The 71,466-nt window shown below is 36.7% G+C and overlaps 5 protein-coding genes across 9 annotated transcripts in view; all 5 read left to right on the forward strand.

Moving 5' to 3' along the window:
- Nucleotides 1-1,524: 1,524 nt before the first annotated feature.
- LOC149025164 (uncharacterized) lies at nt 1,525-14,465 on the forward strand. 2 transcript variants are annotated; one of them, XM_089145390.1, is made up of 9 exons: nt 1,525-2,042; nt 2,359-2,451; nt 5,153-5,257; nt 5,368-5,520; nt 6,221-6,319; nt 6,511-6,639; nt 12,437-12,616; nt 12,832-12,948; nt 13,498-14,061. In XM_089145390.1, exons 1-9 carry the CDS (start codon nt 1,713-1,715, stop codon nt 13,525-13,527), a joined length of 1,236 nt encoding a protein of 411 aa, XP_089001516.1. In that variant the 5' UTR covers nt 1,525-1,712; the 3' UTR covers nt 13,528-14,061. The 2 variants fall into 2 exon arrangements, with proteins under 2 accessions (XP_089001516.1, XP_089001515.1); XM_089145389.1 differs by lacking the exon at nt 13,498-14,061 and adding an exon at nt 14,078-14,465 and having other exon boundaries at nt 1,526-2,042.
- Nucleotides 14,466-17,316: 2,851 nt separating this feature from the next.
- Nucleotides 17,317-22,425, forward strand: LOC149025165 (phospholipase D alpha 1-like). The gene is made up of 4 exons (XM_089145391.1): nt 17,317-17,591; nt 17,687-17,797; nt 19,469-21,371; nt 21,738-22,425. Exons 2-4 carry the CDS (start codon nt 17,696-17,698, stop codon nt 22,169-22,171), a joined length of 2,439 nt encoding a protein of 812 aa, XP_089001517.1. The 5' UTR covers nt 17,317-17,591; nt 17,687-17,695; the 3' UTR covers nt 22,172-22,425.
- Nucleotides 22,426-32,011: 9,586 nt separating this feature from the next.
- Nucleotides 32,012-32,475, forward strand: LOC149025166 (uncharacterized). The gene is made up of 2 exons (XM_089143555.1): nt 32,012-32,099; nt 32,240-32,475. The coding sequence occupies exons 1-2, from the start codon at nt 32,012-32,014 to the stop codon at nt 32,473-32,475; spliced, it is 324 nt and encodes a 107-aa protein (XP_088999681.1).
- A 28,415-nt stretch (nt 32,476-60,890) lies between these two features.
- Nucleotides 60,891-68,231, forward strand: LOC149025167 (uncharacterized). 4 transcript variants are annotated; one of them, XM_089145393.1, is made up of 7 exons: nt 60,891-61,113; nt 61,200-61,331; nt 61,542-61,765; nt 66,463-66,722; nt 67,139-67,229; nt 67,691-67,757; nt 67,840-68,231. In XM_089145393.1, the coding sequence occupies exons 3-7, from the start codon at nt 61,650-61,652 to the stop codon at nt 67,891-67,893; spliced, it is 588 nt and encodes a 195-aa protein (XP_089001519.1). In that variant the 5' UTR covers nt 60,891-61,113; nt 61,200-61,331; nt 61,542-61,649; the 3' UTR covers nt 67,894-68,231. The 4 variants fall into 4 exon arrangements, with proteins under 4 accessions (XP_089001519.1, XP_089001518.1, XP_089001521.1 ...); XM_089145392.1 differs by having other exon boundaries at nt 60,892-61,113; nt 66,458-66,722; XM_089145395.1 differs by lacking the exon at nt 61,542-61,765 and having other exon boundaries at nt 60,894-61,113; nt 66,458-66,722.
- A 2,851-nt stretch (nt 68,232-71,082) lies between these two features.
- LOC149025168 (HSP20-like chaperones superfamily protein) overlaps nt 71,083-71,466 on the forward strand; it is a 1,242-nt gene continuing 858 nt past the window's right edge. Inside the window, exon 1 of the mRNA XM_089143083.1 lies at nt 71,083-71,466. This exon is cut by the window's right edge and continues 6 nt beyond it. Within this exon, the coding sequence (XP_088999209.1) occupies nt 71,154-71,466 (313 nt within the window). The 5' untranslated portion in view covers nt 71,083-71,153.

Here is a 71,466-nt window from a genome sequence, read left to right on the forward strand (position 1 = left end):
CTTTCTGTACTATTAATAAAGCTTTCTCTTTGCTTGAATTGAGAAAATGTAGAGTAGCTGGTATTGAGTTCAGAACTGAACTTAAACCAGTAAATACATTGGTTGGTCCTTATTTTGTGTTACAGCATGTCAAGGACTTAAAATCATCCCCACCCACCTCCCCCTTATCCCAAAAGCTCCTCCCCCAAGAAAGGAAAGAAGAACTACTCTTTTCAAAGTACAGTTAAATTTCAGAAATTCAATTAATGGAAGCCTAAGGTTGAAGCTCTGAAAGTTGCATTCCAGATATGCACAATGAAAATTTTCCATACTTGGTGGGAAAGCACACACATGCACACACAGGTCAATAAGGGTAGAAGATCCAATGAAAAGGAAATGGAGGTCATTTTTGGTATAACTGATCTGAATTTTTGAGGAGCTTTAATCCTAACTATGTATGGGTAGCCATCATAAATTTGAAATAAAAATAATTAAAAAAGAAAAAAAAAATTGAATCAGGATGATAAATGGATTTGATGCTTTGGGGAATGATATGAGGTTTTTACTTTTTAGTCGAATTTTTGCCTTTATTGGGATATAGCTCAAAGCGAAGTAGAATTGTGTCTAAAACTTTGCGAATTGAATATGACTACTATCCATTCGTGGTATGATTTCTTGAATTCGATTACTTGGACTCGAGGTTTCCCATTCTCCATTGATTGGGAAATATATTTCATCTTATCCTCAATATATGCAATCTTGTCAAATCATATAAATTCTTTTGGACTTATCTAGAATCCAGATCATTTATCTACATAGAGAGAAAAATTCCAAGTTATATGGTTGGATTCTTGATACATGTTTAATCTCAAAACAAAAAATTATTTTTCTGTCTCTGAAGATGGCTGAAATTGTTAGTTTGTTTAAAACCATCCATTTTAATGGGCTTTATATTTGTTCAACAGTGGTTCCATAGATAACAACAACACAAAAACCCACTTTTGGGCCTCTTGTAAGGTGGGCCGGCCATTATATGTGGTGCTTTAGTAATGGCTAAATAAGTTGAGCTTCAATGCTGTGCAATTAATGGGCACCACTGAGCTGTATATGGTCCAGATTAATTTTGATGGTTGAGATTTTCCTTTTGGATTTTTTTTTAAACTACACCATTTCGACCGTGAGCAGTTCAACGCTGCATAATTAACATAGCAACATCCCATTTTCAGCCAATGGAGGAGTAGTAGGATGGTTAGGAACCCGCTTCTCAGTGGAGAGGTCATGGGTTCAACTCCTGCCGGCGGCATATGTAATATCCTTTTTTATTCCCATATATAAAAAGCGTCTTTGTACCAAAAAAAAAAAAAAAATCCCATTTAAAAAAAAGAAGCATCAACGGTTACCGTTGGATTAGCATAGCATCAAGATGAAGGGTCGAGATTAGAATCTTTGTATGCAATTTAGGCGGCAAATACGTAGGTTTTTTTTTGCAACCTTGGAAGGATACATCTTAGGGGTCCATAGAATCTGTTCTGCGATTCCTATTTCCTACCATTCAACCGTTTAACTACCATTCTTTTTCGAAGAGAGAGAGAGGTGAGGAAGAGAAGCGCAAGAGTCATGGTTTCGTCTAATCCAGAGTATTCTTGTTCTTCTTCTTCTTCAGAGCTTCCATGGAGATGTACGGACAATCCTACCTGGATCAAGAGAGTCTCCGTTTTCTACCTTGAACATGCATGGGTTGTTCAACGATGCCAACAGGAAACCTGAAGATATCTGAGAAACATAAACGAATCTTTCCTGATCTGCTCGCCGGTTTAGTAGCCAGTTTGGAACACAAGGAAAACGACACTGGAGGCTCGAGTTTAGGGTTCGAGCCTGGCAAAGAGCTCGAACCACTCCAGTTGAAGGGCTCTGAATCAGAACACGAAAATGATGATGATGTGAAGACTGATGAGCATTTGGAATTGAACCAATGGTGGAGAAACAGCAGAGAAGTTGAGGCGCAAGTTTCTGTTTCTGCAATTATTGAGGCAGATGAGAAAAAGTCCGAATTGGAGTTTGAGGTTGGCTTTTATTTCAGTTTTCCTATTCTTTGTTATATGCGAATTAGGGAAATTAATTTGACTTGCAAGAATGTAATTAGTTTAATCTTCCTAGTTCCTCTTCATTTGGTGAATTCAGTATGCGTACTAGATGCAGATTCTATGTTTCCTTGGATCATGATACTTGAAATCAATGTTGGTGTTGGACGTCGGGAAGCCGCGTGGTTTGAAATTTAGATTTTCTATTTGAATTATAGGGTTACAGTTTATTCCTCTTAATCTCATTGTGTTCCTTTTTATTCTATTTTTCTCTTACGTGTTTTTTTTTGTTGATTAGCTATCTCAGAAGGTTATAAACTTGGAAAGATTGCAAAGAATTTCTAGTTCCGGTCTCCCTGACGGAGGAGGTCTGCGTGCAAGAGTTTGGAAGGTTAGGGTAGTTTTTGTTATTATTTAGTAGGAGATATTTCTTTCTCTATTTTGACTGAGGATGTAGAGTGATTCTACCCGTTGCACTTATCTTGTTTGTGTACCATTATGTAGAATTGAGTAATATATCTGCTATTTTATATTCAACCTATTAAGAGCTGCTAGTCAAGTTTCACTTTGTGAAAATTTTGCACAGACAACAAGATACCATGCTTGCATTTTCTCATAGTTGGGGTACTTGGAAATAGCCAAGCCATACTTGCTGTACTTGACTCAGTTTTATTTAATCAGTAAGGATTTATGATTGATTGATTGTCATGGTTGAATATGACTACTCTCCCTAACTGTAGAGAAAATTTATTATTATCTTGTGTAATCCATAAAGATTTTTTAACATTTATAGAAGGGAGAGACAAGAACAGTAATTGGTCAGGGTGTAGAATACCCAATGAACTGCTGAATAACTCCTTATCTTCCACAATTTTCATGGCACTTCTGCAATGTTTAACTCGTCAAAGCTTAGTTTTCATTGTTGATATTAGATATCCACCTCCTTGAATAGTCAGAAGATACTGATGAGGATTTTGGGATAGTCCTCGAGCAGTAGTTGTTGTCATTATATTATCATTATTTTGGAAGAAAAGAGACCTTGTGTGTAGTCGTCAAGAGGCCAGTCAAAAGGTCCACACAATTATTAAGTTCTCACAGGTGATGCAGCCTCTAAAAGCAGACATGAAAAGAGTGTAAATGATTAAGACGCAAAAGCCATTAATAACACACACTGTACTCATGGCAAATTTTGCCTCAACAATCTCCGCATTTATGTGATGGCAAGCTATTATTGAAAAATCATCAACATATGTATCATTCAATCATTTAGCTCCCAAAGGGTTTAGGTATTAGTATTGAATATCGTATTAGAAGTGTGGTTATAAGAAATCTAATGTATCCTATCAAAGATATGAGAATATGTATGGAATTGGTCAAAATACACATTGAAGTACACTTTTGGAGCGAAAAACACTATCTAACATGTATCATTTGTAAAAACTAAAACAACGAGAGTAGTGCATCAAATTAATATGGTATAAAGAATTAACTTTCTTATATGTGGTAAGGCTATGTATGGCAATGCTTCTGTGGCGTTTGTGCATTTTTGGCTCCAGCAGAGTTTTATGGTTTCTGTATTTTCTGAGTCCTAAACTGCTGTAACACTGAAAAAAAGAAGGAAAAATTAACATTTCCATGACTGGAAAGAAACATAAACCTGTATGGGTTGCTCTTAACAGAATTGCTTCTGCTGTTTATGGAGATTATGTAAAATGTCACATACATCATAGTTTTTATACTCGAATTTTTTTGAACATGTACTTTTCGGAAGGTACTTCTACTTATATCAGACATTATTCACATGGCAATTTCTTACAAATGATATATAAGCTTTCTCATTATGTATAGACCTTCATGCTGATAAGCTTTGAGTAGTGACTAAGGGACAAAAGCTTTGTTCTAACAATCTTTGCGCAGGCATCCAACAAAAGAATGCATGCTTCTTTGTCCATGCATCCATTCAAATCATTGTTTGTCTGGTAATTGGGTTAAGACCTTCAATTGCAGCAAGAAGCAGTATCAACGTCACTGTGTCCACACCCTATCTTCTTGTCTGTGCTCTGTAAAGAGTTGCTGGAGATTAAACGTGAGGGTAGTGATCATGCACTCATTGCAAGCCCGCTGTTGCCAAGCACCAGCTTCTGCACTCAACTGTTCCCCTCTTTCTTCAAGTTTATATTCTTCCTGTTAAGTTCTTCCGTCTCTGTGTCTTGAGCTTTTGAAGAATTCTTTCTTTGGTAAATGATAGAGTCTGGAGTTGGTTGGCCTCAACGTTTTGTAGGATCTCTTGCTTCATCTGTTATCTGTTAGCATGGAACTCTGTGATAAATTGGTATAACCAATGCCACTATGAAAACAAAATTAAGATAACCAGTCACAGTTCCCTTTTGGGGGCTCTGGCTATTGCTTCTAAGTTAGATTAGGAAACTTAGGAAACTTAGACCAAACCCTTGAATCACAATCAGGGAAAGTGGTTCCAGTGGAGAGGCTTTGTTTTCTAGGACATCATTCAGGCATTAGAGCTTTGGGCTGCAGCTAAATGTAAAAGCAAAGAAGCAACAAATTATTAGTGAGAGTTGAACTCTAACTAATAACTTTTTAACCACTAAACTACACTTTTCTCATGTTCCACATTTGCTTTATTTAATGCATTTTTTTTAAATATTAATATGTTTATGGCTTGTTTGACTTTGGAATAATAATAGATAAATAAACTATTTCAACTTAAAACAGCCTTACCACAATAACCAGTGGTCCCAGGCCCAACCACATCTAAGATGCGTTTGACATTTTCATAGAATTGTTAGAGTCTAGGTGTAAAATTTTCAAGTTCATAGCGCACTTGCATCAGTTTCAGACCATTTTTGGTTCTTCATAGAGTTTACTCAAAGAAACCAATAATCTTCTCCACCATGATTTTTGAAACCAGTTTTGCGGATAAACCATAAATGTTGATATAAAAGCAATTGTCTTACATGTTCTGTAGGCACTAAAAAGTCATCATGTCACCAGGTTAAAATCATTGATTATTTGTAGTAATGGATGCACTTTTTTTCTGAAATCGATGTACTGACTGTGTTGTAAACAAGCAGCTACTGTTGGGTTACTTGCCTGCCTCTCGTGATCTATGGGAAGCGGAATTGCTTGCTAATCGATCAAAATATTCTAAACTGAAAGAGGAGCTGCTCTCAAGTCCTGTAAGATATTAAAGAACTTAATTTTTGTTCCCGGAGGATTGGGAATGTATATCGATTATTGCTCTATTCTTGATTTTAATCTGTGTCTTGTTTCAATTATGTGTGGGCAGTCAGAGGTCAGTCGAAGAAAGGATGAAGCTTTTGCTTCTAGTGAGCTGAAAGTTGAAAATGATAAGGATGGAATGCTAAAGAGACATGAGATCTCTCATGAAGACCACCCTTTAAGTAGCTGTAAGGCTAGCGTTTGGCATCAATTTTTCAAGGTAAATGGGATCTTCACTGATATCTTGGTTTGATATGCGTTGTTGTTGCCCTCACTTAACAATTCGAGCTTTGAGATAAGCGGTTCTGATAAGCTTTTAGAGCAAGAAGAACAAGTTCAATCCTTTAGAAGTGCAATAGGGTTGTATGCCACATTCTGTCCTCCAGCCACATGGCTGTGCATTCAATGTGTGTTACGTGCTAGGCCTGTGTATAGGCTTGGACGTGCAGGAGTGTTGATATACACTTCATTTTCCTTAATAGCTCCAAGCTTATGGAATAAGAGGTTGTAACAAGGTATCAGAGCGAAGATCAATTTTTTTCCTCCCTGAGATTTATATCAACATGTATGCCATAGCTACAATTGAGGGGGAGTGTTGAGATGTTGGAATTATCGAGGTATAGTCCCAACTAGTCCTTTGGGACCTTGGATATATCTTATTATACCGTTCAGGCATCTCCACCTAATGCCTTAAGGAATTAGGTTGGACCCTCACATGATGTTGTTTCCTATGGCACAGTGCAAGGTCATGTTTTAAGCCTATACTTGCCGGGGCATTAATATGCATTATTGTTACCCTTTCTTGACAGTTCCAACCTTTTGTGATAAGCGGATATAATAAGCTTTCCCCTGATAAGACCTTAGAACTTGAGATTTATTCACTACTCACTCAATGCTAGTTTGGGCATTGTGATTTACAGGACTCAGAGATTGCAGAGCAGATTGACAGGGATTTAGTGCGGACTCATCCAGAGATGAAATTCTTCTCAGGGGATTCATCAATTAGCCGAAAAAACAGGGTAACCACATTTTCTGTTGTCTTCATGTTGAAATGGGTTTTACCCTTACTGGATACATTCATCTGGACTGTTCTTTCTCTTTTGCCCCTCTTGTTTATGTGTTTACCTTTTTTAGTTTTAAAAGAACAGAGAAACATAAAGATAGATGCTTTTCTCTGACCAGTAAGTATTGCATTGTCTTTCATACACAGGAATCAATGAGAAATATTCTCCTTCTATTTGCAAAACTAAACCCTGCAATCCGTTATGTGCAAGGAATGAATGAAGTCTTGGCCCCATTATACTATGTGTTTAGCCATGACAGCGACAAACAAAGTTCTGTAAGTTGATCACTTTCATCTGTTGATTTTATTTGTAATTCGGATGAAGTATTTGTACAGCATTGTCAAAGTTTTCTTGTTACCTCCTGCATTATTATGTACAATACGTAAGATATACAAAACTTAACCATCACTGTTCCACTCCACACAAATAAAAGACAATAATTTCCAAATGCTTTCCAGGGAGCATCTCTAGGTACATTTCCTGTAATGTCCATCCAAGAAAAGTCTGCTGAAAAGTTTCTTTTTTCTTTGAATATTTTTCTTATTTTTTCCAAATGCAAATGGAACCAACTTTCACCTTGATCAATTCCACACTGTAAGGTTGTCACCATGAAATAATAAAGATGTCTGTTGTTTCAAAGGACAACACAGGTCAGGTTACAAAGTAGCCTCCAAAGTAATCCAAAAAAAGAAAGAAAGGGGGGGGGGGGGAATTAATGAGGTTATAGGTGACAGACTTTTTTCAACCATTGTCAGCCTTTAATGATGTTTACAATCATTTTCTTATACAATTTATTACTATCTTCAATACTCTAAAATAGTATATGAGCTAAGTTTTGAAAAGGGAAATGGCTTTAGTTTGGTAATATTCAGATAATGTAACCATCCTTAAGTAACATAATGTTTAACAGCCATACTTGTCATTCTTTACAAGTTACAAGCACATATATATATTTTGTTAAAGTTCTTCATGGGAACACTGACTATTATTTGATTGATGGTTGTAGTGATAAGCTAATGTAAAACCCAATTTTAGGGTTAGGATTTCTCAGATGGTTTCCCTAAAATTAAGGGTTTGCCCAAAATCTTCCGGCAAATGAATCAACAACTTTAAGGGGTGCCTATGGTTTGTTCTAAAATAGATGGGAGTTGGATAAAACCACTGGGAGATAATTTATGGGTTCTATGGGATGATGGAAAAACACTTGGATTGTTAACAAACTTCCATGGGATGATTTTGAGATGTAACAAGGAAATATGGGGTGTATGAAGGATTCTATGGGGAAACTTGCAGTTGGGTATGGGATAGGTTTTGGGATGGATTAGGGAAATTTTAAAGTTTTAACAAATGTTAAGACTGGATGGGGTTTGTGTTGGTTGAGTTCTACTAAGAGTTCAACTCTATTAGAGTTTTTATTCGTGTAAATTTATATTTCTTGTTACCCAAGTAATAGTATTTATGTAATAGTGTACTTTCCACTTAATTATAATTAGAGGGCTTTAAGATCACATTGATCAAGAAGTCATTCTACCACAATCGGCTTATTCAACATGGTATCAGAGCCTCGAGACGATTAGGGAAGCACAAAAACAAACGGAAAGAAGAAGAGAAGAGAGAGAGAGGAAGAGAACCACTTGCTACTGCTTGTCGCTGATACTTACCGTTGTTTGTTGCTGCTACTTACCGCTGCTTCTTACTGCTTCAAGAGAAGACAAACAGAATCGCATGGTATCACATGGTTCATTGTGAATCTCAAAATACTGCCATCGATCCTCTGAATCGCATTGTATCACATGGTTCATTCTAAATCTCATAGCTTGGTTTTAAATGTCCTAATGAGATTCTTCAGGGAGCCTCCTTTTTTATTATTCCACCAAAGATTTTTGAATGTGTGTGTTATGTTAGAATCATAGCCCACCAGAGCAAGCTGGCTCCCCGCTGCCTACGCTGCCTATTTCTGGGGTATCCTGCTACTCAGAAATGGTACAAATGTTATCATCCTCCTTCCAGGAAAACCATTGTATCCATGGATGTCATTTTAATGAGTTTTGTCCTTACTATACACCTCTCCAAGGGGAGAGTCATAGAGGAGAGGTACTCTTTCCAACTCTAGACCTTTCTATCACACCACTACAACACAACTTAGGAGTTCAAGAAGTGTTTCCTGACCAAGGGGAGACTTCAACCAGTATACCTGAGGACTCTAATTCTCCCACTCCATTTTCTAAACCATGTGAAGAACCTGGTTAGGGGGAGACCACTCCTGTAAGGGACACTATTGAGGTCTTTTAAAACAAGATTGACCAGAATAAAGAGGTGCAGACTTATCAGAGGAAGAATTACAATTGGCTAAAGCAGGTGGAGAAAGGTGACAAGTTACCGCTTTAGTTTTCTTCTCTAGAATCGGATACTACTGTTCCCCTTGAGGTATCTTCTTTTGATCTTCCTATTGCTGTTAAAAAAGGAGTTCGATCTTGTACTCAGCATCCCATGTCTAAATATGTTTCTTATGACTCTTTGTCTGACTTTTACCGTGCTTTTATATCCTCTCTATCATCTATATATGTTTCTAAAAGTTGGCAGGAAGCCTATGCTAATAAGAGATAGAAGACAGCTATGGGTAGAGGAAATGCAGACAATTAAGAAAAATGATATTTGGGAGCTGGTTACACTTCCTCTAGGAAAAAAAACCAGTGGGCTGCAAATGGGTGTTTGTGGTTAAACAAAATATGGATGGATCAATCAACAAGTTGAAGGCTAGACTAGTTGCAAAGGGGTTTATCCAAACCTATGGAATTGATTATCAAAAGACTTTTGCCCCTGTTGCAAAACTAAACACTGTCAGAGTTCTGTTGTCTGTAGCTGTAAACAAAAACTGGAATTTGCACCAACTAGACGTAAAGAATGCCTTCTTACATGGGAAGTTAATGGAAGAAGTCTATATGAAAATCCCACATGGTTTCTCCAATGACAATACTGCAGGGAAAGTTTGTCGGTTGAATAAGTCAATTTATGGGTTAAAACAGTCTCCTAGATGCTAGTTTGGACGCCTCCTGAAAGCAATGGCTTCTATTGGGTACAAGCAAAGCAATGTAGATCATACATTATTTGTTAAGAAATCAGGTACTAACATCACACTTCTTATTGTTTATGTGGACGATATTGTCATCACAGGGAATGATGGTGACGAAATTTAAAGGTTGAAGAACTTTCTTGGCAGAGAGTTTGAGATTAAAGATCTAGGGAAGTTACAGTACTTCTTAGGGATTGAAGTGGCTCAATCAAAGAAGGGTATATTCCTATCCTAAAGAAAGTATGTTCTAGGCTTATTATCATAAGTGGGAATGTTGGGGTGTAAAGCAGTTGATACCCCTATTGAAGTCGGAGCAAAACTTAAAGAAAAAGAGGGAGAACTAGTGAATAAAGGAAGATACCAAAGGCTGGTACGGAAGCTTATTTATTTGTCCCACACCAGGCTAGACATCGCTTATGCCGTGGGGATAGTGAGCCAATTCATGCAATGATCCATATTTAGCTTATATGAAGGATGTTACCAGAATACTACAATATTTGAAGGGAACTCCTGGAAAAATAATACTTTTGTCACCCACTGATAATCTAAGAGTAGAAGCATACACTGATGCAGACTGGGCGTGATCTCCTGACAGGAAGTCAATTTCAGGTTACTGTACCTTTGTTGGAGGTAATCTAGTTACTTGGAAAAGTAAGAAACAGAATGTGGTAGCTTTATCCAGTACCGAAGCTGAATATAGAGCTATGGTTCATGGAGTTTGTGAGCTACTATGATCAAAAGGCTTACTACAAGATATTTGAGTCCAAGTTCCAAACCCTATGATGCTATATTGTGACAACAAGGCTGCTATTAGTAATGCTAATAATCCTGTACAATATGATCTAACTAAGCACATTGAAATTGACAGGTTTTTTGTCAAAGGAAAGCTATAACAAGGACTTATTTGCATGCCTTTTATGGGGTCTGAAAACCAAGTGGCAGATGTTTTTACCAAGGGTTTGAAAGGAGTTTTTCTTCCTATTGTAGGCAAGTTGGGCATTGACTAATATCTATGCCTCAACTTGGGGGAGAGTGTTAGTTGAGTTCTACTACGAGTTCAACTCTATTAAAGTTTTTATTCATGTAAATTTCTATTTCTTGTTACCCAAGTAATGGTATTTATGTAATAGTGTACCTTCCACTTAATTATAAATAGAGGGCTTTGAGATCACATTGATCAAAAAGCCATTCTACCACAATCGGCTTTCTCAACAGTTTGGGGTAAATTATGGTTATAAGCTAAATCCCTAATGGGTGAAACCTTTGGAGGGAAAACAATTCAACTCATGGGATGAGATAAGGGTTTGAAGATCTTGGGCAATGTTTATTTCTTTCTTTCTTCTTTTTTTTTCCCTCCTTCCTCTTTCTTTTTTATTTTTTAACAGATCTGCAGCAAGTCAAATAAAACAGAGGGGCTGGGGGAGGGTTTGCTGGCTGCAAGGTACGGAAGGGGTTGGGGGGAGGGTTTGCTTGCTGCCGCAAGGTAGTGAAGAGGTTTCATGGTCGCTGCTAGGGTTGGGGAAGGGTTAGGTCTGCTTGTGTGAGGAGGAAGAAGGGGAACAGTCTTGGTTGGATCGTAGGGTAGGGAGGGACTGTACTTGGAGATGGCAGGTGCTGCTGGAAATTGTTGAATGTTGTAGGTAGATGCAAGAACTTGAAGAAGCTTGAAGAAAGGTACTAATCTTTGAAAAAGAAACTTAACTCCGCTATGGCCCCCTCAGCAGGAACCACGGTCCTCAACTCAATTAATTTTGTTCAAATAATCAGACTTAAGAATTACAAATAAAGAATAGGCTATTTATAGCCTACTAAGAGACTCTAAACTTAAGTGGGTGTCCTTTATAGATTAGGATCCCCTCACAATTAATCTCAACCGTCCAAATAAGCAATTAAAAATATAATAGAATCTCCTTGAAAATAGATTCCCCCTAAGACTCCACCACAAATAAAAGAAACCATCTTGGAAAGAACTCCTGATTATTCAAAAGGAATCTTAATTTAAAATAGATTCCAATTGGGACTCTAAATTTGCCAAGTATTTTGATCCCCCAAAAAATCAATAACCAACCCTAGAGGACTCCGATCCAAAAACTGGAAATAGATCCATGACCTTTGGATCAAGGGGGTTCTAATAAGACCCTTCTTGAGCCCCAAAAGGGCTGGTAAATGACCAAAATACCCTTGGGATATTCGACCAGCGTTGGGTTGGGCCTCTTGGGTCTGGGTTTTGGGCTTAATTATAAGGGGACGGGGGGGGGGGGAGTTCAACCCTGTTCGCATCAGTTGTGGTCCTTGCTATTACACAGTTTAATCTTCCAAATTCTTTGGATGGTCGCCGGTCAAGCAAGTTCCAGGTAAAATAAACTGAAGAGAAATATTGAAACTCTACTATTTAATATGACTCTAACATGATGAAATTGCCCTGCAAAATACCCCAGCTTAGACTCATCGAATGTCTCATCTGTTTGCTGAATTCAGGTTATGATTTTGATTTCGTTAGTGATAGAAATTTTAAATCTTGGGCGAATTCATTTGAAATCTTCACTGTATTCAAATATTCCTTTAATTCTTCTGGTTGAAGTTTTAGTAAATTTCTATCTAAGTTCTTGAATTATCTGCTATTTAATCACCGTGGAAAGGATTATTTGGTATTGCAACCAAATCTGTAAAAAAATTATGAATCTTATTGTGTCCATAGTTGCCAAGGCATCAACTTGGCACCCGAGCACCTTGTTAGCCTGGCCTTGCATCTAGGCCTCCTCCACGCTTTTGATTGCTTAGATGCCATGAGAATTATGATTTATCTAAAACCATGGTGAAGCTTTTCTTTTAAAGGGTTCTAATATTTTTATCACTTACGGTAAAAAAAAAGAAACTTTAGTGGTTAATGTGACTCTGTTCTCAGTTTAGGATTTAAAAATGTAGCATCAAACATGTACCTCATATTTCTGATGCTTCTGAAACTGGACTCAAATATTTACTTATGTTCTCCTCTGCAGTCAAATGCAGAAGCGGACAGTTTTGCCTGTTTTGTTCGACTACTAAGTGACTCTGTTGATCACTTCTGCCAACAATTAGATAATAGCTCCGTGGGAATCCTCTCCACTCTTTCCCGTCTGTCTGACTATTTGAAGGCCAATGATGAAGAGCTGTGGCGGCATCTGCATATCACCAATAAGGTGAAGATATAGTCTCTAAAGAGTGTGCAAGTGGCACTTCATTACATTCAAATTGCAAATGTCCTCAAGCAATGCTCAAAATTACAAATTACAGCTCCTACACTTATTGATCTTGTCATTTGTTCTATGGGGAACTGATTTTTTTTTTTTTTTTTTTTTTTGCGGGGGGGGGGGGTTCAAATATGGGGAACTGATTCACTTGTCACATTTGGCAGGTTAATCCGCAGTTCTATGCATTCAGGTGGATTACACTGTTGTTAACCCAGGAATTCAACTTTAATTCCATCTTGAGGATATGGGACTCCCTACTAAGTAATCCTTTTGGTATTCAGGTCTCTCTCTCTCTCTCTCACTTTCACACTCACACACAGTGGGCTTCGCATAGATTTGCTGATGTTCCCCTATTATTCTGGCTCAAAATTATTTGGTTTGTCTCTTCAGGAAGTCTTCTACATTGTAAAGAGTTGATATACCTCAGTTCCCTGGCTAAACATAAACGTTCTGTATAAATAGAAGTTTTTCCACATGATGAGTCTGCAGTCTTTTGGTGCTGAAAGAATTTTCAAATTTTTTTTTACAGTAATGAAGGACTGACATGTACCACCCATACCCATAGAGTTGTTTAGCATTCTGGTCAATAGATAGAACATTCCAGTATTTCAAAATAGTACCTCCGATTTCAGGGTGTTTTTTCTGGGAAAGAAAAATGTATGCAACATAGTGAAGCTCATGAGTAGGGTACCTGGACATAAAGATTGTTGAATGTGTTTTCATGCCATATATGTATGGGTGTATATCTAAAAAGATTGTTTTATATATCTGTATATTCAGAATTATCATTCATCATCTTCTTTCACTTTTCTAAACATATCTTCTTGCAGATGACTTTCTCCTTTTTGCAAAATCAGTGAATGCTGTTGTTGCAATGTTGATCGCTAAAGTCTTTCATAATTGTAGTTCAGAGAGTTCCTTTTCAAGAGGAAACTACCCATGTATATCCTCATAACCATGTACATGCGGTTTGCTCTTCAACGTTTAGAGCAAATATACAATTCTCACTGCTGAGATTGAGAGTGAGAGTCCGTACGTCTTTGTGTTCTGGAAACTTCCATTCCCCCATTTCCTCTTTTTTCTCTTCTTAGTTCAGTTTCTCTCAAACATTTTAAACACCTATTCTGTGGTCACAACAAAACAGGCACATAAATTTGTAATAGGTAGGTTTTTTGTATGAGATCAATATCTTTCCCAACCATAATGCTTAACCTAAATTTATTTCCAGCCATAATTCTTAACCTCTATTGTTGTAATTCTTAGAAAGGTATTTATTTTCAGCCTAGTTCATTGGTTGTTTATACGTTTCAATCTTCATGGATCCAAATGCTTGTGTTTATGTATCCATTCATTTAGTTGTACGGACAATGTATCTGATGGAGTGTTTAAATGGAATGCCTTGAGTTACAGGATATGCTGCTCCGAGTTTGTTGTGCTATGCTGTTGTGTGTGAAAAGCAGGCTGCTGAGTGGTGATTTTATGGCTAATCTAAAGCTTCTTCAACACTATCCTGAGATCAACATTGAGCACCTCTTACAAGTAGCCCAAGAGTTGGCTCCTGACACATCTTCCTTTCAATCATCTCCATAAACTTACTGCTTGTGTACATATTAGACGCTGATTGATATATTACAATGAAGATAAGATTATTATCTCATTATCTCCGTGCTTGACTTGGTTGTCTGGTTCCATCACTTGGGCAATTTACTATATTTACATGTGACCGTCTGACTGAACTTTTTTCTTAAGTGTGGGAGAATGAATGATTTTTTTAGGACAAATTATATATAGACCTCTATTTGCGATCAATTACATCTACTAGCTTTGGAAAAAAAAATCAATTACAAATGCCCTCTACAAGTAAAGATTGGGATTAAATCCTAATTTCCCGCCACGGGTGGGAGATGGGGAGGGGAGGGGAGGGGAGGCGTGGTCTTCTAGGGGAGGGGATTCGGCCAAGGGTGTGGGTGGGGTTGGGGGGACCGGAGGAGGAGGTGATGGAGTAGAAGAAGGAAACACAGGAGAAGGGCCAAGAAGAGAAGGTAAAGGTGGTTGAGAGTGATGGGTAACCGCAGTGGGTGATGGATGGTGAAAGGGAAATTATTGTTCATAAAAAACAACATGGTGAGAAATTAGGAGTTTATTTGATTTAGGATTGAAGCAATGATATCCATGATGACGAGGATTGTAACCAAGAAAAACATGCATGCTAGAGCGAAACTCTAGCTTGTATTTGTTATAAAGACGAAGGTAAGGGTAGCATGCACAACCAAAAACTCTTAAGGAGGCATAGTTTGAATGGACTATGAAGAGTTTGTAGTGGAGTGAAACATTGGAAGTAGAAGAGGAGAATGGAAGTTTATGACTCTTTCCTTTTTGACAAGCATTACATAAAAGTTGAATTTTCTCAAAAGTAATAGGTAATCTAAATTGAGAAACAAGATGATGGACTAATTTAAAAGGCATGATGGCCAAGTCTGAAGTACCACTAGGAGACAGAAGCACATTCACCAATGAAAGCTTGTGGAGAAAAGTTGCATAAGGGCATTTGGTAAAGTCCATTTCTAACGGTTCTCCGGAGAAGACAAGTCCCTATTGGTCGATCCTTCACATAAAACATGTCAAACTAAAACTCAAAGATAGCATTATTGTCACGAGTAAACTTGGAAACTGATAAAAGGTTCTTTTGAATGGAGGGAACATGAAGGACATTATTGAGGGAAATAGGAGAAAGTTGTGTAGAAAGAGAAAAAGTATCGTTGTGAGGATTGGTAAGCCTGTATCGTTACCTACTAGAACCTATCATAACCAGTATAAGGTTGAGCCAGTTGAAGATTGTTAAGGGCATTGGCAATATGATGTGTAGCCCCAGAGTCAGGATACCAAGTGTTGTTTGTATAAGGGCCTCCAGAGAGTTTAGAAACATACACAAAGGGAGGAGCATTGGTTGTACCTTGAATAGCATGATTGTAGCATTGATAACAATCGCGAGCTTTATGGTCGTGACGATCACAAATTCGGCAAGTAATGTAAGAGGACTGCTGTTGTTTGTAACCACCAATGGAGGGTGGAGTGGCAAGAAGAGGAGGACGATAGTTAGAAGAACATCCACGAAAAACTCTACCTCTGTAGTGCGATCAACCCCTAAAGGAGGACCATAATTGCGAGCAATACTAGTCTGAGCCAAATTAGCCAAAGGGAAAGAGTTATAGGCTAAGTCATCTCTAAGATGAATTTCTTGAGTGAGTAACATTCCTTTTAACTCAGCAAAAGTGATAGGGATGCCATGAGTTGTAATAGAAGTAATAAAGGCCGAATAATCATGGCCCAATCTATTGAGAATATGAAGACAAATATCATCATCTGAAATAAACTTATCAACAGCCACAAGTTGATCGGTAGTATGCTTAATACGAAAAATATAATCATGAATCGTACTATTAACACGTTTCATGTTTTGTAACTGAAGGCGAAGTTGCATAATATTTGTTGTAGAAGGTGTAGCATAGGTAGATTCACGATGAAGCCAGACTGCTCTGGCGGTAGAACATCCAACAATTTGAGCATGGACGGATTCTATGAGTGAAGCAATAATGTCACTCTCCCACCCAGCTGGATCCGGTCATTATCCAAATACTCGTGGGGGTGATACACCGCAAGACCTAAGTTCAATGACAATTCCATATAACATATGATATAGTACAATCAAATGGACAAAAATAAATCAAGTTCAAGTGTTAAATTAACAAAACTGAAGTAATGAATACAATTATCCAAAACTTCAAAACAAAACTAAACATCAGAGTTCTAAGGCAAAAAAAAGAAAATTTAAAGTTGCAGCGGAAAATCATCCAAGAAATTCTAAGGAAAATAAATTTCATAAGAGCAGTCCTGGCACGAATAGGAAGCGTCATATGCCTCCACTTCTTCTCCAACTATGCCCTTCTAGTAGCCACTCATCAAATGATCCTCAATGGTTGATGATCCTCACGGAAGATGGGTCATCATAACCTATAAAGCAATTTAAAGAACAAAAAAAAATAAATAAATGAATAAGTTCATAGAATTCAGTGAGGTAACTAACATTCATGTCAATACATTAATCCATATTCCATATCATAATTCACAAAACAATCATATATCTAATAATATAAACAAACAAATTCATGATGATGATATGAGATTCCTAACTCTATAATGTAGTTTCTAAAATAAATTAAATAAATATTCAGAATCCAATGAGAAAATTTTATCATTCACCTGATTAATCTTTGACTAGTGAGCCAATCCCTCAAGATTGACTAGTTCATGAGGAATGAGAACCTTCTGACCGAAAAATAAATAAATATGAGAACCACTGAAGCTGCACTGGACCACCTGATTGGCATTCCAAATTCAGTTGCAGTCATTGGACCCACTTGATGGGAATCACGTGGTTACAACTTATTTGTATCAAATGAATGGATAACCCGAGTCAGCGTCACCGTTACATGCACGTACCAGTCTCAATCTCTACTTTTCTCTTACTTTCCTTTAAATTACCAATTTTTTATTTAGAAAAAATACGAAAGAAAAATATCGTGTCGGTTCCTCTACTGTCTCTATTAGGAAACATAGGATCTGGTCATTTTCGTCGCTTGGCGGGCTTTTCGTCGCATCCTTTACGGATCTTCCTTCTTGGCTATTTCACCTTCTTCCACGCACTCCTGTCTCTCTCGCTCTCTTCTTGCTTTGCAACTCTGCTTCTCTCATTTCTTCCTTTCTCCTTGCGCAGGTTGAATCTGATCCTTTGCTTTACTTCGTTTCCTTCTTCACGGATTACGATCCCTTTCTTTCTGCCAGAGTTTCCTGAAGCTATAAACCAGTGATCTAAGCATTTACTGCGAGTTTCGACTCACTTGACAGAGTTTCTTTCTCTACTGAGGTGAGGTTTGCTTGATCATCTTTCACATTGAATAGATCATTTATTACGATTGCTGCTGAAGTTTTTAAGAGTTTGAGCTTTGAATCTCTTTGCAGAGTGTAATAATGGCTCATATTCTGCTCCATGGAACGCTTCATGTCACGGTCTACGAGGTGGACAAACTGGAATCGGGAGGTGGTGGTGGTGGTCCGGGGTTCTTGCGGATGGTATTATTTTTTGAATCGCAAGGATTTCAATGAATGTAGCATTGTTTCATTCTTATTGCTGTCTAAAACCTTGACTTCTAGTGTTAATCTTTTAATATAATACATGCGTGATTTTGCTGTTCGCAAGGATTGTCTGGTACATAAATTCTTCACCAGAAAAGTCCTTTCTTTTTTCCTTTCACATTTTAAACATTCTGATCTCATTCCGATTTGTATACGACAAATGATCTAGATCACCTTTAGGCCTAATCACCAGTGCACGAAATATTAGTTATTAAAAAGATTCAGAAAAAAAAAAAGAGAGAAAGTCAGAGGTCTAATTATCAATATGAAATGGAAAGCCGAATAACGTATTAATGTTATTGAAATTTTCTCTTAGGTTTGCAAAATCAGGGCATCGACAAATTGATTTGATCAGTCAAACATGTGCATTAATTATCTAAAAGTTGATATACTTCGAGTTCATAAGCAATATCGGTAAAGATGGGGTGCAAATTGAATCTCACCTAGGGTTGCATGATTTGCTGGTTTTGCCAAGTTGCATATGTAGAATCCTTCGAATCTGGTGGATCTTATCAGGTGTTGGAATCTGCATAAATCAGATTCTGGACCCGAATTCACTGATTGCATGTATATTTTAATACCCATGGTTTCCTTGCCCCTATTTGGATGGGAGACGCGGTGCTGACTCCCTTCCCTATCTTCATGATTCATTGACTCGCCAAGTTTTCTCAGGATCCTGTTTAAGTTCCATATATTCTGCCATAGCTTTGTCTTCTTCTGATGTGCTATCAAAACCACTTTCAGGAATATATACATATGACAAAAGTAAACAAGTCCAAGAGACTGCAAAAGTTAATTGATTTCTTTCTTTGGAGATCTCGTTGTGCTAATCTTCTAATCTGACAAAATGTTAAATTGTGCATATTTTTGAATGCCCCAACCCCTTGCTCTCTTTCTTTTTATTTTTTTCTTTTGAATTGCCTGATTTCTTATCACCTAGACGTATAAAATTGCAATATAAGGATATGATTTTCTGTTCCAAAATTGGCACACAGTGAATTTTCATGGGAAGCTAATAAATCCAAAATAGATTTGAAGATTATGATGCAGGGAAAGCTTCTGAAAGTTCTCTACTTGCATAGATGACTTTTCAATTCCTAAGTTTCTTGGGTTCTTTAAATCCTTGCCAGTTGCCTCTCAGTTTTCTGAAGCTTCTGTGGTGTTCTTAATGTTCCACCTTTCACAAAATGCAAAGCAGTTATTGATATGTGTAACCCAGAACTAAGACAGATGATGGATTAAATTCTATGTCAAGCCAACACATAACGAGCCTCTAGTTACCTCTGAGATGGTATTATAGGTAATGGGTGCTTTACTTTTTCTTTGCTTTTTTTCTCATTTTTTCTTAGACTTGGTTGCCTGTGTGGGGTGTTTAATAATATCAGGATAATTACAGAATAGTTTTTGTCTTCTTGCATCATAGGTTATTGATCCTTACAATCTTGTTTTTGTTTTACATCATGGTATGAGAGTCAACTTGCAATTTGCAAAGAAATTGGCAGTGTTAGGCCATGCTAAGGACTTCTCTGAGAATTTTTTATTCCTTACTCCAAGTTTATTATGTCAGCTTTTTTATTTATTCTGATCATCCGAGAATTCATCTTGCAGCTTAAAGAGGGGATTGAGGAAAGTATTGGTATTGGCAAAGGGATCAGCAAACTGTATGCAACAATTGATCTAGAAAAAGCTAGAGTTGGCCGGACCAGATTGCTAGAAAATGAACAAACCAATCCTAGGTGGTATGAGTCTTTTCATATATACTGTGCCCATCTGGCTTCCAATGTTGTCTTTACCATCAAGGATGATAATCCAATTGGGGCTACACTGATTGGAAGAGCTTATGTACCTGTTGAGGATATTCTTTATGGGGAAGAAGTAGACAGATGGGTAGAAATCCTGGACAAAGAACATAATCCTATAGATGGAAACTCAAAGATCCATGTGAAACTTCAATATTTTGGTGTTACTAAAGATCAAAACTGGGGTAGGGGTATCAAAAGTGGGAAATTCCCTGGGGTGCCTTACACATTCTTCTCTCAGAGGAAAGGATGCAGAGTTTCTCTTTACCAAGATGCCCATGTCCCAGACAACTTTGTCCCAAAAATCCCTCTTTCTGGAGGCAAATACTATGAGCCCCATAGGTGCTGGGAGGATATATTTGATGCAATCACTAATGCAAAGCACCTCATTTACATAACTGGGTGGTCTGTGTATACTGAGATAAGCTTGGTTAGGGACTCAATGAGGCCAAAGCCTGGGGGTGACATTACCATTGGGGAGCTGCTCAAGAAGAAGGCTAGTGAAGGTGTCAGGGTCCTCATGCTTGTTTGGGATGATAGAACCTCTGTTGGTTTGCTAAAGAAGGATGGCTTGATGGCAACCCATGACGAGGAGACTGCTAATTACTTCCAAGACACTGATGTTCACTGTGTGTTGTGCCCTCGTAATCCTGATGATGGGGGAAGCATTGTTCAAAACTTGCAGATTTCAACTATGTTCACACACCACCAGAAGATTGTGGCGGTGGATGGTGCAATGCCCAGTGGAGGGTCAGGGAAGAGACGTATAGTGAGTTTTGTTGGTGGTTTAGATCTTTGTGATGGGAGGTACGATTCTGCTTTCCATTCCCTTTTCAGGACCTTGGACACAGCCCATCATGATGATTTCCACCAGCCCAACTTCAGTAGTGGTGCTTCAATCAATAAGGGTGGCCCTAGGGAGCCCTGGCACGATATTCACAGCCGGTTGGAAGGACCTATAGCTTGGGATGTTCTATACAATTTTGAGCAGCGATGGAGGAAACAAGGTGGGAAGGACCTGCTAATTGAGCTCAGGGACCTTAGTGACATCATTATAACTCCCTCTCCAGTTATGTTCCCAGAAGACCATGAAACATGGAATGTCCAGTTATTCCGATCCATCGATGGAGGTGCTGCCTTTGGCTTCCCTGACACGCCAGAGGATGCGGCCAGGGCAGGGCTCGTCAGTGGGAAGGACAACATCATTGATCGAAGCATTCAAGATGCTTATATAAATGCCATTCGACGAGCAAAGAATTTCATTTACATTGAAAATCAATATTTCCTTGGAAGCTCATTCTGCTGGAAGGCAGATGACATTACAGTTGAGGAAATCGGTGCTTTGCATCTTATTCCAAAGGAACTATCACTAAAGATTGTCAGTAAGATAGAAGCAGGGGAGAGGTTTACAGTCTATGTTGTGGTCCCTATGTGGCCAGAAGGAATTCCAGAGAGTGGATCCGTTCAGGCAATATTAGATTGGCAGAGGAGGACCATGGAAATGATGTACACTGATATATCTCAGGCCCTCCGTGCCAAGGGGATTGAGGCAGACCTCAGGGACTATCTGACATTCTTTTGCCTAGGAAACCGGGAGTTGAACAGGAGTGGTGAATATGAACCTCCAGAACAACCAGAGCCAGATTCAGATTATAGCAGAGCTCAGCAAGCACGGCGTTTCATGATATATGTTCATACTAAGATGATGATAGGTACGTTCTTATGCACATGCATGCTATTACTTGCAGCCATTTGCCAGTTCGTAGTTTTATGTTGTACTTCAAATTTAAAACTACTACAGTAGAATTTGAAGTGGTTTCGAAATTCTGTTTGAAACTAAATAACTTGGAAATTAGATTAAGAAATTATTTGCACAAAGCAGTGATAAAAACTAAAAAGTCTGAGTAAACAGGCGTACCGGTTGAACTTAGGCTGTTACTTAAATCTTAGCTTTTGGGTTTGTATCTAAATTTTTTTGGAGGAATAGTTGTATCTAATTCGGCTAACTCTGGCAGTTCTTACTGCTGTGTTCAAATCTGATGTTGAGTACTTGGTCTTGTTCATGCTTGCTTTTGCAGTTGATGATGAATACATTATCGTTGGTTCTGCCAATATCAACCAGAGATCAATGGATGGTGCTAGGGATTCTGAGATAGCCATGGGAGCTTACCAACCATATCATCTGGCAGCTAGGCAACCTGCCAGGGGTCAGATCCATGGCTTCCGGATGTCATTGTGGTATGAACATCTTGGCATGCTTGATGATTCCTTCCTCAAGCCTGAGAGTGTTCAATGTGTGCGGAAGGTGAACAAGGTTGCTGACAAATACTGGGATATTTACTCCAGTGAGTCTCTGGATCGCGACTTGCCAGGTCATCTTCTTACCTACCCAATTGCAATTGCCAGCGATGGAACTGTCAATGAATTTCCTGGTACAGAATTTTTCCCCGACACCAAGGCTCGTGTTCTTGGTGCCAAGTCTGACTATCTTCCTCCAATTCTCACTACATAAATGGGATTCTCTACTTCAGTGAGTTTTAAACAAGTATCCTTGATAAAGCAGCAAAGTATAGTGGTAATAAGTTATGTCTGTATTGTAATCTCCAACTACTAATCTCCATAGATATGTGGCGTTGTTAGAGGTGCGCATGTCTTGCTTTCAGATATTCGTTCTGTTTTTTCCATGATTCTAGTGCTTATTGTTTTTGCTAGTTTCACTATTCTGTTTTCATGATGGTAATGCACTAATGCAGATGAATTCATAGATTAATGGTTAATTTCTGCCTAATATTGTGAAGGGAAAATGGAAAGAAAGAATTTCCATAGGGCACTTTCTTGTAATTAGATTAACATCTATCATATCTGAGCCATGTTTAACTTCTTTTCTTTTTTTTTTTGGTGGGTTTGGGGGGATAAACAACTTCGTTTAACAGTCAATGGTCATCATTTTTCTTGCAGCGGTTTTGATACCAAATAGGAGATTAATTCAGTAGTCCTAAAGACTGGTGAACCAACTTAAAGTCAAAAGTTATCATGAATCTAGTCACTTTGTATCCTTTCTCTCTTTTAGGCCAGTGGATTGGAGTTGCAGTTACATAGTTTCCTGTAAGGGTGTGGTATTACCATTGGTGGGCATGAAACCTTGGGTTTTACCAAACCACAGAACTGTAGCCCATCAGATTTGACAGATGAAAATATATAAGCCATGTTTACAAAAAAAAAAAAAAAAAAAAAAAAGAAAATATATAAGCCACATTGACAATAGCCGGTGTAATAACTCAACCATATGGTTATTGACTTTTTACCTATTATTATGGATTCTGGTCTTATAAATATACATGTTTTTTATAAATAAAAAAACTCTATTGTTTCCTTTTCTTTTACTTTCTTTTTCTCACTCTCAGACCTTGATGTTTTCTTCTCAATTTTTTATTTTGATAGAATATTTTTTTATTAAATAATTTATTATGAACAAAAATTACTAAATTATTTTTCATTTTTTTTAAGTAAGCAAATAGAGGATGAGAATTGACAATGCCGTAATTTACCAAAAATAAAAAAGTATTAGTGAAATAGATTTTTTTTTCCGAACAACTCAAAATTAGTGCGATAGATTGTCTTTAGAGTTTTCTTCGACTGGTGGTCATTGTAAATGGAATGAAACTCTGGTCTCTCTTTTAAAGTGGAAAAAATTACTGATAATTCACTTTTAATAAAATTCAATATTACTCATTATTTACTATTAATTTGAAATTAAAATGATTATTTTGCCCACAAGGGGGTGTTATGGCTAAATTATCCATTCATATCCAACCCTTAGGTGGATTTTTTCTTTTCTTTTCTGAAGAGTTTATATATAGGGTGGGGGAATATTACTAATATAGGTGCCGCCGGATGGGTGCGAACCTATGACCTCCGTGGGAAGTTGGACTTGGGAAGTTGGACTTTTAACCGCTCTATTAATCCACCATTGGCGGTGGATGATTTTTTACCAACACTTTGTTTGCTGGAAACCACCACCTCATTGTTACAAGTAGATAAGAACTTAAAATGATATCAAGCATATGCTAGAGCTTGTGAGGTTTTAAGCGGCAATCTGAAGAACTTGTGTCCACCAAAGCATTAAGAAACGTGAGTAGAGACTAACAAGAGGAATATGATAACATCCTAATCAAATCCACTGTTACAACTTACAAGTAGATAAAAACAGTTTTTTCTTTCAAAAATCTAATTTAACATTGTCAAAGACTTGTTTTAGTCAGAACCAATATCCTGAAAGGGTTATAATTCATCAAGAAATCCAACTGCAACAAATCTACACTGCCCATTCCCCGTTTCTGCTTAATTGCCCCAAAAAGAATCAGGAAAAAAATAAATTCGAAAGATCACACAATTAAATACCTATTGAAGAGGTGGTTTCGTTTACAAAGTGAATCAAAACCCTTCTTTGTAGTTTACTTCGCCTGTGAAGGTGGAGATTTGTCCACATTGAAAGGCAATAATCTGCAATTTCTCTGAATTTGGGTACACTTTTAAGGTCTACGGTCTACCTTCCATCTTTGAGAGTAATAATAATGTCACCCCATTCTCCAATAAAACGTGGCACCACTTGAACATCCTTTTATCACTTATTAAAAATAAATCACAAATGATTGTTAGGAATCCTCACAGGTTTCTTATTGCCTGACGAAAGCCATGGCTGAATCACAAACCCAAATTAACAAAATCATTCCAATCCTGCCAAATATGTTGTAAGTGGGTTATATATAATTTCACTCTTTTCAGGGAGAACGCTTTGGGTGATTTTCGGCAAGAGAAAGGTGATGGCAATTGTTTGAGGAGGTGTCGGAAGAAAATGAGTCACCCACCTATAAGTTGGGTAAGAGAAGGACATTAGGGTTACTACACCTCACTACTAATAAAATTGTCATTCTAACTTTTAAATTTTAAAATCACTGACAGAGGAAGGGTCACCCGCTAACAAATAATGTTGGATTTTGTTGAATGTGGATAATCGGAATTTTGTCCGCTACGGTTCTGGCATCCTCCGGTTCCCCCTGTTCTCACTTGAATTTTTGACACCTATTAAATTCTAATCCAACGATCAAAAACATTTCGTTTTCAAAATGAGAGTTGGGGCTTGAACGAACTTCTTCCCTCGTTCAGTTTTTCCCTCTTCAGCTGCCAATGTTCTTCCGTTTGAGGACGCCATTGTTCCTCACAAATCACCCGAATATCTCCTACGGCTTCAAGCATCAACGTGTAAAATCTCCGACCAAAACCTCCACTCCAGTCAAAGTCGACCGAACTTCTTCCCTCTTCTTCCGTCGTTCCCTCTTTAACGTGCCATCGTCGCCATGCTAATGGTCATCTATGGGATTGAAAGCAAAGGTTTTTTAATCTACTTGGTGGAAGATTGATAAACAGAAAGACCAGACAAAGAGGATTCTTTGAGATCGGCGACAACAAGGTGTCTAGGGACGAAAACAACTGCAAAAATGATTATCTATTTCAGGTTCCATTATCTCGCTTTCTCTCAAATAACATGCGAATCTGAAAGGTATGTTTTCTGTTCAAAAAAACAATGCCGTTCTTTTTTTATCTGTTTCTTATAGGATCAGATCTGTCTTCCTTTCTTCTTTGTACAAAGGCACTTTTTATATATAGGGATAGGGATATTACATATACCGCCGGTAAGAGTTGAACCCATGACCCCTCCACTGAGAAGTCAGATTCCTAACCATCCTACTACTCCTCCGTTAGCAAGAGAAACTCACTCTTTTTATCGGTAAAATGCGCTTTATATTATAATAATAGATATATCTAATACATTATAATTTAAGTACGGTAATAAATATGACCATTCCGGTCCGCATCAGTGATCGCACTGAAGTGAAACTCACTCTTGACCTTGAGACGAAGCATCCATGTTTTGCCCACCCTTAGATCACGGGTTCTGCACCCTCTACTCTACCCACGTGGGAAGAAGTGTGAACGAACCCACCATTGAGCAGTTTTTTTTTTTTTCGTCCAATACCATTGAGCAGTTAAGACTTAAAGACAGGAAGACCATGTGACCCCACTTGACTGGGCCCAACGGTCAACTGCTTTCCCCAAGAAAGAATTTTGTGCAGCTTCAATTACTATTCATTTCATTTCTAACCCATCTTATCTTATTACACTGAGCCACTGAGGGGGTAAAAAAGGAAAAGAAAAAAGGCATCTTATTTTCCCTTTTTGGTTTTGGGTAGGTAGACCATAAGGTGAAGAACTGAAGACCAAGCAAGTTTAGGAATTTGGAATTTCAACCTTTATTTTCTAATAAATACAGTGGGGATTTGTTTCTAATTTCTCTTTAAACCTGGTCCTATTCTGTTGGATTACATTTTTCAAGCATTCGTTTAGAATGTTTCATCTTTGTCAAAACAATAATTTGAAATCGAAAAAGAAAAAAAAAACCAGCCATGAAGCAAAAGTTACTCTACATGGGTTTTATTACATTCAAATCTGTCAAACCCTAATTGATTGAGCGAAAACATATTCATAGAGACAAATATTGAGTATATGCCAATCTTGGTGATTTTTAGGATTGTACCTACCAAAGATCTTCACTATAAATTGGGACCCCCTTGATGAACCTTGATGAAGATAGTTCTTTGAAAATTTTCTTTCTTGTGGAGTCGTGCTAAGATTGCCTTGAAAGTCTTCATAATGTTTTGTAGGTCTTAATGATGATATATTGAAGTTTTTCACGCAATAAATAAAAAGTTTTAGGACTATTATCTCTTTCAGTTTTAGAGTCATACTAAAGTTCTTGTTAAGAGTTATGTTAGTATTTTGAGACTGTTTTCATTCTTGGTATTCAGGTGATAGAAGGAAGACACAATTCAAGTCCGGCGTAGCGGTTTACTTTATACTAGTATATCGTTATTCGTTGTCGTATTTTGAAAGACAAATGTCCATTAAATTCTCAAGCACACTCTAGAGGAGACGAATCTGTTTTAAGGAAAGCGTCTAACGTGTCTCGACGATTCTTCCTCTTTTCACGGTTTTCCTTTATTCTTCTCCTATTCGTTCAGATTCTGTTTTCATATTTTTTTCAATTTTTTGTTAATTATTTATTCCCCTAATTATATCTATAATATATCCAACACCCCATACCGAGCTTTGTCCTAACATCGGATCCAAACAGCCCAAAAAATAAAATAAAAAAGACTTTATAGAAAACGTTTCCTTCTATCCGAATTAATAAAAACCATTGGCACCCAACATTATAGACTTATTCATAAAAAAGTGTGGTTTTTTCCAAGCTGCAAGGTAACCTCAGCCAAAAGTGATGTTGTTTGAACTGTTTTTCCTCATCGAAATTCTCCATTGTTTTGGAAAGTTGGGTTCAAAACAAATTGATCGATGTTGATTTGGATCAGATTCAACCAAAATCACCAGAACTGTCGGTGTTGGTGTTTCCCAATTCCTTCTTGAGTACTTTTTTTTTTTTCTGGTGCAATTTTTTGTTCTAGTCCATAGGGAAATGGACACCTGGGAAGAAAGAAAAAAAGTTGAGCATCTCTGGGGGTTTCAGTCATGACGACTTCAACAATTTATTGTTGACCAAACAATTTCCTGTTTGGATCATACCAATTCATTGAACAGAAGAAAGAAGAAAGAGGACAATGATTCTAAGAATCAAAGATTCTCTCACGCAACACTTCCTTATCCATTCGATTGGAAAAGAGGAAAAAGTCAGATTTTTCTGGTTGATCACCTAACAGAAGATGTCATCTCTTACTGAACTGTCCTTCACCCACCAAATCCTCTTTCTCTTCCAGAAGGAAAACACCTTTTCCTTTTGGCTTTTTTTCTTTCAATAATAGAGGCAATTAAAACACATCAATTGCTTGGTTGCTGCTGCTGTCATGCCTCTGTGACTGAAACCACCAAATCAACCATTTTACTTTCTGAAAAGCATATCATAACCGTGAAGGTAGTGCTCAAAAGTTTCAAAGCAAATTTAGAGATCATAAAAAACTTCCAGAAAAGAAGAATCCTTGCCTTAAAGATTATGACAAGTGGGTTTCCTTTAGACACAGAAGATTCTAGGCTGTGCCCACCACAACACCTGGTTCTTCAGCATGGAAACACTTGGTTGGTTAATCGTTCCTTCTTTCTGTTTGCTGGCACACTGCTATTGCACCATCTGGGCCATGAACAACCCTGGCAATCTCATTACATTTTGTAAAATCTAGAACAGGATTGAAGGGTAGTGAACCTAATTCTTAGGTTTTAGTGAATTGTTTTGGTTGATGGGTTGTTCGGCTTTAGAGGGCATTTTGGAGCTTTATAGTAGAGGGGTGAGATTATTACATGTATCATAGGAGAAGAGTCAAATCCACGATCTCTTCGCTAAAAGGTATCGGTTATTACTGACTGAACAACCCTTTGATGGTAAATAAGTTTTTTTCTAAGCAAATTATACCAACATTTTGAAACATACGCCTTAGACACCGACATCATATGTTACCTTTGAAAAGCAAATGATTTTAGTTAGGTCCAAATGGTTAGTGTTACAATTATAAGGCTATTTATTCTCTTATGTATAATGAGGTAAAAAGATGTTGACCACCAACGGTGGTTGGTCGGTCCAAGTGGTAAGCAACTTGGTCCGCTTAAGCAAGATTCCGGTATCGAAACCTTGTGGATGCAAAAAAATTTTGGGAAGACTCACCCATCACAACCAGGTGTGCGACCGGATTAGTCAGGGCAAAGAAAAACTTGGAAACTGGGATTGGCAACAAAAAAAAAAAAAAAAGATGTTGACCACCCTTCTTCAATAGACTTATGTCCAACAACTCTTCACAATTTCCTTTTTATGCCAACTTTTTTGTTTTTCATAAAGATATTTTGATAATCTCATATAATTCAACGAGAAGTTTTTTTTTTTTTTTGATAAACAATACTTCATTCATTAAAGAAAGAAAAATACAAACACACAGCTGCATGAAAACACAAGGTTTACACCGAATCAAGGAGCGAAAAGTGATCAAACTATCATACATGCAATAGACAGAGTCATCCTGAGTAAAGGATGGGTCAAGCCCAATATCCCTTTAGAAATAAAGCTGCCATCCGGCGCTGCCGTTATGAAAAAACCATTATGATGATTTAATAGCATTCAATATTGAGGTGGACCCATGTGTCCAATGAAAGTCCAACTTTGAGATTTCTTTGCTTTTTAAAAGCCTCTACCTGTTTTAGGGGTGTTGAAGCAATTTGTTATTTCTTTTTTTCTTACAAATGTGTTTCATGAAGGATGAAAATGATACACACACTTGTATGGTCAATATGAATCCATGGAACTAGTTAGGCTAATAAGATGACTCCATTCAAAACAAGCAACATCCAATATGGACCAAGAACCAATTCATGAGAAACAAAATATCAACTTTTTAAATTATTGTTTTGGGTAAGCAAATGAGAGAATTGCCTTGCCTTACAAACAAAGGAATTTACAATAAAGAGTGGTAAATAGACCCATCAGACAAAAAATTGCTCACTGGATTTTACATGGAAATTCTCTAAAAACTCTTTTAAAAATACTTGATTTTCTTCAAAAATTGATCTTCCTCTTCAAGAATAAAGTCTGAACTTGAGGTGGGTTTTTATTTGTCATGTCCCCTCACATAATAAACCACTAACACTTGCTTTCTAGCCAATACATTTTAGTGTTCTTCAAAAGAGATACCTTGACCGAAAGTTGATTAAAAGCTAATATAATTCATCAAAATTTAAAACCCACTAATTAAAAATGATCTCTAAAGCAAAGACAAATTAATGAGAAGGGACGTAGAAGTTGCCTAAGTCAAAGCTTCTTGTCGTACTCCATCTGGTAATGATCATTTTTAGTATTAAATTATTCACATATTATATAAATGCTTACCTCCATTAATAAAACTAGACCCTCTAGAAGGGTCATGTTAGGTGAGTGATGTAATATTATAAATATTAATAATTTAATCATAGAAGTTGAATTGTTTTTCTTTACTTATCAAATTATTATTATTTGTGTGTAAGTGTATTTCTATCGTAGAAATGGTAATTTCTTAAATAGAAACTTCAACACTAAAGAGATCTTGAATTTAAACCTGGGTACCTCCCTCTGCATGCCTATAATTCTTTGATGACCAAATAAAATGGATGATTCGAAGAGACTTCTTTTAATATTTTTTTAAATTTATTTGAATAAAAAAAAATTTTAATAACCGTTATAACTACCCTTCAAAAGGGGCGTGGGAGTTTATAATTTTAATATGTAATACATATTATAAATATATAGTGACCTTTGGCCAAAGTCTATGGACATCATGTGGTCACTCTGTATAGACTATAGCCATCCTATGGTCCCTACCTGTCGTAGCACATGTTTCACAACTAAATCCCTTTTTAACCTAATCCTTTGTATTTCTGTGTGAAGGGGATGTATCACTTTAAAGCCATGTCCATCACATTAACATTTTTTTTTCTTGGAAGGGCTGACCCAATCGAGGGAGGGTAGTTTTGTGTCTGTGGTAAAAGGAATGTAATTGTAAGGGTATTTTGGTTTAAAAAAATTCATTGAATAGAATAATCAGCAAATAAGAGGAAAAAAAAATATGCAAAAATTTACGTGGAAAACCTTTAAAGGGAAAAAACCACAAGCAAGAGAGTAGATAATGAGATATATGGAGGGGAGGCATCTTTTTATAGGATCTCCTCATCCTACTTTCTCCCACATCTACTCGAATTTGGACTAAAACTCTCAACAAACTCCTATTTCTTTTCAATGTGGGATAACAACTCCCACTTCTACTAGATGTGGGACTAAAACTATACAACAATGATTAATTAGACATCTTCATTATTCCTACATCATTAAATTTTATTTTTTCCTTTGATAGCAGATGCGCTTATGGTACACTAGTGAGAGCCTTTTATATAAAGAGAATAAGTCCAACGAAGCCTATGAGTCCTAGTCTTTGTGATTAATCTAATGGGAATATATATATATATATATATTCTAAAGTGCAAAAAGACGATTATAGTCCTATTTATCCGGACTGTCAAGCTAAAAGCTAAAACTAGAAACCCAATTCTCCTCACTTCTTTGTCCTTCTCTGTTTTCGCTAAATTTGGAGGTGAATTGATTTATAAATATATTTTCATGGTTTACTCTAATTGTCCTGGTTCAATGAACCACGAGTTTTTTTCTTTCCAAAAATCTTGATTAACTTTGTCTCTAACTAAAGCCATTAATGACTCAACATCCACAAATTAGGCAAATAAATCAAATTACTTTTGTCCCTTTTCTCTTTAAACAAATTTAGCTGAATCAAATCCTTTCTCCTGAGTAACGGGGTTTTTCTCCAATTTGCAATGCTTATCTTCATCTTCTAGGATATATAAACATAACCATCAAGGTATCAGCATTTAAACGTCTATTCTCAAGAACATGTGGTTATATTTCTATGTACTTCCAATTCTTGAATGCATACAATAGAAATGGCATGTTTGTGAGTATCCAATTCATTAGAGATCGAATTGAGACTCTAATTGGCCCGGTTCAACGAATTATATCTTTTATTTCCTTAATTTTACCCCTAATTAAGACATTAATGATTCATCATCCACAATTAGGCAGCTTGAGAAAATAATTTGGTGATATATATCTCTATTTTTTTTTTCCCTTTCTTTTTAGTGGCGTGTGGGAAACCAAGGTTTCATACGTTAGCCTTTGACACTTTAGGTTCAAAAAAATTAGTTTTTCTGTTTGAATTCCAATAATTTGAGTAGGTGATTACTGACCACAGAGTAAACCAATCAGGTGAGAAAGAAAGGAATCAAAAGATAATTTATAAAAAGCAAATAAGTTGAAGAAAAAAAAATTTCTCTTTTTTTTACTTGTTGGTAGAAAAAAATCAAATAAGTTGAAATATTCAAGGAGTCATCTCTTAGTCGTGTTTCATGACATCACTGGAAACCGAGCTCCTTCGTTGCTTTGGTGTATTCGCCGCCTTTTTCGTGTGGTGCACCGTGCACCGTGCACGGTGCACGAGCCCAGTTTCACTTTATTTCTCTTCTCGCACTATTTCTTTATTTATTTATGTTTCCCCGCCAGATGTAACGCCTCGCCTTCTCGACCGATTCCAAAGCAAACAAAGAGAACCGTTCTTGGTTCTTCGGTTCTTGTTTTCTCTCTCTTCGTTCTTCTCTGGCTTTCTCCTTTTCTCTCCTCTGTGTTTGTTTCTATTTTGTTCCTTCCTCTGTTCAAACCATGTCTCCGCTTCTGGGTTCTCAAGGAATGGCCTTAGCAACGGCCATGGCGGTCTCAGGCACTGCAATTCTCCTGGCTTTCTGCCTCCAGAAGCCTCTCTCACCTACCCACTTCCCCGTTGACCAGAATTCCGGTACTTCGCAACGAATTCTACGATCCTGCCTCTCTTCCGGTGCGTGGGGCTTTCTGGGCTCTCTGTTTTCTTTGATCACTTCTTTTAAAATTCTAGTTCACTGCATTTGACTGTGCTCTGTTTTGTTTTTTTATCTTCAGATGGGAAGAAGAGAGACAAGAAGAAGAAAAGGGTCCATTTCGCTGCAGATGTGGTAGATCCGATTGGAAATGGTGAGGAGTTCAGGAAGGAACGTACCAAGAAGTTAATGATGTCGAATCGAATTTGCAAATCTCAAAGCTACAAGGTCCGGGAAATGTCTTCAAATCGAACCGCTCTGTACAATGGAATTCTCAGGGATCGCGTGCAAACACAACGGATGGCTTACTCGTATTAGATTTTCTCTGTAATTGTAGATAGTTCATCAAAATCTTGTGATTATTAGTCTCTCGATCGGATTATAGTTTCTTAACTCAGATTTGTAAAAAGGATAGAAAGTATTTGCTCATGTTTTCCTGACTAGTTAAAACTTAAAAGTGTTTCGGTTCTCGACTTCCGCTTCATCTTCAGAATGAAATTTTCTTTTCAATGTTGTTGAAATCTTCCTAGTTTCTGCCCTTCGCCACCGCTTCGGACCGCCGGTATGAGTCCCCACTGTTCGGTTTCGTAGCCGATAATTGTTAGATCGGTTTTGCGTCCGTTTATGTAGGAGTGTCAGTTACGTTGTCAGAAACCGTCGAATAAGTGCTCTCTGAAAAGAATCACATGAGAAGATGGACAGATAGGTGTAGAAGGAATTCATTGACTTCCTCTACCTTGGAAAACTAAAAAGACTGCTTTGATTATAGTGAATTATCAAGGTTTTGGGCCATTGACAAACTCGGATCGAGGTTCAGTTTCAGCTGAAATTGTACCCTTCGGATCGAGATCTTGGTCAAAATTTTGATACCGATCACGATTAAGATTTCAATTCTATGACTACACTTTTTGGGCTGAACAGTTCTATACGATAAATGCAAAGAAAGGCTATATCGAATGGTAACATGTTAAGCCCATATATTTGATCGCACAAATTTCCCTCAGTTACTTGAGTATGTAAGGGCAAAACCTGTATATATTGTGCAACATTTGTGTTCAACAGTTGAGTTAAAATTTTGATCAAGATTTCGATATCGACCGTCCATCTCATAGGTGGTTGAAAGTGAAACGGACGGTCGAGAACAAAATCTCGCTTGAGATTTCGATCTCGACTGTTAATAATACAGTATTGTGCATTACTGAAGTTAAAATGAGTATGTAAATGGGGGGGTTCACATTGGCTGCCATGTGTCAGTAAAGGGTTTCTTTAGTGAAAATAACGTTGTACCGTAATTACGTATCTATAATGCTTGATAAGACATTTGGCATCACGCGTGGCTAGATGCCTCAACAAAGTAAAACATCCTCCTTGAAAAGATTTGAGCACCATAAGAGGCCATAAAAGGCCCAATTGGAATTTTAAAGATTAGAGGGGCTATTCTTGCTAAGGAGATCATGATTTTGTAGAAAACACTTCCCTATAGAAGCAAGCTAATCACATAATGATTTGAAACCAATCAAATGATCAAATAAGGACTTTCTGTTTTCTTTTCTTTTTTCAAGAAATGCAACCGAGAGAGTAATTCAAACTCTCAAACTTCTAAAGTTTGAAAAACACCTCCTATAGAAGACACTACAGATTTGCAGACGATTGAGGTGCAAATATTGTTCTAGTGATCCATGCTTTCACCAACCAATATGACAAGCTTCAAAAGGTAACTTGAATTTACGTAATTCATCACCAAAAGTGTTATTGAACAACCAGTCAAGCATTAGACATTCTCCGTCACAAAACCAAGCAATTCTTAGCTTCAACAAGAAAAAACATTTGCATTTTTCAAAGGAGATAATTCCCAAAGTCGAAACTGATAGTGATGAAATTGATCAAGTTAGACATGCTTGTATAAGGACATAGAGAAACAAGATAAATACAATGCCACTAACAAAGAGCAAAACCCTCCAAAGAAGGGGGAGAAAAGACGAAACAAACCAGATCTAGTTTTAGAAGGAAACGAGAAACAAAAAGGCATAACTCCATATAGAAAAAGCCAAATTTGAAACAACTCTGATACCATGTTAAATAAAGAATTTCTTAAATTGAAAATTATATAGTACAGTAATATATATTTATAATGCATAATCGGACATAATGCGTCAAATGTGGCCAAGTGCCTCAATACCAATCACATAGTTGGTGAAAAATTGACAAGCTTAGAATCCCAAGGGTTGGCTCACTCGGTTAAAAATCTAACACATCCAAGTAGGAGATCAGAGTTCGAATCCTTTAAGGCCAAGAACGTAGTCCTGCCTTATACCATGTAGAACCCACATCCCTAATATAAAAAAAATTAAGTAGTAGAATATGCTAGAGGATAACTTGATTATATGCTAGCTGTAAATCATGAATTGTCTAGGATCAGCTAGTTATTCTTCTTTCTTCTATTTTACATCACAATTGGCACCAAGTCTTCACTTTCAACCTTACTCATCCAATCCAATTGAATAAATTGTTGTTCGTCATCTTCCTTCCTCCACTCATTTAAGCATGATCAATGGGCCATTTGTGACATGAAATAAGATAAGTTACATGACCTTTAGGAGTTGCTTTCCTTTCCCTTTTTTTTTTATCAAATAATAATGAAGTGTTATCGAAAGCATCCAAGCAAGGTGTTCAAACTTCAAAGCAATGAAGATTTTTACTCTAAATTTTGAATTTTGTGGCTCATTTGAACCAATGCAAACCGCCACTTTAATGTCTGGCGACCCAATCTTTCTTCTTCTGGTCTGAGTAGACTGCCAGCCAATCGTTGAGCCGTTCATATTTGTAGTGTTTTCAACGCATCAGCTTGTCTGGTGGGCCCCAGATATGGGAAACGGATTAGGAGCTGCCATGTGTTCCAACCAATAAACTTGACCGAGTTGCTTTTTCAATTTTCAGCCGGGGTTGTTAACTGTTGGAATCGGATTCGTCTGAATTCGGTTCTTGATTGGAACTGTTTTCTCCTGATTTAGGCCGATTTGCGACCGATTTGACGGAAGCGTGGCAGTGAAGACAAGTGATGTATGCTCTGATCATAAACAAATGCCTAATAATGCTACGTGTCACATCATAGTGGAGTGTTACCTTTGCAATCACCATTTCACTTTTTGATGACAGTCCACACTAGCACATGTAAGCAAAGATCCTCTCTCGTGACATTTTTGTGGTCCAGAATTCACCTATAGTGACCTCTACCTTTACCTTCGCCTTCTTCATACATGGATTGCATTATTGATCCCCTAGAAAAATTAATTAAACCCCAAAGCTTACGCCATGAATTTCACCCACATTTCCCCATTTCTTCTTTTATTAGGGGTTGATTAACATGGATGGAAAACGAAGGCATTGTGGCAATTCCCTTCTAAGCCTTTTCAAGGTGGGTGTTATCTTTCATAGTTCCACATCTCCTCTCAAATGCCAGTATATATGTTTTCATTGGTTCTTCACTGATGAAGGATTATTACGTGGGATAAGTGTTTTTCAGTGTCGCTTTGACATTCATTACAAATGTCTCGATGAACATGATTCTATTATAAAAAATCAAGTATGCAAGATTGTACGATGCACTCGGAACTTCAACTAATTTGAGTCCATTATGAATTGATCATCTCAAAAAGAATAAATAATAAATGATGTCTAACATACGTAAGTATACATATTAAGACAAGACTTAGGGTTTTAACTTTCAACAATAGGGGTAGATTAGGTTAAATCTTATATAATATTAAGCCTCGTGTTTCTCATTGCAATCTTTTTGTGTTGATAATTGATATTGCAACTTAACTAAGATTATCATTAAGATAAATTTATTTATATTTAAAAGATAAAAAGTAAAGCATAGCTTTTATCGAATTACGCCAAAAGGAGACTTATAGTACAATTTTCATCATTTGTCCAAGGACCAATGATAAACGGAGGCAGAAGAAAAACTTCTAGAATCCACGATCTTAGGTTTGCAAAATCTTAATATACTTTTTAAAAAGTACATTGCTTTTATTTAAAAGGACATCGAAACAATGAAGACTCTTTGTCGAAATCTTAGTAGGTTGGCTAGAGAGTAATTAACCTGTTGTCGCGACGTCTTTTTCATCATACATTTAGAAGAATGGGATATCACTAAACAATGATAAGGTGTATTATCTATGATGATTGATAATTTTAGTGTTATCCTCTACCCTCAAGAAAATAGGAATTGGATTCGCTAGCTAGAGAGAGCTTGATATAGAAATCCCAATAATTGAGAGGCTGCTACCACTTAACAACACACGGTAATATTTTAGAATGACATTTGACCTAAAATAAACCTATTGAACTTTTATTTCATCTAGCTTCTAGCCCTCAAGAAATTTACAGCCTACTCTATTTAGTGTTACTTAGGAATCTTTCTACGTGTTGAAAAATGAGACATCATATTGATAGTTTAATGCTTTTTTTTTAATACATAAACAGGTGAAAAAACCCAAGATAAAATTAAAGAGAGTTGATCAAAGATTAGTTTGAAGGAACTCCTCTATACCCTGCAGGGGTTTTTAAAAGAATTGTGAATGAGACTCCACTGTTGTTGTTTTCTCCGCCATCCAATTAGCAATCATATTCGCCTCTCTATTAGTATGAGTAATGATGAAGTTTCCATGCAAAACAATCTGCTCTCAAGTCGCCAGGATAATTCTGGTTACCCTTCTTTGATTTAGAACGTTCAGCTTCAAATAATCTATTGCCTGTGAAGAGTCAGACTCCACATAAACGGATAACATATTTCTTTCTACTACATAACAGATGCCTTGATAAGTACCGTGCCTTAAACCTTCAAGTGGAATAACATATATGTTGTAGTAATAATTAAGCGGGGTCCATCTGTCACAAAGATCTATTTTCAAAAGGAAGTATAAAAAGAATATTCCCATTGAATCATGTTATATGCTTTCTTCGGATCAAACCTAAACGCAACATGATAACCCCACCACCCCTTGTAAGTTTAATGGTTGTTTTTTGGGTACAGAGAAGCCTCACAGGTATTTTTGGGATAGTCCATCTGATTAGAAAAATAAAAAATGGTGATGAGAGTTTGTAAATTTCATAGATAATAAGGATATTTTATTGTAGAGTTTGGTGGCAGTCCTTATCGCATTTTCTTGTAATTTCTTTCAATCTTGTCTCTGCGCAAAGGGCGTCAACAAGTTGGACCTGATTGGTCCAAAAAAGCTGGACCCTCCAGGATCTATATTATTAAACATTTCTTTGAGTTCGGTCTCAGGTGTGCTCGGGCGGTGTGTCGGTTTGGGTTATAATTGGGCTAGTTTGACTCGGGCCTAATGGGCTCCTAATTGAACTTAATCGGGTTGTAGTGTATATGGTTGCAATGGATAATCCTTTAATCTTGACCACACAAGACATATTAAAATACAGTTTCAGTCAAATTCAACTTTTTTGAGATTTCTTCTAATGGGGATATCGGTCTTGTAATTGGTCAAGTCGGTTAGGTTGACCAACAGGCTAAATTTTGAAACTGGGCCTGATATGCTTTAATCAGTCTGGTTCTTAAATTGACCCACTCATTAATCGGGCCGATTCGGGGCAAGATTTTGTTGAACCGATTCGGCTTGATTCTATCGTTCGAGACCCAAGATTGACATCCTTAGACATGCTACTCTAGAATGTCCTGGAGAGCTTAATATAAGTGTCTTCATAACCCAAAAAAATAATTGAAAATTTTCATGGAAAATAAAGATATTTTCAAATATGCTTCCTCCGATTTAAAATGAATTTTTTTGGGGGATCGGAGTCACAAATGGAAATCACTTCTGCAGTATATTTTTCGGTTTTTGGTAAAACATATTTTTACCTTTTATTACGGACACTTGCCACCGTATTTTTCGTGTTTACAAAGGAAGAAAAAACGGGAAATCGAAGAACACGATAACAAAAGAAATTCGTTAACCTTCGAACCCTAACCACTGTCTTTCGAAGGCGATTTCTCCTCTTCCTTTTCTCTGTTTCCAGTGCCAATCCATTTTCTCCGTCGAGGTTGCAGCGGCTCATCTTTCTCCATCTCCTGGTGCAGGGATTGCGAGAGGCAGAGCAGTTAAATTTAGGTCAGTTAAATAAATCTTTCAATTAATGAACTATTTAAGATTATCAGTTTACGATTTCGTAGTGACGCAAATGTGGGAGTGAAGGTTTTTAGTGAAACTAGTATGTTTAAGAGCTACCATCTGATATTAGTGGATGGAGGTAAATGAGGCCTTCCTCGACTTTCTTGTTCCTGTGTTCCCTATGCAGCCTATGAAAAACTCGCATTTGTACCGAGCATTTAATCTACTCAATTGATTTTTGGCTTGCACAAGTATTTTAATCTTGCATTTCATTCATATTGTAACAAGTTTTGTAAAGACATACAACCCAGCCTTTAGCAATGGTTAGGGTTTAGGGTTTAAGCCAAAGGTTGCATAATGCATTACACCTGATTATCTAGTTTGGAATATTTAGACAGTTGCTTTCAGCTATAGTATTTATAGAACGACACTAGGTTCAATTAGTTGGACTCTCCCACAAAGAGCACAAAGACCCATTATACCGTTGGATCATAACTAATCCAATAACCTATATTAGAATATACATTAGGTATATTTTAAATACTTAAACCATATTTGAGTATGACTTGAATACCTCAACAATCTCCTCCTATGTTCTACATATGGCTCCAGAGATAAGTCTCAGAAATGTAATTTTCAACTTTAATACATAATCATTCATAACTTTCCAAAATAATAATATCCAATTAAATTCAAATGTATATTTTAAACCAGAATCATGAGTTTTAGAATAAATCTAAACTAAATAAAAACAAATTAAAGGCTCTACATAAACTATTTAATTTGTCAGAAAATATAATAGTTCTTCGTAGCCTTGAACAATTTTACTCATAAAGTAAATCATTCTCATCGAGTTCTAAATTAAGATGCTCTCCTCCATTTTTGTTATCCCCTGTAAATTATTAATGAATTTCATAAGAATATGAATCCAATCATTTAGACAACATACATACGAGTATCTAGTACTACCAAAAGAATTTAGTAGAATCCATATAATGGCTGAAAAACATGTGCATTCTCATCAAGTTTCTACCCAAGAACAATATCTAAATGATTTATTTTACAAAGAACCATTCTATGTTTCTATTTAGAATGTTGTTGTTATCATGTCTATCATCAAATTTGGAATGACACTTTTCCATGGAAAGATATATCATTAGGTGTGGAATGATATAAAGATGACAGTAATATCTTTGAAACATATTAACAATTTTCATATGCATTGTTTAGAATAATAAGGTAATCAAGCTTCATACAAATGTTGCTACATCATCAATGTGGAATGACTTCGCACACCTCTATACTCTACAATCCTACCAAATTATCTGAAGTATGTAAATTGTTATGAATGCAAACTACGGCTAGATGAAATTCGAACAATTCAAAATAACATAGGGTTGGGATTAAGACTTATCTATTTGGTCTTTAACCCCATTTCCCCCACAGTTTTGAAGTTCAATCTTTGTTCAATCCCTTTGTAAGGGCATTTGCCATGTTCTCCTTTGATCTCATATCAATCAAAGTGATCACTCTTTGGTCAATAAAATAATTCAGCACAATTTGTCTTAGCCTAATTTGTTTCCTCTTACTATTAAATAGTGAGTTATTGGCTATCATTGTCGTTGCTTGATTTTCACAGAACAAACTCAAAGAGGTTACCTTCAAGTTAACCAATGAAATATCCATGATCAAATCTCTTATCCACTCTGCCTCATTTCCTGTCAAGGCTAGAGCATATAATTCTGATTCCATAAAGCTTAGAGCAATGCAAGTCTGTCTTTTAGATTTTCATACAATAGTTTTTCCACCTAGTGTAAAAATATAACCACTAGTAGAACTGCTGTTTCCTATATCTGAGCACCAAGATTTATTAGAATATCTTTATGAAATTGGAAAGGTTGTAGTTTGTAGTACCCTTAAGGTATCTCATTAGCCTTTTGAAGGCAACCCAATGCTCTTTACTAGGATTACAAGTGAAGCGACCCAACATGCTTACTGTATAGGCTATGTTTGGCCTAGTGCAACTCATTGCATATATGAAACTACCAATCAGTTTAGAATATTCTGACTAATTCACAGCTTTACCATCATTCGGTACAAGCTTTTTGTTATAATTATATGGTGTCTTTATCGGTTTGCATTCATTGTATCCCCATCTAGAAAATATTTTTTCAATGTTGCTAGATTGACTAAGGATAATTCATTGTCCAAAAAACTTACTTTTATGCCAAGAATGGTGTCTACAACACCAAGATCAGTCATGTCAAATTCTTTAGGTAAAATTTCTTTGATGTCACTCACTACAGAATGATTAGAACTAAGAATCAGCATGTCGTCTACATATAAGCAAATAATTATGACCTTATTCGACACAGACTTACAGTTAAGGCATTTATCAGAGTTACTAGTTTGAAACCCAAAGCTCTTTACTGTTTTGTCAAATTTTTTATATCATAATTTAGGTGATTGTTTAAGACCATACAAAGATTTATTTAATTTACAAACTTTATGTTGGAAACCTTTCACGACATTCTCTTTAGGTTGGTTCATGTAGATTTTTTCAGTTAGGTCTCTATTAAGAAATGTTGTTCTTACATCCATTTGATGCACCACATAATGTTAAATATATGTCAAAGCAAGACGAATTCTAATCCTGGCCATATGACAGATCGGTGAGTAGATATCAAAGTAATCCACTCCACCGACTTAAGTATAACCCTTAGCTACTAAATGTGTATTATACCAAGCTACAAATCCATCAAGATTTAGTTTCTTCTTCATGACCCATTTACAACCCACACACTTAGCACCTTTAGGTGAATTAATTAAAGTCCATATGTTATTTTGTAATAAAGAGTGCATTTCATCATCAGTTGTCTCTATGTATAGCAAAGAGTCCCTAGATTTCATCATTTCCTTATAGGTAGATGGATCATTTTCTAAGTAATAGGTTATATAGTCTTTACCAAAATCTTTGGGTACTCTATCTCTTTTGGATGTGTGCCTAGTTTTCGAAATCAAGAAACATTTTAGGATTAGTGTCAGAAGAAATTGGTTCATATTCCATAGTCAATTCTAAAACCATTCCTGTTGGACCTGGTAAGGTCATGCCTTGATGTCGAAGAAACTTATTTTCAAATAACACTGCATTCCTAGATTCTATCACCATATTGGTTGATATATCCAAGAATTGATCTACAACACTATCTTCTGCACATCCTAGATATACACAAATGTTGGTTTTAGGTCCCATGTTAGGCCTTCTAGGGTCTTGTATCCTTACAGAAGCAATACAACACCAAGTCTTTAAGAGATCAATTCTACAAGGATGTTTATTCCACCATTCATATGGAGTTTCAGTCAATTTTGAGTGTGGTAACCTATTTAGAATGTGATTCATAGTTAATGTTGCTTCTCCCTAGTAATAGGCAAGCATGCCAGCCGTCAACAACATGGAGTTCAACATTTTTGTTAACGACATGTTCTTGTGTTTAACTATGCCATTTGATTGGGGTGAGTAAGGTGCAATAGTTTAAAAAATTATACCCTCAAAGGCACAAAATGTTTTGAATTCTGTCAAAGAATATATTCACCTTCTTTATCACTTCTAAGTCGTTTAATTTTAAATTTAATTGATTTTCAACACTATTCTTAAAAATTTTGAATTTTTCTAATGTTTCATCTTTTGATTTTAACAGATAAATACGACAATATCTAGAAAAATCATCTATAAATGTTATTAAATACTTCCGTTCTCCTTAAATTGTGAAATTCTTAAAATCACAAAGATCATAATTTATTAATTATAAAAGTTGTGTGGTTCTGGAAACTTGACGAAAAGGATTTTTAGTAATTTTTGTTTGGGCACACACTTCACATCTGTTAAAGTGTTTAGATATATCTAATGGTATGTTGTGAGTTTTGGAAAACTAGACCATCTTCCTATAGTTTACATGTGTCAATCTACAATGTTGTGTCTTAAGATCAATTATATTTGAACTAGTATGGTTTATTGTTGCATTTCCTAAACTTAGTTTATTCATACCATTAATTAGATAAGCACAACCAAAGTAGTGAGAATTAATCGATAAAATCACACTACCACTATGAAAGGAAATATACATTCCAAAACATTGCATAAAAGGCTAAGTGAAATTAAATTTTTTTTAGAATTAGAAACTACTTTAACATTTGTTAAAGTTAGAACTTTACCTGAAGATAAAATCAGATTTGTAGCTCTTCTCTGGGTTACCAAGGCTGATGCTCCATTTGCAACTGTTACAGTCTTTGAAACCTTAATGTTGTTAGTTAGCAAGTTCTTGTTGTGGCAAATATGACATGTAGCTCCTGAATCCAACCACCAATCTAAAGAAGTACTGGTCTTGCTTTGCACCCACCGTGGCTACAAAGTGTCTAGGCTTAGTGTTATCAATCATCATATTGACTTCTTTCTTTTTAGTGTGTCCATTACTCTCTTTTGGTAGTTTACAATCAACTGCAAAGTGTCTCCATTTCCCACAATTATGGCACATGCCCTTTTTTTTTTTATAATTTTTTATTATTTAAGATAGTTTTTTTTTGGCCTCCAACTTATTGTGTTCAGCTTTTGTGTAGCTTGGTTTTCTTAGAATTATGCGTGGGATGAATAACCATATTCGTGGCAAATTTTGTCCTTTCATCGTTTAAGATCATCCAGCTCCACCTCTTCCTTTTTCCTATACATCTCAGTCCTAAATGAGTGTGATAGGACCCTCTTAAGCTTTCTTCAGGATTCCTATCTCCTTGCTCCGAATTCTATCAATAACTACTGATTTCAAATAGGAAGAACAGCAAGAACAACAGTAGCATAGCAGTTAAATACATTCAGTAATGTAAAGTAAATAACACTAATGGACAGAAACTGATTCCTACTAGCAGATAGTTAATTTAAGATAGCAAAAACATCTACGCTACCCTGATAACCAAAACAGCTCCCATACCCAGAACCTCTGCACACCCAGAGCTTCCCCGAGAGGTCTTCCCTCTCCCACAAGCACAGCTTGTTTCTCCTATTTTCTCCTTTTTCTCTACTCTCCTCCCATTACCCCCATATATCCCTTCTTCCATTCTCTCTAACAAACTCTAACAAACTCTCCTCTCTTATCCAATGTTCTGTTGCCCACCTGGCCTGTCATTTCTGTCCCTTAGCTCATAACAGAATGGTGGTGGCTGTCCACTAATGGATTGCCACTTGTCCTTCCCCTGCACCAGCTGCTGGTGTAACTTCATTCTTCCCTGTTTCAGCCGATGCTACTGTTGTCTTCCCCTGTTTACCCTTGGGTTTGTATACCTGAATAACTAGGGTCTTATCAACACTTCCCTTCTTAAGTTTCACCTTGTCCTCAAGGTGAGGGGAAATTTGAGGCTTAGTCACTTGACAACAAACTTTCAAATCGAAATCTACCAGCTGCATTTGTTTTTCTAATCATGTGATCACTGACAAAGCCTGAGAAAATAGTAAGCTTAGAGTTCTTGATTCGTCCAGTGTCAGCATCAATCTTCAAGGAGGAAATAACACTGATAGAGCTGCAATCATTCATGGGCCTTTCAGGGGGAAATGCTGCTCCATCCTGTGCATGAAGAAGCACACAGTCACAATGATAGGTCTCTGTCAACACCACTGCATCAAGTGTGGAATTAAAATCCTCCACGGCAAAACAAATGTCTGGGTATGCAGGAACTGTTCCTACTTCCTTTGTTGAGTCCAAGTGTAAATGAACCCGATTTGGAGAGGCATATACAGTCTTCATAACCTTATATAGAGGAGATAACGGTGTCTTGGGGCTGCTTTGAAAGTTCTGAAGAGACTGAATACCCTTCCAATGATTCAAAGGACCATTGGTGGGCAATTGGCGATGCGATGCCTTCGGTCCCTCTTGAGCATGATACAACACAACATAGACAAGTGGATGGGGGCCTAAGAGGTACAGCGCTGCCATTACGAATATGTGGTTGCAGCGAAGACCTAGAAGCGATGCTTCAAAATGGATAACCCCCTGAAATCCAGGGTAAAGGTAGGCAATTTTGGTCGAAGAATTTGGGGCACAAGCAGTGAAGGAACGATGCCCTGTCCACTTAGTTTTCACCGGCAGAATTTCCAGTTCAGGTGCTGTTGCGGAAGAGGTGGGTTTCTTCACCGATGTTGATTGCTGCGTCTCTGACTTGGGGTTTTGCATCAGATGCGAAGGCTTTCTCAAGATGGAGGTAGAAGTTGATGGTTTCCGCAGTTGAATAGGTAGTACCTTCATCGCCACCGCCCTGATATCGCCGCCTCCCTTGCCGTCGTGAAGTTCAGGGGTTGAAGATGCCTCTCTTGTTGTTTTGATATCCTGAGGTTGAAGATGATGAGTTGCTTGTTCGGTTCCGTCAGTTTTTGGTTCTGATTGATTTTGGTTTGGTTGGTTGAGTTTAATGGGTCCAAAAATAATAATGAGAAAAGGTGGGTTTTGGGTTAAAGAAATGGGCCTAGCCCTTAGTGGGTCTCTTAAGATTGTGAGGTTCACACACTTAATCCATGAGCCGAAAAGGATAGGCTAGGTATTGGGTAAACGAAATGGGCTGGGCTTTGGTTAATGCAATGGACCATGTCCATAGTGGTACTTTTAAATCGGTGAGGCCTATCCACTTAAAACGATGGGCTAAGACAAATGGACCGGAGATTGGGCTTTGGGTAATAAGAATGGAATGGGCCCAAAATAGTTATGTTAAGTGGGTTAAGAAATAGGGGTTGGATATTGCATTAAGGACATACGATGAGCTAGGGTGTAATGGATCCAAGATTGAGCTAGTGAGGTAGATTGGGCTTGGGGTTAACGGAATAGGTTGGGCCCAAATAAAGAATTGGTGGGTTAGTAGAATAAGAACCAACCCAACTGGCAGAGTGTAAACCCAACGAACACTCATTGTCCTCCAGCACCTTCTTCTCCTCTGTTGGCGAACAACAACCCTAACCGCCACCGGAAGTTTTCGGCCATCCTCTCTCACATTCGGCTTCATCCAAGGGGGTTTTGCCGGAGCTCGAACCACCCAGCTCCTCACCTCTCTGAATGGTCGATGTTTCTTCTGTTTCCCAAATGCAGACCCTTGAGAATACATGTAGATTCCATCCTTCCGGTGCCAAGGCTTTCCCTGCCTGACGTTAGCAGCAAGTGTGATCTTCTTCCTTAGATCAGGCTTTCCCTTCTTGACCGTTGCTATTGCCATGTCATCAACTCAAGCAGAGGGTAACCGGTTAAGTTTGCCTTTGATCTCTTTCACAGAGATATTGCTCAGATTCTTGGCACCAAGGTTGTCGGCACAGTTCGCAGTTGCCGCCATCGGAAGACCCAATGACATCCGGAATTTGTTTCCGGCCGATCCTTTGCTACCACGCTGCATCTTACCCACTTCTATATGATGGGTGTTCTCAACTAAGCTCAAATCCAGCGTCTTCTCTTCACTGAAATCCATTCTCAAGGCCTCTGTGAAGCTCTCCCAATCTAGTTTCGGCCAGCCTCTGGTAAACCCAATCGAGCACATCAGCTTCCAAATGATTGAGAGCTACTGCGAGTCAATGCTCTTGCTCAATCTGATGTTGCCAACAGAAGAGCTCGACTTCCATCAACCATACCTGCGCTCGTTCTTTTCCTGAAAATAGAGACACTGTCATCTCAACTCCCTGGGAATGTTAATGCTCTGATACCAAGTTGATAGGACCTTCTTAAGCTTTCTCAGGATTCCTATCTCCTTGCTCCGAATTCTATCAATAACTACTGATTTCAAATAGGAAGAACAACAAGAATAACAGTAGCATAGCAGTTGAATACATTCAGTAATGCAAAGTAAATAACACTAATGGACAGAAACTGATTCCTACTAGCAGATAGTTAATTAAAGATAGCAAAAACATCTACGCTACCCTGATAACCAAAACAGCTCCCATACCCAGAACCTCTGCACACCCAGAGCTTCCCCGAGAGGTCTTCCCTCTCCCACAAGCACAACTTGTTTCTCCTATTTTCTCCTTTTTCTCTACTCTCCCCCATTACCCCCATATATCCCTTCTTCCATTCTCTCTAACAAACTCTAACAAACTCTCCTCTCTTATCCAATGTTCTGTTGCCCACCTGGCCTGTCATTTCTGTCCCTTAGCTCATAACAGAATGGTGGTGGCTGTCCACTAATGGATTGCCACTTGTCCTTCCCCTGCACCAGCTGCTGGTGTAACTTCATTCTTCCCTGTTTCAGCCGATGCTACTGTTGTCTTCCCCTGTTTACCCTTAAGTTTGTATACCTGAATAACTAGGGTCTTATTAGAGTGCTAGGTCGATGGTAACTTATAAATAATTGCCCCAACAAGAAGCTGATCACAAACATGTATATTTTTGTAACTAGTTTGGATCTTACGTTTTCTAGATCTGTAACTTGAGGGAGTATTTCTTTATCTTTAATAAATTTGAAGTTCGTGAGTTGGTCCACTAGATGAGTTTTGGACAATTCTTCTTCCATCCTATATTGAGCATCTAGGTTGTCTCATATTTCCTTAGCATTTTTATATTTGCAATATGTTTCTGCAAGTCTATTTGATAGGACATTTAACAAGTAGTCCTTACAGAAATTCTCATCTCTTGTCCTTTGTATTTCATCAACATTCTCAACAATATCTTCAAAAGAGGTTTGTAATGTATAAGACACATTTAGAAATTTTAATCCAAATTGTGTCTTTATTTTCCAGGCATTAAACTTAGATCCATTAAATGTCTGTAGTTTGACCATATCAATTGGAACATCATCCATTATAATCCGGAGATAATAAATACAATTAATCAAAGAAGATTATGTAATAGTTTAATCTAATATTTTATCAGACAAATTAAGCAAGTTTAACTAACTGCTATTTTTTTTTTTCTTTCATTAAAATTAATGAAGTAATCAATGAAACCATTGTTTTTTATTTTCAAAATCTCCCACATGCAATATAAACTTAGACAGGACAAACCATATAGATTAACTATCAAAATTGTTAATCGATAATCATCCTACCGCATAGTCAGAATTATATTTAGTAAAAATCATTCACTTTACTTAATCATATAATATCACAAGAAAGAAACAATTCATTGTAATCATGACAATACATTAATAAGATAAACAAAACTATTTATCAAAAAGATAAAAAAAAACTGTTTACCAAAAAGAAAAAAGAAAATAAACAAAATTGACTTGTGTTTGCGTTACCCCTTTTTTTTTTTTTCCTTCTATCTATTTGTTAAATCATGATAGAGGGTGTAGGTGAAACGGTACAGCTTGCTCTGCATGTGTGAGGTACAGGTTTTGTGAAAACCAAGAAATTTCTTTTTCCTTTTTAAAAAAAAAAAATAAATGTTAAGCAAAGCTGACATTGTTGTAGCGTCACCTTTTTTTTTTTTTTGTTTTTGTTTGGTCTTTTTCCAGGATAAAAGTTAAGCAAAACTGACATTGTTGTTAGCGTTACTTTTTCCAATTTTTTTTTCCTGTCGAATCATGAAAAAACGACGTTTTGTCGAATCATGAAAAATTGACATTGTCAGTGTTCCCTTTCCTTTCTTTATTTTAAAAGGGAAAACAACGTTCTGTCGAATCATGAAAAACTAACATTGTCAGTGTTCCTTTTCCTTTCTTTATTTTAAAAGGAAAAACAACATTTTGTCAAATCAATAAAACTTATGAGAAAACATAATCCTTTTACAATTTATTCCATTAAGTCATTCATCAAACAAAAAGAGAATGAATAACGTAACTTATGGTTGGTTTAGACCCAAAAAGGAAATAACCCAAAAGGGAAATTGAAGATTATTAGTACCTTACAAACGAACTCGTCGATTATTTATTGTATGATTAACTTGAGGAAAACTTGTAATGCTTTAAGGGGTTTAGGGTTTAAGCAGAATGTTGCTTAAAGAATTAGACCTTAAGTATTTAGTTTGGAATGCCCAGACCATTGCTTCCAGCTAGTATTTATAGAACAACATTAGGTTCTACAATTAGTTGGACTCTCTCACAAAGGCCCATTACGCCGTTGGAATGTAACTAATCCGATGGCCTATATTAGAACATACGTTGGGTATAACTCAAATACCTCAACAATCTTAAAGCATTACAAGTATTGTTTTATAAATACTAGCTGGAAGCGACTGGGTATTCCAAACTAGATACTTAGGGTGTAATGCTTTAATCAACCTTCTGCTTAAACCCTAAACCCTAACAATCTTAAAGCATTACAAGTTTTCCTCAAGTTGATCATACAAAAAGTAATCGATGAGTTCGTTTGTAAGGTACTACCAATCTTCAATTTCCCTTTTGGGTGATTTCCTTTTTGGGTGTAAACCAACCATAAGGTACGTTATTCATTCTCTCTTCTCTTTAATTAAAATAACTATTATTTTTTCCATTTGAGGAATGACTTAATGGAAGAAATTGTAAAAGTGTTATATTTTCTCGTTAGTTTTATTGATTTGACAAAACGTTGTTTTTCCTTTTAAAATAAAGAAAGGAAAAGGAATGTTGACACTGTCAGTTTTTCATGATTCGACAGAACGTTGTTTTTTCTTATTGATTTGACAGAATGTTATTTTTCCTTTTAAAATAAAGGAAAAAAAATGCTGACAATGTCAGTTTTTCATGATTTGACAGAACGTTGTTTTTTCATGATTTGACAGAAGAATTTTTTTTTGAAAAAGGTAACTCTTACAACAATGTCAATTTTGCTAAACTTTTATCTTAGAAAAAGACCAAACAAAAAGAAAAGAAAATGACGCTGACAACAATGTCTGTTTTACTTAACTTTTATATATTTTTTTGTTAAGAAAGGAAAAAAACTTCTTGGTTTTCACAAAACTTGTACCTCACACATGTAGAGCGAGTTGTACCGTTTCACCTACACCCTTTATCATGATTTGACAAATGGAAGAAAAAAAAAAAGGTAATGTAGACACAAGTCATTTTTTTTTTTGATAAACAGTTTTGTTTATCTTATTAATGTATTGTCATGATTACAATGAATTGTTTCTTTCTGGTGATTTTATATGATTAAGTAAAGTGAATGATTTTTACTAAATATGATTCTTGCTATGAGGTAAAATGATTACAGATTTACAATTTTGATAATTAATCTGTATGGTTTGTCTTGTCTAATTTATGTCGCATGTAGGAGATTTTGAAAATAAGAAACAATGGTTTCATTGATTACTTCATTAATTGTAATGAAAGAAAAGAGAACAACAGTTAGTTAGACTTGCTTAATTTGAGTGATAAATTAATCTTCTTTGATTAATTGTATTTATTATATCCATGATTATAATGAATGTTGTTCCAATTGATATGGTCAAAATGCAAACTTCTAATGGATTTGAGTTTAATGCCTGGAAAATATAGACACAATTTGGATTTAAAGTTTATGAATATGTTTTATACGGTATAAACCTCTTTTGAAGATACTGTTGAGAATGTTGATGAAATACAATGAACAAGAGATGAGGATTTCTGTAAGGATTACTTGTTAAATGTTCTGTCAAATAAATGTGCAGAAACCTATCGCAAATATAAAAGTGCTAAGGAAATATGAGACCACCTAGATGCTCAATATAGGATGGAGGAAGAATTGTCCAAAACACGGTGGACAAATTCATGGACTTCAAATTTATTGAAGATAGAGAAATACTCCCTCAAGTAACAAATCTAGAAAACCTAGTTATAGGATAAATACATATTTGTGATCAGTTTCTTGTTGGGGCAATTATTTATAAATTACCATCGACCTGACACTCATTTAGGAATGAGATGTATAGGGAAAAGGTACAGGTGGGGCTGGATGATGTTAAACGATTCATACGAATCAAAGATGAGCATAGACTTAGAAACAACTTGGAGATGGTGAACAAACAAGAATCTACTGCGAATATGGTCATTCATTCCAAGTATAATTTTAAGAAAACCAAGCTACACAAAAGTGAACCCAATAAGCTGGAGGCCAAAAAGACTATCTAAAACAAAAAGAAGGGCAAGTACTACAACTGTGGGAAATGGGGACACTTTGCAGTTGACTGTAGACTACCAAAAAAGAGTGATGGACACATTAAATAGAAAGAAGTCAATATGATGATTGGACTGAGCCTAGACATTTTATAGCCATGGTGGGTGCAGAGGAGTTCAAGACCAATACTTTTTTAGATTGGTGGTTGGACTCAGGAGCTACATGTCGTGTTTGCCACAACAAGAACTTGCAAACTGACAACATTAAGGTTTTAGAGATTGTAACAGTTGCAAATGGAGCATTAGCCTTAGTAACCCAGAGAGGAACTGCAAATCTTTTGGTTTGCTTACTGGTTGCCAAAAGGATCACATCATTCATAGGGATTGTACCAGAAATTAGCAAACCCAATCTAAAACCAGGGAAAATCTATGCATTCTTTGACTGAAACAACCAACACGAAGATGAAAGTAGAGTCAGCCATATTAAGGAGAGATTTTCTATCTATGGGGAACCCGGATTTTAAGAAATGAATAATGTTAGTACCTGGCCGGCTACGTAAACTTTGCCATAATGCTCAGTCAAATGGTGTCCCAATAGCAAAATTGCATGGCCTTGCAAATTGAGAGTGAAAGATTTGAGATGTCATTATTTAATTTTTTTAATTTTTTATTTACAGTGTTCAAGCCATCATCTGTGTATCTGTTAGGATACACCATGTCTTGTGAGTTTCACGCATTACATGATGGGTGTTTTGTATTTTTTTCCTCTTTTCTTCCTGATTAAAGAAAGTGTATATATGATATTATTTTGTTTATTACTCAAATAGGACATAATTAAGTTAGAATTGCAGATTTTAGGGAATTCGGGAATTAGAGTTTCTAATATGAATTGGAGCCTGAGGCTTGGTTCTAATCTCAAGGGGTTGGAGGGCTGTGTAAAACCTGATGGCTGGAAGTGTGGTTTCTGAAACTATCTTGGGGTAAATTCAGGGTTTGCTGGAACTTTAGGGTGCCAAAGAAATAGGGTCTACGAAGGGGATTGGGTCTTAGTACTGTATAGGGGATGATGCCACTGAATTTGGTTGAATTCTGATGGTTATAATGGCTGGAATAAACTTGCAGGTTTTAGATGGATCATAGGTTTGGTCAATAACAAGGATTGAGTGGGGTTAACCTTAGGGGACTCGTTTGATGGAATAATAGATGAAATTGATGGCTGTGTGGCCCAGAATTTAGCTCAGATTAGTTACAGTGAAGGGAAATTCGTATTCAGCAGAAGGAAGGATTTTATAGGATTTTTGTGGTGGGATGAACATACTTTTGGGATCAAAAGTACATGCATGGAGATTTGGGCCTGTTTCAATGGAGGGATTTGGCTGAGGAGCTTTGGGATCAGTTAAAGTTTGTAGGAGAAACCAGAATATTAAAGGGAAAAGTAGCATTAGAGTTTGGGGTTCAGATCCTTCCAGAGAACTAATTATAGTTGTGGATCTCTAATGGCAGCAGGTTGTACAGTCTAATCCATTGCAGAGTCGCCGTGGAGAAGATGAACCTTCAACTTGATTAGTTGAGTAGAAATCCTGGGCTTCTCGCCAACTAGGAGTCGACTGATTTCAGTCTCAACAGCAGCTTGGACTTCAAAATGGCGAGGGGTTAATCGGCTCAGACTTGAAACACTAGACAAAGGGATCTCAGAATGGATAAGAATGAAGCAGCAGCTAATAACTTGCTTGGGTAAAATTAGATTATCAGAGTCTGAAAATACTAGGTTCATGATGGGGCTTAAATACACTATTACAGAAGTCTGATTCTAGCTTGGAATGGAAATACAAAATTCAAAACAGAGCACAACCTCCCTTATGTGTGGAGGTGTGGTTTTCTGACTTGAAACTAATAAAATCATATGACTTTTAAGTGGTCAAATGGCAACATAGGCTGGAACACAAAGAAACCATAAAATATGGTACATGGTTCGATTGAACTAAACAAATAATGGCTGAAAAAAGATGGTATAGAAAATACTACTATGCTCTAGAACTACTGTCTGGACTGCTCTTCTTGTGCTTCTTGGGATTTAGGTCTTTGGATAAGCACATAAAAGTCCTGAATGTTGTTTAACTGTTCTTTGGAGTCTGTACATGCTTTACTTCTCCAAGAACAACACCTGAATGTTGATAATTTCTTGTTTGGTGTTCTTGACAACTACCTTATCTTCTAAGGCTCCCAGTGCCCTGCACACCATATCACATAAATGTTATATATTTTCACTCGACTCACATATCTGATCAAAGATCTAGAGTATTTGATTTGATATTGGACCATTGTTCCTGATTTTTCTCTACAAAAATTAGTGTAAAGTCAAATTCCATCATAAAGAGGGGACTTGGCTCGTTATAGTAATTAGTAAATCCTGGATATTGGCTCCTACTTTGTCCCTGACTCCCTTTACCAATCTTGGTCTGCATGGATATGATAAGCAATCTCGTACGCTAGCAAATAGAAGTTTAGGAATGGAATCGATCTACTTAATGATTACAATCCCCCCCGCCCCAACAAAAGAAAAAAAAGGAAAAAAACCAACCCCCAACACCCTGCTTGTTCTAAATAGCAGGAGCAGAACTCAAAAAATGTCGCCTGTGCAGCTACCAAGTTGATTCAAAGATGCCCTAGGGAGCCAAAGTTGTTCCGTTTTGTTCATGCAACCAAAAGCTATTATGCTGCTGTGATAACTATGCTATTATCTGTATCTCCTTTTGCTGCATCCCAAGCAGAAGTCCTTAGAAGGAAAAAAATATGTAGTATGTGGCGGGGTCTTATGGTTTCTTTTAATGATGCTACATGTTTTCGGAAAGATTTAGCTCGTAGGTCCTTTTTATAAAACTCAATTTGTATCGATAGGGGCCTTAATACCCCACAGTTTGGTGATAGGATTTTCTAGTGATTCTGTAAACCCCCCCCCCTCCTTCCTCTTAAGTAGTTCTTAAGAAAGTTGTTATTGGTTCTTACCAGCATCAGTGGGGTCATCATTTTTTACTGTACTGCCATCTCTATACTATTCTGTTAGATTCTTAGTGCCAAGTGGTGACTTTTGATTTAATTTAATTTTTCCTTCTTTTTTTTTTTTGGGGGTGGGGGGTGGGAACAATAGCTGATGGTTTGCTCTCTTTGATCTGTAGTCATGAAGGTGAGGTCATCAGTGAAGAAAATGTGTGAGTTCTGTAGGACAGTCAAACGCCGTGGAAGAGTATATGTGCTATGCACGTCTAATCCAAAGCACAAGCAACGGCAAGGACTATCAACATTTGCATACGAAGGTCCACCGCCTCCTGCGTATGTATCTTGTAACCTGCACACATTTTCTGTGGCTTTTTTCCCAAAAACTATTTATTCATTTATTTGTATTTTTTTTATTATGGTTATTATTTGAAGTACAATGATGATCTTATTTATCTTCAGTCAGCAGCTCCGGCGTATAAAAAAATAAATAAATTCTGACTTCTCTTCTTCTATGAATAAAACAGCATTTCTTCTTCCATCGTGCAAGTGAGCTCTACTCTTGATAACCTTAAGTTTCCATGGCCATGTTAGGCTCTGATATGAATAAATGTGTTTTGGGTTATAGGGAGAAAACATATTCTTGAAAAGAGAACTACAATTATACCAAGATCCATGTAGAAGCTATAGGACAGTGCATGGACAAGAACTGGATGAAGGTAGATTAGAATAATGAAGATGACCAAACCAGCAAACTGAAGATAGAATCAAAAAAGGGGTTACACCTGATGTTGAATCAAGAAAAAAAGAAGCAAGAAAATTTAAGAAGCAGAATGGAAGAGAAGAGGGTATATGATTACAACTATGAAATATATTTTTGAAGAAGGGAATCAGGTATGAGATTCCAATCCTGTACGCAGTGCTCAAGAATAGCAAACCTATTGTTTGACCCAAAAAAAAAAAAAAAGACCAAAATTTCTTTATTGCTAGGGATATATTACTTCTATAAAGACCTGAAATTCCTAAATTGACTTTTGAAAGGATTTGTGATCACTCTCGCATGCCTCTTGTAACTGAACTCTTAAATTTATTATCCTAGTCTTGCCTTAAACTAACTAGTAATTTGTTTTTTTTTAACCCACAAGGAAAAAAGGAAAAAAAACACTAGTAATCTGGTTTACTAACTTCATCCACACTGCAATGACTTATTAATTAAGCCTGTTATCATGAACGCAAAATAATAAAAGGCCCAATCTTTTGATTCATGCCCCAAGGTAAACTGCAGCCCATTACCCTGTCGGCAACACTGTCTGGACATCCCAAGCTTGGGCATGACCCTTTGTATGAGATAGTGTCTCCTGTATCTACTAAAAAGGAGACTCTCCTAAGGAAATAACGTGTCAACCAAACAAGAAGGAAAATAAAAAGTAATCTATACTAGGCAATTTCTGAACTGCACATGACCAAGATTATCCACAATATCTTGGCCATGCTGTGATGTTAACTGTCAACACCTAGAATCCTCCTCAACTCTTTAGGAAATAAGTTAGTACACTATAATGGTCTAGAGAGAACTTCCATCATCTTTTTACTACATCTGTAGCAATACACTTGCATGTATGGGTGGTCGGGATTGAAGAGCAGCTATGCCTTGTCTACATCACAATCCCCTACCATGCTGGAGAGACTAGAAAATATTGTAGCCATTAGGTTTCTTGCTGAAGCTCTCTCTGAAGACAATTTGTTCTGTCTTTTCAATTCTAGCATCAATATTAATTAGGTATTTTGATGGCAGGATGCTTGAAATGCATACCAAACAGGAGACTTCTTCAAGCTACAGCTCAGGGGTAGGCCTCGCATCTCTCCTTCCCAAAAGGCAAGGGCAACCTCTGATTTATGGCTGGAGGGCGGGTTTGGCATCCCTTCTGCCAAAACAGGACAAGTGATCATTGACTGACTCCATTTTGGGAAGTATTGGTGGTAAGTTGATCTGGAGACAAGTTTACAGATTCAGTTGTTGTTAAAGTGTTGGTGGAAATACTGTTATTCCTTACTTGTTGCGACTTGCTTTCATTTTGTTGATTTTCCTTAGTAGTTGGTATGGGGTTTCTCCATGGGTCAATGTCCAACTGGGTAGTTGCTTCTTTACTGCACTCTTGCAAAATCTTTTCCTTCTCCACCATCTCTGTGTCAGGAGTTAGTGGTGTTGGATACTTGAATGATTAAATTGATAAAGGGTTGGATTTAATAGAGGTAAAGAAAGTTGTTTTAATAGTCCTGAAATATTAATGAATATCCTGGGTCTGATAATTACCTAATTGCCTTTTGTGCTATTACTTTACAATTTGGTAGCTTTCTCTAAACCATTATAGGGACTAACAGGTACATGAATGGATCTTGGCTGCCTGGGTGGGTCTATCACCACTTTTCATATCAAGCCAAGAAGACTCATGTGGCAAGACGGCTGGCTTTCAAAGTTCTGATTTTATTTTCAACTTTGACATCCTACCACCCAGTCTTCCAATTGTGATTTTTTTATTCTTGGACTTACGGATTTGGATTCAACTTGTTCATCATGTGCTTTTCATAAAATAAATTATTTAGAATTTACTATAATATATATTAACATTAGTAGAGTGCTTAACTGATATTTCCTGCCAGGATTATGACTTACATCTGATTACCTACACTGATATCTTATGATATACATAGCCAGCAACCCCTCTGAGGTTGGTTTTCTGTTGTTGTCACTTGCTGTTCTTGGTCATCGACACAAAAAGAGTTTTTCATGGATGTTTCATGTTGCAAAATGCTAAGGCTTTGTCAGTCGTCTTATATGTGGTGGTGGTTTGTGGTGTCATTTGACTGTCTTCCAATCATCTTAGCATTTCACAGACTTGATTCTTCTCTGAATCAGGCAACTGTGAACATGGTAGACCACATTCTTCCTTTTATGTGAAAAAAATATAATAATCAGTAGTGCATGAAAGTTGTCAGATTTTTCTGGTGAGCGATAATTTGAGAAAGTTTTTTATGAGGTGGGAAATTGGTCAAAACTAACTCAAATGTAAGATTCTTTGTTGGTGTTTATCTTTTCCGCCTCATCCCCTGAAAAAAGAATTCACCAATATGATTCTTGACTAGTAGAAGAAAAGTTGCAACTGTCGACCACCCACCTTTTCCCACTCTCTAAAAGAAACCATTAATTTGGTAAAGATTCTGGAGGACTAGATGAAAAATTGCAACGGTCCTCTCTGAAAATTCGCCTATCATTTTATGATTATTGAGCATGGGTAGAGGAAAAGCATAACTGCATATTCTGAACCCTCAAGAAAACAGTAAGACAGAGAAATGTTAGCCTCAAGCTACTTAACACAATTACATGGATTTGTCTGTGATACATTGGATTTTGTAAGACTAGTAGATGCTTCTATGGCTTGATTAACAAACCATTGTTGGAGCATGGAGAAGGGAATATGCAATAATTAGAGTTTTGTGTTGTCCTTGTAACGTTCACCTAAATAGTTATTATAGGTAGAGACGAAACCTTAGTAGTAGGTTTAGGTAAGAGAGATGATAGAACGGGATGATTGCTTCAAATCTCTTGGATTCCAGGCCATTCTATCAGTTATCACCCTCAACTACACTTGAAGGAACCATTTAGGTTGATCTTGATGATGACCCATGCCCAATAAAGCTGTGATTTTTCAAACCTTGTTGATGCATGGGTTCTGTAGTTTTTAAATGTTAACAGGGTATCACCTTCAATGGTAGAGGTTGTGAGGATGGCCCAGAAATCTAATCGTGTAGTTGTCGAATCTATAATTTACATTTAAAAAAAAAAAAAAAGGATTGTATAATTTACATGCATCCCCTATGGAAACCCAATCATTCATTTCATTGGAAATACAAGAGCTTAACAAATAAAAAAACTAATTATATAATTATGAACCAGAAAATGTACCCATGATTGGATTGAATATCCAGGTTGATTTATACATAAAGCTTTATTAATCTATCCAACAACTTGAAATGCCAAATAATTAGACCAAATATCAGAAAATTTGTTTGTACAAAAATAATTTCTGATTTGGTTTATATATGGAATGTATTCTAATATCTTAAGGAAAATTGTAATTGAAAATTAGGCTTTCTTTTTTTTGTGGAGAAAACGAAGACTTGTATTGAATATAAGGGAGTGTTACATTTGGTAGAAACGTCGACCTTGTCTCTCTTCATGAACAAAGAGGGCAAGGCGGTCAAAAAGTATGCTAGGGTCAAAATCAATTATTTGTTCAACATTAAGAAGCCTTGTGAGTAAATCAACACAGCCTATTGGTCTTCCTAACTTAATACGTATTGCACACTTACTGAAAGAACTTTTCAAATCAAGAATGTTTTCGAAGATTTCGGGGGTGGACCAATGAGCTTGATAGGTTTCCAAAATAAAGTTAATGGCTACCAACAAATTAGATTGAATGATGACATAGGGTAATCTCATTTGAGAAGCAAAAGCAAACCACTCCTAATGGCAATCCTCTCACTCTGAAGAATAGTTATGTGCTTCATTCCACCACCAGTAGCAAATACAACATCACCATTAGAGTCTTTCCCTATTAACCACAAAAATCTCTCTGCAAGGATTCGTCACAGTTAATAAGAACAACTCTAGATTGTGGGTTAGCCAAAAGTGAATGATGTCCCGATTGAATGCGAAGTTAACTAGAATATTCCATCAAGCAAAGAAAGCTCGATGATGAGGTGAATCAACCAAAAAAGTTTTGATACTAGAGAATCGGGATTGGATCACGCTGATAATTATTTGGAAAACAGCAGTCGATGGTCGATCATTTTGTTGATATAATCATTTGTTTCACTTAACCTAGAAATAATAAATGGTTGTGATTAGACTAAACCGGCATATATTAACTAACACATCGTCACCAATGAAGTGATCGTATAACCATTGAATAAGACGTGAATGTGTAGGTTGTACCTAGTTCTATGGAATTGTCAACATAAAAGGTCACTTTTATTATCTAAAAAAAATTATATTTCTTTAAAAAATATATTTTTTTCTTTGTAATGGTCTTTGATAAAAATATTTAAAGACGTGAATGTGTAGGTTGTACCTAGTCTTATGACTCTTATCCTGATTGTTTAGGTTTGTGAGTCAAAGCTTATTATAAATATTTATACTCTTTTAATATTATTTATTTTTGGACAAAACTCTTTTATTTTTTATTTTTGTAAGAAATTTTCATTAACCGAAAGATAAAAAGAAAAAAACAACCCGCGAAACAGCCTAGACAACTGGAGAGCATAACTCCTGAAGCCAAGGAACGAAAATAGGCCAGACAAAACTCTTTTAACATCATATAAATACTATAATTGCTATCAACCCCTTTTCAAATTCCCTCCAATATAGATAATACCCTAACCATAAAGGAGGTAGTGTATGTTATATTGCTCTGTCGTAAGACAAGAAATTCAATCCGTAATCTCAAAGGTAACACTCAAAATATGATCTCTCGTTTCATAATAAATAAGGACAAAAAACATTGCTTGATTATGTGGTTTTTGCACCTAGACGTAATGGCACATAATATCATTACAAAAAAAAAAGCACATAATATTATGACAAATTTTTTTATAAATAATTTTATCAATTTCAATGCCCATACAAATGTTCTAATAGGTCTGCTACCTGTGGTGTATCATGCATGGACCACACAAATTAATCTCTTTGTCCAAACTAATTTTTCTTGTCAATTAAATATTAAAAGAATTTCTTGCTTTTGTAGATATGGTTGCTCCAAAAATCCGTTCCACAGCACAAGTGAATAATCTACAAAAAAAAGTGCTTGACTGGGTTGGTTGAGAATGTCTCCGACAATCGAGTTAGTAGAAGCTCATAACTTTAGGAGAAGAAAACAATTTGTCGAGCTCTCAATGCTAAAGAGAGTAACCCAAAAGTGAGTTCTGATAATGATGATGGTGTGAGTATTTATAGATCTTAATAGAGTTATTTTAATTGTACAGTATTGAAGTTTGAATGGACTCTATAATTGCTGCTAACTTCTTGGGGAGAAAAATCTTATCCTCAAAAAGAGTATTATTTGGATTGTAATTATAGAATCCAATATGGACTTTAAGAGCAAATGTACATGTTGCTTAGTGCTTTTGTTTTATTTGTGGTCTGACCAAGGTTTGATCAGTTCGATTCTTCTTTGGTTGACCTACGCAGGTCTATTATAAACCGTCCATGAAAGATATCAATAAGAATTAGTAGATTCCTTTTGGAATAGAAAAGAGTTATACCATAAGGATTCGAAATTAGAATTGAACTATTAAGTGTTAAACTGGAATTGGTCTATTTATTCAAGTGTCGATTCTCGGGTTGACGCATTTAGAATCGGCCTCAATTACCAAATTAGAGGTCTATGCTTCTCTCACCTCTCTCTAGGCATATTAGAAGGGGACCCACATGAAGTCCATTGGGCTTTTACATTTGATTCATTTTATTAGTATTGATATGTAGTCTCACCCTTATTGTGTGGTAGAAAAGTATAAGAAGAGTTTATTCTTTATAAGCGAGTCCAACCTTAGTGCAGCACATTAAATGCTCAGAAACGTACAAACTATGGAGATTGAAACGAGGGTCAAGAGTTTGATCTCAACCGTTCGTTTCGTATAAGTGATTCAAAGCAACTTTGCAAAACCAAAGATCGAGGTCGAAATCTCAACCCCAATTCAATCACCACCTTAAGGCTATGTTTGTTTGCTAGAATAAAAGTGGGGTGGGGAAATTCTTGAAAAAAGTGTAGATTTATTATTTTTCCCTTAAATCCCAAAATTTTAGATTGTTTGATTGTTTGGGGTGGAAAAGTGAGAGACAAGCTCCCTAATCAAGGAAACTTGTTTGGTGATATGACAATCCAACTTTACCAACCCAAACCATTTTAAAACCCCACAAATTTTGTGGAATTTTATAGAAAAATTTGTAAAAGTAAAAAGTGGGACTTACCATTATCACTTTTTCACCAAATCATTTCCTCTCATTTTCTTCTCTCACTTAAATCCTAAAATGGGACTGCATGTTTTTTCTCACACCACACCTTTGTAAACAAAGCAGCCTAAGCGATTGATGTGCGGCACCCAAGCAATTTCATACTGACTGAGTTGAGTAGAAGATACAGGCTCGACCCAGCACATGCGTTACACGCGACCCGAAATGGAGCGGGGCGGTTGCGAATCGTGTGCCTCATGGGCATCCAATTTTATATAATTACTTAATTAATTTAATGCCAGCTAGTAATCCTCATCCATTTTAACGGGTGGGAACACCCTGAAGGCCAATGGAAAGTCGTAAATCAGAATAATAAGCGAAGTAATTAGCGAACAGAAATTGCTGACTCGGACGAAAGAGAGATGGAGAGCGATTGGGATTGAAACAAGGTTAGCGGGTTTAGTGGAACCTGTCAATATTACTGCATTATTATTCCGTCTCACACTATCTAATCCTTTTTTTTTTCTTCTTCTTCTTTTCGTTTATTTTCATTATTTATTTATTTGTTTATATATTCATATATTATATACGCTTTCTTCTCATCATCTTCCCGATAATTGCTGGGGGAGAAGAAGAAGAATTAGCGTAGAGTGAGACGCAGAAGGAAAGCCCTTTGGTTTCTCCTCACCAGAGGGCAATCGATTTCTCGAAGGAGAGAGAGAGAGAGGGGGGTGAGATTGAGATTGAGGGAAGAAGACGAAACTCAATGCAGTTACAGAGGTTCCGCTTTTAATTGTCTGTCTGTTTTATTTTAATTTTAATTTTATTGTCTCCTTTCGGTTTTTTATCTGTTAATAGTTTTATTTTCGTTATTTCGGCAGTGATTTTATGGATTGCCTTCTTAGAGTCGATGTGCCGAAGCGAAGATCGTTGTTCTGACTGTAGATTTGGGGATAAATGCTACTCAATAAATCTATAGCATCTTGGATCGGTCAGATATTCGCCTGCATGGGGTAAGTTTTCGATTTGAGTTCGTAGATCGACAACTCTTTTTGACGATTTCATGGCAGATTGCGCAAGTTTCTTTCAATATCGTTTATCTGAAGGGGTATTAATGTTATGCTTGTTTAATTATAGTAGTTTTTGGCATGGAATCTCATTTTTGCTTGTATTTTAAGCGAACTTGAATGATAAGGACTGTAAATCTTATTGGACCCTTCTAGTTTCATTCCTTGCTTGACGTCGACGACCGTTAATTCTATTCGGTCGAGGACTTTGCTTAGCCATCGCAAAGGAACCTTCAGTTTTGGAGCTCTAGATGCTGGTTGTTGATGCGAGTGGAGAGTTGTTTTTCAAAGATTTCCTACGGTTCGTTGCTGGGTCTGTTGTGTTTTTCCCGGTGTTATCGATGGGGAGGTTTAGAGAAAAATGGAACTCTATTTTCAGTGTAAGAGATTAAAACTGATCTCCCTCTTTCCCCTGGTGTCGTTATACTACCTTTAAGCTTTCTGCAGATTGTTTGAATCGTCCTATCAGTTTTTTTTTTTTTGGTTTGTTTGATGATCTTACAATTATTATTCATTATTATGGTAATCCGGGTTCTGCACTTTGTGTAATGCGTGGTGTTAGCTACTATTAATACTGGAAACCAAAAAGAAGTAGTACAAGTAAATAAGTTAGTCTTTGTCATTTAATCTCATTTTTTAGTTTGCACTTTTGGTGAACTTGAATGATAAGAAGAATCATAAATTTTATTAGACCTATAGTTTTATTCCTTGCTTGAAAGACCCTTATTTATTAAGTCGTGGAGTTTATTAGTCCTCATCAGGGAACCTCAATTTCTGAGTTTTTGATTCTGGCTGTTGAGGTTTCGTGATAGTTGTTTCCGAAGAATTCTTATGGTTTCCTGTTGGGATCTGTTTTGTTTTACCCCAATATGTTTATCAACGGAGATGGTTAGGAAAAGATGGAAGAGCCTTCTCACTGTAAGAGATAAAGCTGACCCCTAGTATCTTTTTACCATCATTTTATTTTATTTTTTATTTTGCAATTTATTGGGAATTGTGGTTCTCTTGTTTCTGCACTTTTTCTTTTAATGCATGGTGTCTGCTGCTAATGTTGAAGTCTCAAAAATAGTAGTAGTACATTTATTGCATGTTAAGAGTGTGAGAGGTGGGAAATTATATGGTGATTTCTCATGTGTTTCAAATGTTATCAAATTTTTTGGTGTACTGGCCCCAATAGTTTCTTAGGGGAATTCCTATGCCCTATTATCGTGCCTTTTCACGACTATATTTGGTGTCTTAAAAATGGGATAGGTTTCTCCAAGCAAGCAGCATTAGGAGCATACAGATGAGGCTTGAATATTGGAATCATACGTCAAAGGGCAGCTAAATCATTTCATGTGACGAACAGAGAGAGGAAATGGGTATAGATTGCATGTGGATTATGTGATGGGCCTTATGGCTGCGTTTGTATTTGTTGTCAACCTTCTAGAATCGGTTGCAAAATTGTTCTGTTGAAAACAAAATGTTAGTCATCAACGTAACATGAAAATTGAGTCTTGAAAATCATGACTCATGAGACGACTATAAGCCACATTGTGTTTTGTTATAAGTTTATATTTTTATTTAAGGTAAAAAGAATTTTGTCCAGAGTACCAGCATTTCTATGAGCCTATTTAATGCAGTTCATCACCAGAAGAGGCTTTATTTATATAAGAATAAGTCTAGAGTCGTGTTCTGTGCATATTGGGCCTTCAATCCCAGGGGTTCTCTATGTAATAGGCCACTGTATGGGCCTGAAATATGGGTAATTTGATTACATACGGGATTAGTTAGTTTTTTTTTTTTCCACTTAATTTATTCTTTAAGTTGTTTTTGGGTTAGTTCAGTTGAACAGATTCTCTGTCATTCAATTTAATTTGCAATTAATTGTTAGTGACTTAGTGTTTATGTTTTTTTTATAAGAAAACATCAAAAGATATATTAATTGACATCAATTAATATATTAGTTCTTGTGGAAGCCTTGGCAGCGATCCAGCTAATAGTGTTCTTGAGTGTGGGGGATTTAAACATACTAATATTGACATTGTTAATACAAGAAGATAAATTTAGTTCAGTTGAACAGATTCTCTGTCATTCAATTTAATTTGCAATTAATTGTTAGTGTTTATGTTTTTTTTAATAAGAAAACATCAAAAGATATATTAAGATAGACAGTTACATAGTCCGTCCATAATACAATTAGTTCTTGTGGAAGCCTTGGCAGCGATCCAGCTAAAAGTGTTCTTGAGTGTGGGGGATTTAAACATACTAATATTGACATTGTTAATACAAGAAGATAAATTTAGTTCAGTTGAACAGATTTTCTGTCATTCAACTTAATTTGCAATTAATTGTTAGTGTTTATGTATTTTTTATAAGAAAACATCAAAAGATATATTAAGATAGACAGTTACTTAGTCCGTCCATAATACAATTAGTTCTTGTGGAAGCGTTGGCAGCGATTCAGCCAAAAGTGTTCTTGAGTGTGGGGGATTTAAACATACTAATATTGACATTGTTAATACAAGAAGTTAAATTTAGCAAAAAGGTGATTAGATTGATTGGCCAATTCTGAGCCTTCAAATGAGGAAGTATTTGGAATATGCCTTCATCATTGCACCACAGTTCTTCCAATTGAACTCCTTTTTGCCTCGCATAGTAGATTCCTTGCTGAATTCCGTGGGTAATGGCCTATAATTTTGTCCCATTGTTGATAAACCCTTTGTTAAGGTACTTGATTTTCCCTTCCAAAATTACACCCACACTCCATAGTGTAGTGTCTAGATCTGTGTTATGTACCCTACACATAATAAGATTGGTGAGTGCATCAATTTTAAACTGTCACATATACATAGATTGGTAGTTTCAAGTGGAATCTCCTGTGGGACTTGGGTATTGGTATGCATTGATGGTGAGAGCTTTAAATCCATCATCTAGGTTGAAAGGGAGTGTAATACTCTCTTGGGCTTGGGTGTTTGTCGAGTGAATATGGTTGTATTTCTTTCCTTCCATACGAAGTAGCATGTGATGATGAAAGTTGAAATTAGCCATTTCCTCATTGTGTGATTTAACCTCCAGTCCGTTAGCATGGATTCACATGGATCAAGAATGGAGTTGTACATCAAGTTCTTCATTTTGAGACCCAGTAGTCCGGCAGCCCATATCCTCTTGGTCACACGAAATGAACAAATGTCATATTGTCTTGTTACTGTTGGCACAAAGTCCACACTCCGGGGAATGTGAGCTCCACTTGGATAAAGTGGCATTAGTTGATAATCCTGCATTGAGTAGACGCCAGAAGAAAGATTTAAACTTGGGATGGATTTGTAAGTCCCAGAAGAATTTCCACCAGCGGGTGTTGCCGGTGTAAACAAGGTTAGGCCTAAGTTTCATCAGAGCCTGTCCTGCAGATTTTGCTGAAAGGATTCCATTAAAGGGCACAATAGATATCATAATCCTTAGGAATGGATAAGGAAAATTGAGATGTGAGTGAAAGTTGGAGAGGGTACCCCCTGTTTCTGAACTGTACATAATTGATTACTTGCTCCTTGCAGCAGTGTGAAGTCCAGGGGTTTCTGTTTGAAGGTTTTCTTCAACTTCTTAGAAGATCTTCTTCAAGTTCCTGAGCAATATTTTATTTTAGTTCAAGCTGCTGCCAAGTGCCACCTGCAACAGCAGTGAGTTTGATCCAGATCTACCCCAATCTTTCTACTTCTAATCCCCTAAACCACCGAAACCCTATTTTAGCACCATCTCTGGACAGTATGCACAATCCCTCTAAATCCCCTACTTGTTAAACCAACCATGAGAATGTTTACAAGTCTGAACAATTACTCCCCATACCCTCCTCACAAAATTATTGAAAATCATGTGTAGACTTTTAACTAGACATGCATAGACATACATGGGACGTGTGCTATTACAAAATGGAGTATTTGATTGAATTTTCAAATTTCACATGTGATTAATCTTGACTATCTCTTTTCATCCTGTTGAACTGATATATAATCTGTCAAAGTGGTTTAAAAACTACCTGGTGACAACTGAAAAAATAACATTTTTTTTTGGCAGCAATAATTCACTGAAAAATGTAGTTAGAAAGCATTACACTACTTATATAGCCACCGAGTCCCTGAATCCTTTTGTGAAATCTGATACTTTGTGCACCTTATAACACTCCACACCACGTCTTGGTAATGTTCCCAAGGAGTCTTTGTTAATGGTTTGCTGGAAAGTATACTACCTAATTTAAAATCTATTGTGTTTCTGTTTTTGGTTAAGAAATCTACTGTCTCTATGTCATGGATTAAACTAAAATCCTTTAATCAAATAGAATTGAAATTACTCAAGAGTCAAGATCCAGTTGAAAAGGACTAGAGAAATGTACTTGCCAAGATTAGTATGCTTCTTGTCACTTCATACTTATTAGTAATAGGCTTGATATTATAGTTGCTTTTGAGGTTTTAGATAAATATATTTGGAAGAATTTGGATCTTCTTAACTTGTAGCGGCATGCTTTAGGGATAGGATATATATTCTACTTAGGAATCATTACTTTTACTCGTTCCTGCATATCATGAGCATATCCAGCATCTCTAGGGATCCCTCTGATACATCTCCAAGATGTTTCTTAAATCTAGCTTCACAATATGCTGCTTGATTCTAATGCTCAATACATTCTTTTACTAGTAAGAAAGAGTCCTGATGATGTTGAAATTTCAGGTGCTACATAATATACATGAGATTGTTGCCTACTAAAATTTATCTATATTGTGCTTTTTGAAGCATTAGTTACCAATTGCATATTTCTTGATCATAGAGGTCCAACTGGTGACGTCTTCCCCTGTTAGTGAATGGTTACAAATAATTTTGCTCTTGAAATTTTGTTGTTTGCACATTTAGCAGTAAATTAAACGTGCATGTATGGTGATTATGAAGTAGAGAACAACTTGAAAATTTATAAAAAAAAAACATGTGGAAATTCATTTTTCTGTTTTACTGCAAATATTGGTTCTGGAAGTTTTGAATAGAAGATGGGGGAAATTTGTTGTTGGTACTAATCATTTATATGGTTAAAACCTGATTTGCAACAGAGCAGAGGTTGTCTTGGATGCTGTACTAAGCCCGCACCAATTATTGCCGTGGATGAACCATCAAAGGGACTGAGGATTCAAGGCCGAACAGTAAGAAAGCCCAGCATTTCAGAAGACTTCTGGAGCTCCAGCACATGTGAAATGGATAAAAGTGCTGTACAGTCTCAGAGCTTCTCATCAATCAGCACGTCAAATCCAACACAGGCGCTTGATCCCCATGGTGGATCTTCCAGCTCAAGCAACCCTCCTGAGTTTGTGAATCATGGTAATTGTTAATCTATCTGCTGTTTGTATTTTCTTACATTACCAAGAACTATGGTCAGGATTTTCACCTACGCTGCAATTTTGCTGTGCACCATAGGCAGATGCCTTGAATCTGCTTCCTCGAAGGTTGTAGGCCTCATAGTCTGGTTGAATTGCTCTAGTGATCCAATTAAGACATTCGTTAGATATTCTTGGGATGCTTGGGGTTGTTTGGTCAGGTTGAGTTTTGCACTCTATGTTTCCTTTTAGGTTGTTGCAGGATGTGATCCAACCTGTGGTTGGAATGAATGAAATACTTGTCTGGTACCTGGTTAATTTAAAAATAACTTCCCTTGGCAGTTGAGATGGTCGGTGGTTTCCCTTTCTTCTCTTGGTCTAGTCATAAGTCATAAAATTGTTTTAATTTTTTGTTTTCAGGTCTTCTTCTCTGGAACCAAACTAGGCAACAGTGGGTCGGACATAAGAGGCCTGAGAATCGGACACAGCAGGTCCGGGAACCCAGATTAAGGTATGTAGCTTCATGTTTTCTCTGAGTGTGGTTGTCTGCTTATCTTATTTGCAATTACCTTTTACACCTCTTCGTGTCTCAAGCAGTTGTCATCTTGTAAGGCTTCTCGGATCCAGTAACAGACAATATATCTCTGTGACTCTGTCCTTGCATCACTCTCTCCCCTTTGGTTAAGAAAATGAAAGGAAAACGATTAAAAATCACTTTCTAAACCCACTCCTTATTTGGATCTAATTTGATAATCTGTGGTTGGTTTTTCTTCCTAATTTTGCTGAAATGAAAATCAGTGTCTGATGCTGTAATCTTACATGGCTACTTCCTGTGAAAGTTGGGACCTCAGTGAACTCACTTATTGGGACTAGGAAGTTGGTCACCTAAGTAGATTAGCTTTAATGATGTGCCTTCAATTTATATCAGCACTCACTGTATGTTCATGGTTAAAAAACATTCTGGCCTTGCAGTTGGAATGCAACTTACGACAGTTTACTTGGGAACCACAAAGCCTTCCCCCAGCCTATTCCTCTCGCGGTAAGCGTGCCGCTTCATCTAGTCATATTTCTTTACTGTGATTTATTTTAATGGGCTGCTTAAAGTTCTTTCCAAATTGCAGGAAATGGTAGATTTCCTTGTGGACATATGGGAGCAAGAAGGGATGTATGACTGATACTTAGAAAGCTGGACTACACCTAGAAGGTTGCTGGAGATAAAAGAGGATGATGCATCACCACTGTAACAGCCATTGGAGCCTTAGGTGTCGACAGAAAATAGTGGCTCTCTCACAATTAACTCTTTCTTTATTCACATGCTACTATGAACCCACCTTTCAGTTTGCAGGTCCTTGTGAACATGGTGTATATTCCTATTATAAAGAGGGAAGGTGATCGGGTGATTCTATCCCCAAATTTCTGTTGGTAGCATGAAGATACCCTTAAAATGTTTTCAGTACTATAAACAATCCTTTTGTTACCAAATTTAAAGAGAAATTTAATCCTTTTGTTACAATTGGTTGCATATTTTTTTTGTTTCCTTCCTCGGTGTGAGCAAGGTTTTGAAACTGCTAAGCCGAGTGCTGCTTTGAGGATAAAGTGAAGTGGATTATGTGCCACATCAGCATAAGAATTTGGAATTACTGAGTTGTTAGATTATAAGTTTTTGATGGGGGTGGATGCGCAGTAATAAGTTTTAAGAACCAAGCAGAACACTTAAAAAGTTTTTTATTTTTTATTTATTTATTTTTTTTGGGTCAAGAGAACACTTAAAAAGTTTAAGAACTAAGAAGTTACCTCGGGGTTATTTCATTTTAACTCACAAAACTGGTTCGATGCTTGTTTAATTTCAATTAAAATTGCTAAGTTTGATTTATTTCCATACACCATCTATGAGATAAATAAATTTGTTTTAGTTGTTTCAAGAAATAGGCACTAGTAACAGTTTCAAAAAAAATTGTTTTTCTGATTTGTTCATCTCATAAATGTTAACCAGTCAGCGAGAGGAAACTGGTGAAATAGTCAAACTTGGCATTGACCAGGTCCTCCTTAGCCAAGGTGTTTGCTAGAGTATTAGACATTCTTGAAATTAAAAGAAAATTATATACATCAATATCCTGACTAGGGGTGTCAACGGTTCGGGTTGGGCCGGTTTCGGGCTGGGCCTAACGGTTTCGGGCTGAAAAACACTCAGCCCAAACATGGCCCATTAAGAAAATAACGGTTTCGGGCCGATGCAGTTTGGGTTCGGGTTGACTAACGGTTTATAATTGGTTTACTAACGGTTTGGGTTCGGGTTTACTAGCGCTATGTTTTGAGTACTTTGTTGATGTGTGGAATTTATCAAGAGCATGTAAACACATATAAGCATTAAGTTCTCTTTAAATCTCTTGTGTTGGGTGTTCAAAACCAAAATTTTTTTTCTACAAAGAAGTAAAAATTATAGAACTAATATACAAAAGAAAGCTAGCATCTTGATGAATTTTAGTGGGTTGTATTTGTTTATTCTCCTTTCCCTTCTTGACGCTTGTAAAAATAGATCAAAATAAAACATTAAAAGATTTTCAAATGATAATACACTTGCTAAATATTTACTAAGCCAGTCTTCCAAATGATGAAGGCTTTGATAGGCTTGTTGTTTGCATATTCCAAAGTAACACAATTAAGAAAACAAATAGAAACTTGGGGGTTTTCTTGTCTTTTACATTTAAATTTATTTTATTTTATATATTTATAACGGGTTTAACGGGTTGGTTCGACTTTGGTTCGATTTCGGGTCAAACGGTTTGGGCTAGCGGGCCACACACGGGCTAGCCCGAACCATTGCGGGCTGAGGTTGTTCAGCCCATTAAGCTTCGGTGTGGGCCGGTTTGGGCTATAACGGGTCGGTTCAGTCAGGTTTTAACGGTTCGGGTTAGGTTTTGACACCCCTAATCCTGACATAGCCTTAAAATATCTCTTAAAATAAGACAAAATGGGAGACTAAAGTGATGTCATTTAAGAAGTTGACGTTAGCCAAAATTGAGATATAATCATGGGAATAAAGAATTAAAAGAAGAATTGGAAAGACATGTAAACAGAACCTGAACCGAAAAAAAAAAAAGAATAAAGGAAAAACGTCGAGGCGCGTCAGACACTTTCCTTAAAACAGGTTCGTCTCCTCCACAGTGTGCTTGAGGATTCAACGGACGTCTGTCTCCCAAGATACAATGACGAACAACAGAATACTTAATACAAAGTAGACCACTATGACGAATTTGTTAAGTGCCTTCTTTTTATCACTGGAATACCAAAAAATAACAAGAATCTCAAAAAACTTTAGCAAGCCTCTAAAACTGAAAGAAAGAATAAACTCAAAACTTTTAATTTGTCAATGGAAGAACTTTAATTAATCTTCTTCAATCAACCATTAACAAGAACCACCCGACACCATGAAGATTCTCAAGACTCATTGGAAAAACTCTTAAAACACAATAAAGGAAAAAAAACCCAAAATAAACTAGTTAACATCAAGGGGATCCCCATGTATAAAAGAAACATTTGTTTCTTGACAAAACGAAGAGTCATCGTCATTTACTACCAAACTTAATGAATTAAGTTTTGAGAAATAAAGAGTCCCATTTTCACTCCACTAAGAACTATGTTAGGGAATTGAGAAGACCTTTGAGAAATGAAAATATCTCATAACCTTCCATTCATTATCTCCTTGATAAATGAACCACCAAATAATCTATAGGTATTCCCATAAGCTTCCATTCATGACCTCTCCTTGTACAATGAATCATCAAATAATTCATAGGTATTCCATGCACTTATTTCTACAAATCTCTATAATAAATGATTTTTCTTTCACATCGAATTTTTTTTAAAGCTGTATTAAATCTTTGGAAGCAGATATGGGTGGAAATAAAATGCTTCACATTCTTATAGGATTTTTAAACTCTTATAATGATTTTAGCGTTTGCTTATGTTATGACTGCTTGCAAAATCTACAAAATCTCGACCGTATACAACACAGAGCTGTGCAGCTGTGAAGTTCTAGATCCCTCCACCCCTTTAATAAGCCAATGGGGAGCTGATGCCTTCGATCGCATGAAGAATATGGGAGATACGCTACCGAGCATCCTCTCGAACACTCTTGTTTTAATTCTGTCACAAACAAGGATTACTTTTCACCTCCCCTCCTCTCCCGGTTTCGAGAGGCTTCCACATATTAATCCTGTCTTCTCTCCACCCAGAAGCTCTTGGATGCTTCTCCCACCTTCCTGACCCACTTGAAGGATTTACTCACAGAAGACTCTTTTTCGCTTCTCATGTCTTTAAATGCTCTCTCCTCTTCCTTCCTCTTACTACACTTGGCACACTTCTCTCCGTGTTACCTGTTTTAAGGGTTTTGTTTTCTTTGCTAAGTAAGAAAGAGAAGGAAAATCAGAGAAAAATGGCTTTAGCTCGTCTAGCTTTGAGCAATTTGCAGCAAAGGGTTTCTTCCTCTTCTCTGTTTAACTCACGAATGGGAAACAGAGGAATGGTTGTGCCACAACAGAAGCGTTGGGGCTCTGAACTATTGAGAAGGTTCTCTACTACTGAGACTGAAAAGATTTCTGACGAAAAATCCTCCCAAAGCCGAGATGTTGCAGTCACTGAAGGAGGTAGTAGCAGGAAATCCAGGCTCTTCCCTTTCAGGCGCAGAAAAGGACCATGGAGAAGAGGCCTCTGGAGGAACGACAATCGTGACCTCATGCCTTTCTCTC

The sequence above is a fragment of the Hakea prostrata genome, chromosome 2, assembly GCF_041222555.1.
Source record: "Hakea prostrata isolate BN-2017 chromosome 2, UWA_Hpros_2, whole genome shotgun sequence".
Lineage (NCBI taxonomy): Eukaryota > Viridiplantae > Streptophyta > Magnoliopsida > Proteales > Proteaceae > Hakea > Hakea prostrata.

Excerpts from the sequence above, each read along its gene's own strand:
- LOC149025164 (XM_089145389.1), top strand. The coding sequence starts at position 1,713 with ATGGGTTGTTCAACGATGCCAACAGGAAACCTGAAGATATCTGAGAAA. Across the intron at positions 2,452-5,152 it reads TGCGTGCAAGAGTTTGGAAG|CTACTGTTGGGTTACTTGCC; the intron begins GTTAGGGTAGTT and ends GTAAACAAGCAG. Across the intron at positions 12,949-14,077 it reads GTAATCCTTTTGGTATTCAG|GATATGCTGCTCCGAGTTTG; the intron begins GTCTCTCTCTCT and ends CTTGAGTTACAG.
- LOC149025165 (XM_089145391.1), top strand. The coding sequence starts at position 17,696 with ATGGCTCATATTCTGCTCCATGGAACGCTTCATGTCACGGTCTACGAG. Across the intron at positions 17,798-19,468 it reads GTCCGGGGTTCTTGCGGATG|CTTAAAGAGGGGATTGAGGA; the intron begins GTATTATTTTTT and ends TTCATCTTGCAG. Across the intron at positions 21,372-21,737 it reads TCATACTAAGATGATGATAG|TTGATGATGAATACATTATC; the intron begins GTACGTTCTTAT and ends TTGCTTTTGCAG.
- LOC149025166 (XM_089143555.1), top strand. The coding sequence starts at position 32,012 with ATGGCGGTCTCAGGCACTGCAATTCTCCTGGCTTTCTGCCTCCAGAAG. Across the intron at positions 32,100-32,239 it reads CCCCGTTGACCAGAATTCCG|ATGGGAAGAAGAGAGACAAG; the intron begins GTACTTCGCAAC and ends TTTTATCTTCAG.
- LOC149025167 (XM_089145392.1), top strand. The coding sequence starts at position 61,637 with ATGCTGGTTGTTGATGCGAGTGGAGAGTTGTTTTTCAAAGATTTCCTA. Across the intron at positions 61,766-66,457 it reads AATGGAACTCTATTTTCAGT|AGCAGAGGTTGTCTTGGATG; the intron begins GTAAGAGATTAA and ends GATTTGCAACAG. Across the intron at positions 67,230-67,690 it reads GTCCGGGAACCCAGATTAAG|TTGGAATGCAACTTACGACA; the intron begins GTATGTAGCTTC and ends CTGGCCTTGCAG.